The sequence below is a fragment of the Lepisma saccharinum genome, chromosome 16 (assembly GCF_977018435.1).
Source record: "Lepisma saccharinum chromosome 16, izLepSacc3.1, whole genome shotgun sequence".
NCBI lineage: Eukaryota > Metazoa > Arthropoda > Insecta > Zygentoma > Lepismatidae > Lepisma > Lepisma saccharinum.
The window spans coordinates 54114887-54186975 of record NC_139244.1 but is presented as its reverse complement, the minus strand read 5'-3'; the positions used below and the strand labels follow the sequence as shown (position 1 = coordinate 54186975).

Here is a 72089-nt window from a genome sequence, read left to right as displayed (position 1 = left end):
ATCTTGCCTTCTTAGATTTTGGTATACTATTGGTGTTTTTAACGCAGATTGGGGTAATCCATGTTTGAACAGTTGCCTAAACGGTGGGGGTGCCCTCTGTCGAAGTAATACCAGTACACTATCTTCGTGATATTGTGTAATTATCTTGCATATACGCAGCGTTAGCTTCTACACCCCAGTCTATGTCTCATTTGAACTACCCTCAAAGTTTATGTTTACCAAACATAAATACACCAACAGGAAGATTTTTTTTTAAAAAAAGAAGTGTGGACAATATACAGCCCCTACAAGTCGAAACTTAAAGCCAAAACTTTAAGACAGTTGTTAATTACAAAAGATAACCTAAATTGAACATGTTCCGAATTTCATGAGTCAGGATGAAACAATTCATTCTCATTAAAAGTAGCTATCTTTCAAGATGTTTTGGAAGTGGACTAGGACCTGTGCATTGCATTGTAAGTTCATTGTTTGTATCTTAGCAAGTAAACACAACTCACTTGATTTGCTAGTAGGCTTTCTTCTTCATTACAGCTGTTCGTAAGTGTGCAGAAAAAATATCTACTATTTTATTGATAGTTGCCAAATTATTTTGGTTTTCGTATTTATGTTACACACGGGAATAGTTTCTTTTTGGAAAACAGGAAACACTTTGAAAAACTTGAAAATAGGGCTTTTGTGTATTGTGTCCTGCCTTTAGTTTCTGAAATTATGATCACCCTAGTTGAAATACCAGAATCTTTGACATTCTTTTACAACAACAACAATAATAATAAAGTAAAAAAAAACAACCTTCGAGCAGTCCTTATCTCCGGACAGGTATCAAGCACAACTGATAGTTTCCTACCCGGTTGATGAGAATGAGTAGAGGTTGGAAATAATAATAATAATAATAATAATAATAATAATAATAATAATAATAATAAGAACGTTCCCTGCTCCTCCAAAATAGGTAATAGTCAGAGGTGTAGCCGTTAAATAAATAGAACCGACTCTCTTTACAAACTATATCTGAAGAACACATTGTATGTTTATTAATACAAGTATTATCAAATTTGACTACTTACACACATTTAACGTATAACACTGACTGATTGAAAATCCCAAGGAAGACTGAACATAAAAAAAACTTTGGCAATACTGTAGTATAGTTTCGCCTCGAGTGTTTCCCGATATAACTATTATCTTGTTGCTTTACAATAAAGAATTTATTACGATACATTAGGATTTGTTTACCTAAACGCATAATAAATTAATGTTAAATAAAACAAATTTACAGACTGAATATTTACTATAACTTTGTGAGGCGCTCTGGGTACATAAAATGAGCTGTCGTGTGGGACACGACTACGCCACTGGTAACAGTTAGGTTCAGTAGTTTAATAATAGCTGATTATTTTTACTACATAAAAAAATAAATTGGATTCTCTTTCACAGTGCCGTGATTTGGATTTATACATTTACGATTATGGGCACTGTGACGTAACAGACTGACGTCTCATTGGATTAGGGAACATTGATTGGAAAGCGGAAAATTGCTCTATTGATGTATTCAATGGGGTGGAGATCATGGACTACCTGGAGGGAACTTGGACCGTAAGTATGAGAGATCATGGATTACATGGAAGGAACATGGACACTAAGTATGAGATATCATGGACTATTTGGAAGGAACATGGACCGTAAGTATGAGAGATCATGGATTACATGGAAGGAACATGGACACTAAGTATGAGAGATCATGGACTATTTGGAAGAGAATTTGGACCGTAAGTATGAGAGATCACGGGCTATCTGGTTGAAACTTGGACGATAATTACGAGATATCTGGTAGGAACTTGGACCGTAAATATGAAAGGAACCTATTTCTATACCTAGCCAAAATTTACTTCCTCGACGAGGCTAAAAGTGATAGTTAGTTGTATGCTTCGACACGTTCAATGGTTGTACATCCGTGAGCGAAACAAATCGCCCACCCTCGAAAATTTCAGAGTCCAAATCTGCACGATGTGACAACAAAGCGGTGCAGTGTAGCAAACCTCATATGCGAGAAAGTAGCACCGCTAGTACGTCGAAGTCATGGTGGTACTACAAAACATATGTAATTTATGTATTTACTTATTTCTGACGAATAATTACAAATAATTAAACAACTGATAAAGTTTGCAACACATTCTTTTCTCTTGCTTCATTCGTCAACATTACTATTGCTGCAGATATCTTCTGAAACTCTGTGAATATGTGAAATGTGAAAGATGATAAAAAAATATTATTTTCAACTTCATAAATATTACATGCTGAATTTCTCGCACGACAATGCAGGAGTCTACAAGCAACATCGACGAGAAGCGCGAGACAAAGCCCTGTAATAAATGTACACCCTATATATATGTATATAATGCACACGCAAAATTAAAGGGTCCGTCAACGAATAGCACTCTGTGCCTTCTCCGTTGAGTTCATTCCCACTCTCAATTACTATATCATCCACTCTTATTGTTTGGTCTTGCACTCACGTAAATACAATATTACTCAGTAGTACCTTTGATATCAGTCTATGGTTACCACGTGACGCGTATCTCATGCGCCTTTTTATTAACTGGCGCGCGATAGATTTCAAGTAAGGTAAAGTTACAATTTACTATGTTCAATCATCAACAGCGTATTGCATTGCACAAATATCATGTATTTCATAAACAACAATCAACACGTAAAAATAGCCCAATATCAACAGGGTCGACATAAGTCCAATACCAATTTCACAAGAGACGTGCGTCCACGTCAAAATTCCAAAAAACACGTCCTGCGTGTATAAATTTAACTGACTTCAACCATTCACTCCATTAACAATACGTATTCAGTGTATTGATCTTTCCCTCGACCCATTCAAACATAAAGGTTTAACAATTAACGATACACTACAGCTCATGCGTTTACTACAAGCAAGTTTTCTTTTGCATCACGCTGATTTACTTTTACATTAACAAGTTTTGCATTTAAACAATATTACCCCCAATTCTCCTGATTCTTAATGCTACCGTGGAAAAAGGTGGAAAGGTGCAAATGGAACAAACGTCCCGAAACAATTAATAAAGGGGAAATGAAGGTTCGTAGATTTTGCTTTTGCGACGAGGACTTCAACTCGACGCCCTTTTTTGACTACCAGCTCAAATCATCAAATACCAGCCTAAGGAACGCATCACAAGGTAGGCAGAAACTGCAATACTCGTTCGCTGCACAAAAGGTTCGCTTGTTAAGAATCACTTACGAAAACCAGAATCTTTAGCGACAAAAAAAGATAGTTTTTCCTTTTTTTTTGAGCCAAATATCAAGTAAGAATTAATTTGTTCTGTTCCCACTAACTTTGACGTATAATTATCTTTCGTTAGTTCACTTAAAGCGTTCAAGGCGTCCAAAAGATGGCGCGCAACAAGGGGAAAAGGGGGGGGGGAGGAAAACCAGAGTGCAACAAAAGTTTTACGCGCAATGCTTATGCATGATTAAAGGGAATACGACGTGGAACTTCGGCACAAGATGTTAAGTTCATTATCACAGCAGAGAGAATTTACGTACCTACGCCAAACAAACTTCGGCCTCAAAGTCCTTGTAGTGCCGCTGCCCTATTTATGCCCTTGTCCTCTTTGATATTGGCCCATTCCACAAATGGCAAACGAGGAAACTTCCGTCCGTCAAGGCAGCACGCTGGGCACGTCTCTCGCTGGCTATGTTGTGCGAAAAGGAGTTGACCTTCTCGTTCCCGTCGGTTCAAAAGTCGTTGAAGCACTGCGGAGGTGTTTTACGCCCTGCGCGCTTGTACCAAGTCTGCCGCAAGAGGCAGCACTGGTCATTGAGCTATCGAGGACAACGGCCTCTGATGGCGGAAAATTAAACTAATATTTTACGTGAAATTTTCCAATTATGTAACGTTTGTGATATGTGGATATAGAAACGTTAGAAACGGTAAAAAATACTTATTTTTTAAAAAAAATATGAAAACATAATTATTATTTATTAAGTTACATATATGGATAATATACTACATTATAAAGGATGGCGCATTGATGGCGTCATAGCCAGAAATGCTCAACGGTGCCAGAGTGGCATCATTCGGATTATAATTCAGAACGTTGTAGTTAATCAAAATATGCAATGAAAAAACTTTATACCCTACTTGACTGTGTCACAGTTTTTAACATTGTCGTCGACCCGACTAATTTCTTTTCATGATCCTTGGCATGTAACTGTTGATCGGAGCCGAGGCTACTTTTAACTGAGACACCCTGTATTTACATTGAGCGATACGAAAGCAACAATTCTACATGTAGTGCGTTCTCTTAGTACTGAAATATCAAGACTCGAATTTTCGCGTTTAAAGATAAGAGACATTATAGTTCCCCGGCAATTGTTGCGGACAAGAGAAAGAAGAACACTTTTGAGACTTTCGCAAGGGATTTACTTGGCACTTCGAAATCACATGTACCGCCGTATACCTTCGACTACAGCTCTGCGTGTGACTGTAGCATGCTCGATCATCGCATATTTCCGGCTGTGTGGGTCATTGAAAAAGTTAAACCAATAATGACGTCAGAGGATCATCAAAAGGAATGGAGGGGAGCTGACACGCCTGGCTGGATTTCGGAAATTTCCTGGCAGCATAGTCCAACGAGCTATTCTTGTGTTCTGTTCAATAGACACCAGGCCGCTCAGTACTACCACAGATAAGGGTATATAAGCAGATCTGGAACGAAGGCAGAAAACCTGTGCACTGACCTCCTGCTGAGAATCGCCATTCGCAAGAAGTTTTGTAATAATCCGCTGAGAGGCGCTGAGAGGCACCACTCGTTCTCTTGCTTCCCCTTATTCTGCCAAGAAAAATAAGAGGTCACACTTCCATTCTACCCTTTTCGTTATGTGATAAGGGATGTTTACATTTTACGTTAACCTATAAAGATAACTCGGTTGGAGCATGATTACTCATTTCGCTGCCTTCTCTAATAGCTTTCCCCCGCCGTTCTCTTATTTCCCCTAGTTATTTCCCCACTTGTTGTCCCGCTTCTTTAGTCTTCCCCACAGTTCATTGCGGGAAATCACACCCGACGCAGTTTTAGGTAAATATTTCCGAGCGTGTCGTAAACACTTGATAAGCACCACGCTTTGAGCCATTCTGGTAATGATTCAAGGTGTAAATATACGATTACGTGCTAAATGCTGCCTTCTGCACTGCAGTACCTTAAAATAACCAGAGTATAGAAAAGGATTAATTTATGGTAAATCGTTACATAAATATAGGCAACGTTTGAAAGAAATTCAGAAGTAGCTAGCCTTGTAGTTTACCGTGGAAATGGGACCTCTCCAATAGCGTAATTGCTAATTCTGTCGCCTTATAATTGAGGGGTTCATATAATAGCATTCGGAACAGCTAGTAAATGCTGTGTGGGTGGGATTGGGAAATAAGCAAAACGCTTACCTTTAAGGTTTTCACTGCGAAGCGAGGACATTTTTTTTTGGATCTACGTATTTCTTTACAAACTGGAAATACTATAAATTTAATAGCACGCCAATACTGTAAAAGCATACTGGAACGTTGACATTTTAACATTTATCTTGTCGGTTCGTTTGGCACCCGGAATGACCTCGTGTCCCCCTCTATCAGCCACGTTACTTCACCTGAGTGCACTCCTGACATTTGATATGTGTTCTGACTTTGATTTTTGTTATTTGGCGTAGCTTTTCTCCCACTTTTGACTAATCGCGAAGATGAGAATGAGTAATATGATGAAATTGATGAAGCGGCACTGACAAAGAATACCTACGCCCAGGCCAGGATCCGAACTCCTGGTGTCGTAGCGCACTATGCTAAACACTACACAACGGAGGTCGGTGTACTTCCAAGAAATAATGTTTTATGACTAACATACGAGGGTCACTAGTAGTATAAAATACAATAGGATGAGCGCACACATAGCGTACAAATGAAGAGGTTATTTGATTAAACAGCCCGATTTGGCTACACGTAAAATTATGCCAAGATGCCCATATGCCCCAATTCTTCAAGTGTGATATGCTCTTAATCCCAAGAATTCTGAATCCTAGTGTACAAATGAAGAACTCTCAACAGACAGATTTGCCTACACTTAAAACTATGTCAAGTACCTATATGATCTTATTGCTTACAGTGTGCCATGCTGTCAAAATCCCAAGAATCCTGAATTCTAGTGTACAAATGAAGAACCCTCAACAGATTGATTCGGCCATGTGTGTAAAAGCTGAATCTGCCAGATTGTTGTCCATAAGCTTGTCAAAAATATGCCCCTCTTGATATTATTATAGCTACACTTAAAACTAAACAAAAAATGCTCTTATCCTTATGCTCTACAACTTACAGATCAATACAATACAGGATTACTTGGACAAAGGCAGGCTGCAAATTGAAGTTTCATGTTCTTTCTAATCTTAGATCAGTTTTATTGCCCGGGCAAGCAATTACTTAACTCAGAAATTCATCAATTTTCCCGATCAAAACTATCTGACAGACTAATGTATTGCTGAGTTAAGTAATTGCTTGCCCGGGCAATAAATTATGCACGCCTAGGGGCTTTCATTATTATTGCTAGCATGCATGGGATATAATCTACACAGCTAGAAGGGGGCATTAATGATATTTCTGTGTAATTCACTGAAAGAGCATAAAACTTCAATTAATATTTCTGTGTAATTGAAGGAAATTCTTAGTGAAAGAACATTACCCCCTTGCATGCTGTCATGCAGGCCTGAGACCAATTCTAAAAGGCCTTGCTTTGATAATATATACATGAGTAAGATATTGAGAATATTTAGTGCACAGTTCAAAGTCCAACTTTGACTGTATTTAGCTGATATATACAGCTCATAGCTCCTGGGTCCTATACTCAGTAGAATGTGGGCATAGCCCCATAGCTTATATACCTTGTAATCAAAGGCTTCTGGGTTTCAGGCCTCTCTATGGAGAAGTGTTAATATTGCTGCCTTGTAATCAAGGGCCCCGGGTCTGAAACCTGGTAAAATGTGTAGGCCTCCCCTGATGGCAGAGTGTTGGTATTATATGCCTTGTAATCAAGAGGCCCCCGGGTTTGAGCCCTGGTAAAATGTATAAGATTGAAATACATGTGGCAGAATAATATCCCCACACATGAGATTTTGAGAATATTCACTGCAGATTTAAAGTACAACTTTGAACCCCAAGAAATTTTATATAAATACCAAAGCCAAAAATATTAACACACATACACACACACACACTCACTAAGTGTACAAAGCACACTGCTGAACCCAACTGATATTTTTTATTAAGCATAAAATTTTGATTTGAATCCCAAGAAATTTTATATAATAAACCAACAACAAAAATGCCAAATCAAAAATATTGTAATCAATGCAATAAGAATATATCCAGCCCCAATTGGGCTAAGCACCAAAAAAATTGTAATCCAGATAAATGCAGAATTCTCACAAAAATATGCCCAAAATGCCATAGAAAATATAGCATGGAATACTTCACATATAAACATATAGATACTTGTTCTGCACAGTCATCAACATTGCCAAAAAAAATTGATTGGAAATATTGGTGTGATTGCTCTGTATAGCTTAGATTGCAAGGCCAAGTTTTGCAATTTTCTAGACCAGGAGCTAGATATTGTACACCAGAAACAAGCCATAAAATGCCTCTCCACAAATTATGTGAGCATCATGGAGCACACAATAGGATTTTAATCCCTACCTTGTACAAGTGACCATGATTTGTGGTAACAAATTCAATATAACTATTTATTGTTTTCCCAAAAATTTTCTTCAAAAATCTGTAATGCACCCAATTTGCACTCTGATCTGCAATAATATATAACTTGTACTCTGGAGAAAATTCATAGCAATTGCAGAACCAATAATAAGAGCTGTCCTTTTGAAAGCTAACAAACATTCCCACAATTCTCCTAGATCTGTTGTATATAATTCTTTCAAACTTGCTGAGTATTTTCAGGGATATGTATTGAAAAACTCTGTCACTGGCAAGCACCTACTGCATCTCAGTCTCATTCTGCACTGCAAACAGGTCATACTCGGACAGGCCAAAAAACCTAAGCTTGAAATTATTCACAAGTAACTCGGATTTTATGTATCTTGAAATGGATCTTCTCTCAAAAAAATCCATACAGGCAGATATTTAACAATATATCTGTAAAAACATATTACACAGTCAATGATTGCTTCCCACAACTGCACATAATATTAGCCTCATGCAGTGATTCAATAATACACCTATAATTGCAATCCCTGAATTTTTATCTCAAAAAATACAAAACAATCTCACTAATATGTATGTGCTCGTGGCATTCAACAAGATCCATATTGAAATCCTCACCACTGTACAAATTCCCATCATCTGTTGTGACAAATTTAACACTGTCACCTAGAAATATTTTGTTCATCCTATTGAAATATTTGTAATGTGTCCAGTTCAAACTCTGATCTAAAATCATATACATACTGTACTCTCTGTTAAATTTATTGCAGCTGCTAAACCAATAATTTGCATATAATCTCAACATGCTAAGATTGTGATAAGACTTGTTTTTGTAAAAACTAACAAACATCCCTACAATCCTCCTGTGCCTGTTGTAAACAATTCTTTCAAACTTGCTGATCATCTTCAGGAACAAATATTGGAAAATTCTATCACTGGCAAGCACCCACTGCATCTCAGTTTCATTTTGTACTGCAAACAGGTCATACTCAGAGATGCCAGAGAACCTAAGCTTGAAATCATCAACAAGTGACTTGGATTTGATGTACTTTGAAATGCATCTTCTCTCAAAAAATCCTGCTACAGGTAATTCCATACAATACTAAGCACCCCTGTCTATCCTAAGTTTAGATTATCTATAAATATAGCTATATTTCAACAATTACCTTGATTGCTGTCTGTGTATCTCAGGGTTGTTGCAGATTTATTGTTCACTGCCTATTGCCAGATTCTTGTATCTGAAATACATGTTTGTGTTAAAAATTTAATATATTTTCACACAGGCAGAGTGGATAATTGTTTCCCACAGTTGCATGTATAGTTGTTATTATCTAGTAATTCAACAATACACTCATAATTACAATCCCTAAATTTTTGTCTCAGAAAATACATAACAATCTCACTTATGTGTGGATGCTTTGGGTAACTGACAAGATATGGATTAAAATCCTCCCCACTGTACAAGTGCCCATCATCTGTGGTTACAAATTCAACACTCTTGTCTATCAATTTTCTGTTAATTTTATTTAAAAATTTATAATGATTCCAGTTTGAACTCTGATCTGCAATCATGTACATACTATGCTCTGCAGTTAATTCATGGCAATTGTTGAACCAGTGATAGTAATAATAAGACTTGTCTGTATAAAAATTAACAAAGAATCCAACAATTCTCCTGTACCTGTTGTAGACAAGCCCCTCAAACCCGCTAAGCATCTTAAGAAGCAGGTATTGAAAAATTCTGTCACTAATAAGAACCCACTGCATCTCAGTTTCATTCTGTACAGCAAACAGGTCATACTCAGACAGGCCAGAGAACCTAAGCTTGAAATCATCAACAAGAGACTTGGATTTTATGTATTTTGAAATACATCTTCTTTCAAAAAATCCTGCTACAGGTAATTCCATACAATCTAGCAAATATTTAACAATTACATAGCTCTGTTTCAACAACCTGTCACTCAGGGATGTTGCTCACTGCCTATTCCCAGATTCTGCTTGTATTATCAGACAGGCACACTGTATAATTGTTTACCACAGTTGCATGTGCAGTTGTTTATTTTTAGTGATTCAACAATACACTTGTAATTGCAATCCCTAAATCTTTGTCTCAGAAAATACATAACAAGCTCATTCATGTATGTAGGCTTTGAGTATTGGACAAGGTTGGGATTGAAATCTTCCCCACTGTACAAGTGCCTATCATCTGTGGTGACAAATTCCACACTGTTATCTATTAATTTCCCAAGAATTTTATTTAAAAATTTGTAATGCATCCAGTTTGAACTCTGATCTGCAATCATGTATATCCTATACTCTGCGGGAAATTCCTGACAATTGCTGAAGCAATAATTGTAATACAATCTCAACATGCAATAATTGTGTTAACACTTGTCTTTGCTACTGCCCCTGTTAATCCTGAAACAGGATATTCTCAGTGTGGCCCTACAGTTTTGAAGGCTATGTTTGCCTTCTTCTGTGTAATATCACTAATTTTGATTTTAGGCCACTTGTATTTCTGGGGGTGATCCAGCATAGGATACAGAACAACATACTCAAATTTTGAAAAAATCAATAATTTTGTTTCTCTGATATCTCTGAAACTGTGAATGCTAGAGACATGGGGCTTGGTGATTTTTCATATGCATGCCAAAATGCAACTTTTTGCTCTCTATAATTTTTCAAAAAAATCTTGTTGTTCTCTAGATCTTGAATAACTTGCCTATTTTTCAAGATAGAGGCATGGGGGTTTCATATTTGAATTCTGTATGCTGTTTAGAAGTTTTGTTAAAAAAATCGATAATTTTTTGATTTTGTGATTTCTCAAAAACTACAAGTGCTAGAGACTTGGAATTTGTTCAGGTGTGTTCTATTCATGATTCTCTATATTTTAGGTCTGTATAATTTTTTGATAGAAGCAATATTTAAGCTGCAAATGCCTAATTTGTATCTGTTCTATAAATAGAATTTTAGGAAAAGTGCAATATTAACAAAGTTGTTAATATTTTGAAAACTATACATGCTGAAGCACTCCAACAGGGAAATATGAACTTGTGGTACCCCACTGAACAATATACTTAAATTTTGAAAAAATCAATAATTTTTTGTTTTCTGATTATCTCTGGAACTATGAATGTTGGACACCTGGAATCTTTTCAGATGTCATGCATGTACAATTCTCTACATTTTGTGTCTGTATAATTTTTTCAAAAAACTTATAATTATACCTATACTTGAATAACTCAAAAATGATGCATGTAACAAGCACGGGGGTTTGAGATTTGAACTCTCCTGGCTGTTATACATGTTTTTGAAAAAATCGATATTTTTTTGAATTTGATTATCTCAGAAACTATAAGTAATAGAGACTTGGAATCTTTTCAGATGTCATGCATGTACAATTTTCTGTGTTTAGTGTCTCTATATTTTTTTCAAAAAACTTATAATTCTATCCATATGCTTGAATAACTGAAAAATGATTCATGTGACAAGCACGGGGGTTTGAGAATTGAACTCTCCTGGATATTATACATGCTTACAACTGTACAGACATATGATTGCTTACAACTGTACATTTTGAATAACAGACAACACGATAAAGTATAAAGCTCAGAGAATACATTCAATCCCTGGAAACTGCTTAGAACATTAATCAATAAATTCATTCTATAAAGCATGCAATGCTTTTAGTGTAATTAATTATAAGGCTTTTAGGTTAATGCTTGTGTATTGATTACTCAGGTAATGCTTGGACACAACACAACTTAGAAATATGTACAATGCTTTATACCGCATAGCTGTATGACAGAATTAATACTACGCAGTATGCCCTATAGATATGTGAATATTGCTCATGTCTAGAAAATTACATATAACAGATCTTGCAGCAGGATTACAATTTTTAATTTTCTGATCCAACAAGTGCAACAAAACCTCGCTCATATCAATAATTCCATCGTTGTAGAAACTTTTGCAATACTTAAAATCCATACCAGAATACACCATACCTGTATTTGTAGTTATAAATTCAAAGGTCTTAAAATATTTTAAAACAACATAATTATAGAAATGTCTCCAGTTTTCAGTTATGTCAAAGGGAATCCATAAATTGTACAGTGCTGTGAAATTTTTGTTTGTGAACCAGAAATTGTCACTGGATGAATTATAGAAGCTGGCAAACAATACAACAATTCTCTTGTGCACAAGATACACAATTTTTTCACGATCACCAAGGCACCACAGGTTCAGGTATCTAAACTCATGCTTACTGTCAAGCATCCACCTGAACTCAGTTTCATTTCTCACAGCAAACAGATCATATTCTGACTAGTCAGAGAACACAAGCCTGAAATCCCTCAATAGTGACTCTGATTTTATGTATTTTGACAGGAGAAATCTTTTTTCAAAAACATGTATAACAGCCAGGAGAGTTCAAATCTCAAATGTTTGTTACATGCATCATTTTTGAGTTATTCAAGTATAGGCATAATTACAAGTTTTTTAAAAAAATATAGAGACACAAAATGTAGAGAATTGTACATGCATGACATCTGAAAAGATTCCAGGTGTCCAACATTCATAGTTCCAGAGATAATCAGAAAACAAAAAAATATTGATTTTTTCAAAATTTAAGTACATTGTTCAGTGGGGTACCTCAAGTTCATATTTCCCTGTTGGAGTGCTTCAGCATGTATAGTTTTCAAAATATTAACAACTTTGTTAATATTGCACTTTTCCTAAAATTCTATTTATAGAACAGATACAAATTAGGCATTTGCAGCTTAAATATTGCTTCTATCAAAAAATTATACAGACCTAAAATATAGAGAATCATGAATAGAACACACCTGAACAAATTCCAAGTCTCTAGCACTTGTAGTTTTTGAGAAATCACAAAATCAAAAAATTATCGATTTTTTAACAAAACTTCTAAACAGCATACAGAATTCAAATATGAAACCCCCATGCCTCTATCTTGAAAAATAGGCAAGTTATTCAAGATCTAGAGAACAACAAGATTTTTTTGAAAAATTATAGAGAGCAAAAAGTTGCATTTTGGCATGCATATGAAAAATCACCAAGCCCCATGTCTCTAGCATTCACAGTTTCAGAGATATCAGAGAAACAAAATTATTGATTTTTTCAAAATTTGAGTATGTTGTTCTGTATCCTATGCTGGATCACCCCCAGAAATACAAGTGGCCTAAAATCAAAATTAGTGATATTACACAGAAGAAGGCAAACATAGCCTTCAAAACTGTAGGGCCACACTGAGAATATCCTGTTTCAGGATTAACAGGGGCAGTAGCAAAGACAAGTGTTAACACAATTATTGCATGTTGAGATTGTATTACAATTATTGCTTCAGCAATTGTCAGGAATTTCCCGCAGAGTATAGGATATACATGATTGCAGATCAGAGTTCAAACTGGATGCATTACAAATTTTTAAATAAAATTCTTGGGAAATTAATAGATAACAGTGTGGAATTTGTCACCACAGATGATAGGCACTTGTACAGTGGGGAAGATTTCAATCCCAACCTTGTCCAATACTCAAAGCCTACATACATGAATGAGCTTGTTATGTATTTTCTGAGACAAAGATTTAGGGATTGCAATTACAAGTGTATTGTTGAATCACTAAAAATAAACAACTGCACATGCAACTGTGGTAAACAATTATACAGTGTGCCTGTCTGATAATACAAGCAGAATCTGGGAATAGGCAGTGAGCAACATCCCTGAGTGACAGGTTGTTGAAACAGAGCTATGTAATTGTTAAATATTTGCTAGATTGTATGGAATTACCTGTAGCAGGATTTTTTGAAAGAAGATGTATTTCAAAATACATAAAATCCAAGTCTCTTGTTGATGATTTCAAGCTTAGGTTCTCTGGCCTGTCTGAGTATGACCTGTTTGCTGTACAGAATGAAACTGAGATGCAGTGGGTTCTTATTAGTGACAGAATTTTTCAATACCTGCTTCTTAAGATGCTTAGCGGGTTTGAGGGGCTTGTCTACAACAGGTACAGGAGAATTGTTGGATTCTTTGTTAATTTTTATACAGACAAGTCTTATTATTACTATCACTGGTTCAACAATTGCCATGAATTAACTGCAGAGCATAGTATGTACATGATTGCAGATCAGAGTTCAAACTGGAATCATTATAAATTTTTAAATAAAATTAACAGAAAATTGATAGACAAGAGTGTTGAATTTGTAACCACAGATGATGGGCACTTGTACAGTGGGGAGGATTTTAATCCATATCTTGTCAGTTACCCAAAGCATCCACACATAAGTGAGATTGTTATGTATTTTCTGAGACAAAAATTTAGGGATTGTAATTATGAGTGTATTGTTGAATTACTAGATAATAACAACTATACATGCAACTGTGGGAAACAATTATCCACTCTGCCTGTGTGATAATATATTAAATTTTTAACACAAACATGTATTTCAGATACAAGAATCTGGCAATAGGCAGTGAACAATAAATCTGCAACAACCCTGAGATACACAGACAGCATATAACCGATGTGCCAATTACAAATCCCCAGATGTGCCAATTACAAATCTCCATCGGTCTTTCTACGCTTTCCCCCAAGATCTTATTTTCTGCTCTCTGAGAAGAAACCCAGCTGCCTCGCTGAGCGTTCGTTCCCATGAAGCCTCCCATATATCACCGCCCCTACTTCAAGGTGAAGGAAACAGTGTGTCCTTCAATAAACTCCCATATCTGTCCCGTACAAATTCATCTAAACTCTGGCTCATGTCAAGATAATTTCAGCCCAGATGGAGCCTATCAAGATAATTTCGGCCGAGAAGGAGCTAATCACCTGGAACTTCAGGCATTTAAAATTTAAAAACTTTCTTCCCCATTTTAAACAAGGAACCTCTGTTCTCGAGAGACCTTGCAGCTGGCCAGGCTCGGATTCTAGACAATCCCCCTACACATGGTGTTCTCCACGAGACGCATAACTTCCACGATCGCCGCTGGCCCGTCTGGCTCACTGACGTCGAATTGACAAGAGTAAATAGCAGAGAGTCTTGAACTCCAACCCAGCCAGAACATTTCTCTTCGTATCTCTTCGCTTGGATGAGATTTTGGCAGGCAAGGAAGACATAACTTTAACGAAGTGTCCCAGTTGCGAGCAATAAAAATGGAGTTGTTAGTGATAAAAATTAATTAGAACAGACGCTTTTCATTCTCGAGATCAGCTCTCGAACAAGGTGCTATTGTGTTTTCATGCTACGCGATTATCGCCTCTCAGTGTAACGATTCTCGCGATTCTCACCCTTATCACCCCCGTGTGTTACGATTCTCACCCCTACATGCAGAAGTGACCACGTGTGGGCGGAGCAAAAAGTTCAACGACCAATAGAGTGAAGGACAATTCTTCGGAGAACGGAAAGAAAAGACGAAGTAAGGACTTAGAAAAGGCAGTGGAAAGTTAGAGTGGAAATGGACAGTTCGATTAGGCAGTTCGACATTCACTTTTTAGAGAGACAGTTTTAGAACATTCACAGTTAAAACTTTCAGCACCTTTATAGGTCAGAGAGAAGTTGTTTTCTCTACTCTGGACCATGCATAGAGTCCTAGCTTTGTGATTTCAAAATTCTCTAACGTAACTGATTAGGAAATGGTGCTAGAGTATAGTGTTTACGTGCAGCGTCAACCATCAGCGGCCTGCGCTGCTAGCTTGTTTTGACACGGTGCATTATGGGTCCTCGAGTGTTTTGTCTGGTGTAGGTGAGCGACCAGAGATTGTAAGTATTTCTACAGTGATGTATTAAATATTATATCGTAACGTGTCCTAGTGTTCTGATTTCTGATTTTTCAATTTTTGATTCCTACCTGTAAACAACATTTGGCTTGTAAACGAAGACCGATGTAAAGGGAATTTCATTGTCTTTTCCCATCGGCCGAATTTTGGACCGTAGACACGATGAACAATTCCGTGTCGTATTTAAGTTGGTACGTTTAAATTTCTTGTTTACACGAAAGAACATACATGCCTAATGATTAACATAAAATTTTGGTTCGAACCCCCTAAACGCCCCTTTTATTAATTAAATTTTTAATTATTGTTATAAATGGCTTTTCCCGAACAGGGACGTGTTTACAAAGCCAAGTCGTCATTTATGTACTGCTAAAATTCTAAATTTGCCCTAAATTTTATAAAAATTTCATAAAGGAATCAGGACACTAATAGTAATTGCATGCCTCGCGAGTGAACTAACCTCCGAGCAAACCTAACAACAGACACTGATTATTTTCTCTCTTTGTAAATTTGGAATGCCCATAACCCGAAAAATGGCAATGACAATTGAGGAATCAAACAGATCCGTGCTAGAAGCAATAGGGCTATTAAACCAAAGAATAGACTCACTACAAAGGGGAAATGAGGAATTGGGAAACAGGATAGAGGCACAGATAAAGAAATGTGAAGTAACGAGAGGGAAAGTAGACCAGTTAGAAAAGAGAGTAGAGAAGTTAGAGGGAGAAAATAGAGAGCTAATTGTTAGGGAGGTGCAGCAGGCAGAAGGTAGGCTTAACAGGGAGGCTGTTAGCTACATGAATTCATTAAGAGATGCCAGTGAACATGAGTTCAATACTTATAAAATTAGCTTTGAGACCAGAAGTAAAAAAGAGCTAAAAGTGATTAAGCGCAGGGTGGCTGGCATTGAAGAGCTTAATAAGGAAGAGAGTAATCAAGTGAATGCTAGGTTGGGTGAGTTAGAAAAGGGAAATAGCAAAATACTGAATAAGTTACAGAGCAGATTAGATAGAGTAGAGAACCTGTCTAAAAATGTAAAAGGGAAGAAAGATAATAGCGGGGAAATTGCCAAATTAGAACGGGCTATTGAAGACCTAGAGAAAAAATATGAGAGCAACCAGGGGGAGATTAGCCAGCTAAAGATAAAAAGGGAAAAACAGGCGGTTAAGCTTAAGGTTCAATCCCAAAGCACCCCTTATGCTTCCTCGGACTCGGACAGTGATTCCGGGGTAGAGCGTAAGCCAAAGCCAAGGAAACGGACTGCCATCAGGTTTGGGGACCTAGAAAAACTCCCCAAATTCAGTGCTGCAAGACCTGAGTACCTAGCCTCTCAGTTCTTGGCAGACATTGAAGAGTCGTTTTGCTTGCTGGGTGTGCAGGAGGAGGATATTTTATCCTACCTGCCAAAGTTACTGACAGGGGTGGCCAAAAACTGGTACCTCCAAGTAAAGGGGAACTTCGAGACATATTCGGGGTTCAAGGCATTGTTTCTGTCCACGTATCAATCAGATACGTGGAAGTCAACGTACCTAGCCAAGGTAATGAATAGTAGGTATACTGACCATAGCAAGGGCTCCATGCTTTCTTATTTTTGGCAACAGGTAAACTTACTGAATAACATACAAACTGGCATGACGGACCAGCAAAAGACGGTCATCATAGCCAACCAGCTCCCCAACAAGGTTAAGGAAGCTCTCTTAATCCACCCCTACATTAGCCTAGAGATGGCAGCCGAGATTGTAGCCAGGTTAGACATAGTGTCCCAATCCAGTCAAAGGGAGGACCAAAGGAGGTTCCAACCCCGGTACCCCCAAAATAGACAAGAAAACTTTCAGGCTAGGCAGGTCAGGGTACGAAGACCTAGGTTCGAACCCAGCCCCCCACGAAGAACTGAAAATAACTTCCGTCGGGGTAGCACTTGGGATAGCAACCCGCGACGCAACAACTCATACCGGGGCAGATCGAACACATACTCCGATAATCGTAACGGGGGAGGTAGTAGTTTCAGCTACCGTAACGGGAGAGGAAACTCCCCGGTACGTAGGAACAACAACCAGGCTAGCCAGGGTAGGGGTCCCACTTATGCACAAGTGGTGGCTGCGGATCGAACCCGAGCACCAGAACAAGGCCCCACCTTAAATCCTAACAGCCCTCCATTTAGAACTGGTAACCAGCCTAACAGATCTTTAAATGCTTAGGCTCCCCTCTTACAGAAGGTAGGCAAGGGGGAAGCTCCATTGATACTGATGACAGGGAAACACAAGTAAAGCAACTGGTGAATGATGACCATAAATATGAAATTTGTAGGGTTGATTTAAATTTTTATGAGGATTTTGAAGATAATGAGGAATATTATAGTGCAAAAAACCTTTCATTGCCAGTAAATATCAGGAACAAAGTAAAATGTAGTTCATTTGTTAATGTAAGTTTCAATAATAAAGAATATAAGGCACTTGTAGACTCGGGAGCAGAAATTTCTGTAATGGCTGAGAGTGTTTGGAGAGAAATAACAAGTGAAATTTCAAGACCTACCTTGCTTAATACTGATAATATAATGCTGATAGATTACAGTGGGAAAAAGAGGCAAAAATCACTAGGGAAATTCATTACAGATGTGAACATTGGAGGTAAAATAGTAACCGTACAATTTTTAATAGTCAGGGAACTACCAGCAAGAATTTTGATTGGGTTGGATTTACTTTTTGCACTAGAGGCTAAGCTAGACCTGAAGGAAAGAGAATTGTTATTAAACACTGAACAAGGAAGTAAAGTAGTACCATTGTTACCCCTACCACTTGCTGAAGGCACTCAGGATTTAGATAATCCTTGTAACCAGGTACACAAGCAAACTAGGTATACAGTACCAGTTGGGAATACTAATTGTAATACACAGGCCACATCCCAAGAACTTTTTCAAAAAGCCCAAGATGCAGAAATCCTAAATCCTACAGAAAAGGATATACTTTTAGACACATTATTAGAATTTAATGATCTTTTTGATGATAAGCCTGGGTGTTGCAATAAGTATGTGCATAAAATAGAGGTAGATACAGCAGAACCTTTGGTAGCGAAGACTTATCCCATACCGTATAACTATAAATCTCAAGTCAGGGAACACTTACAGAAACTTTTAGAGTGGGATATAATAGAATTTAGTGAATCTTGTCACCTCAACCCCCTGGTGGTAATACCGAAATCTGATGGGTCGCTGCGCATTTGCACTGACATGCGTAATGTCAACTTGCACCAGAAATTGATTCAAACAAAGCCTATTAGGATAGATGAGGCTTTGCAAGGTTTTCAAGGCAAGAAATACATAACCACCATAGACATGTTTTCGGTTTTTTACCAGATTTTGATTACAGAAGAGTCTAAACCACTTACAGCGTTCAGTTTCGATGGTAAACTATACCAATATAAAAGGTTAGTTTTTGGTTCTTTGAACGGAGTGCAAGCTTTTACTGAAGCTATGAATAGAACACTGGGGGATACACTTTCAGATAAGGTTATGATCTATGTAGATGATTTGTGTATTAGGACAGAGACTTTTGAAGAACACATAGAGCTCTTAAAAGAAGTATTTTCAAAGATTAGGGCTGCTAACATGACCATCAAACTGAAGAAAAGTTTCTTTTGCAAGGAGAAAATAAACTATTTAGGCCATACAATTGATCAGAAAGGGATTCACATAAATCAAGATAGGATACAGTCAATAGTTGAACTTCCTAGACCTAGAACTAGGAAACAACTACAGAAAATTTTAGGTGCTTTTGGTTGGTTGAGAAAATTCATTCCCAGTTATTCGGAAATTTGTAAACCACTAACAGACTTGCTTAAGAAAGACAAAAAGTGGGAGTGGGGTAGAAAAGAAGAAAATAGTTTTTTATCTATGAAAGATGCCATAGCCAGGGACGCTACATTACACCACCCTGACATGCAAAAGGAATTTTTCATACAGACAGATGCGAGTGGAATTGGCATAGGGGGATATCTATTTCAAATTGATAACGGGGAGCCTCGTGTCATCTATTATGTAAGTAGAACATTGAGACCATATGAGGAAAAGTACACTATTACTGAATTAGAGTGTTTGAGTATAATCTTTTGCATTTCTAAATTTAGACAATATGTAGCTGGTACTAAATTTACAGTCATTTGTGACCACCATGCTTTGCAGTGGCTAAACAGCTCAAAAAACTGGAATGCTAGGCTAACCAGGTGGTCTTTACAGTTGCAAGCCTACCAGTTTCAAGTACATTACTGCAAGGGCAAAGAAAATGGTCTGGCAGACCTGTTAAGCAGGACTTTTGAAAGTAAAGAAACTGAAAACTTACATATAAATGCCACAAGTGAACCATTCCGTAACGAGATACTTGACTTTTCCGTTGAATTCGTAGCTGCGGAGCAACGGAAAGACCCCATACTTCTTCCTATCATACAGTTTTTGGATGGTACGCACACAGAAAATTCAACCAGGTCTAGAAATTGGTTTAAGTTTTACAAAATTTTGCCAAATAACTTGCTAGTTACTAGGGATTATCATTTTTTGAATGAGTGAAAGCTATGCATACCAGAATCGTTTGTACCAGTAGTTCTTAGAGCTTACCATGACAATTTAGGACATTTTGGGGTAGATAAAATGATGAGAAGGATTTTAAAACTGTATAATTGGAGAAATATGAGGAAAGATGTCAGATCTTATGTTGCAGACTGCATAACATGTCAAAGTACTAAAGATAACACACACCCACCTAGACAAACGTTATTAACGCACAGTATGGAAGGTAGAGATATTGTTTTGTTCATAGATATTCAGGGCCCATTACCAAGGGGTAAGAGAGGTGAAAGATTCTTACTAACTATTCAAAATGCAAAAACTAGGTTTCTAACCGCATACACTTTACGTAATAGTACTACCGACAGCATACTACGGAAGCTAATTGATGTCTATTTTTTACATTTCGGGATCCCTAATTTAATAGTAAGTGACAATGGAGTCCAGTTCAAGGCAAATAAATATGTACAGTCATTAGCCTCTCTAGGCATAAAGGTTGCTTACACCCCGGTATACAAACCGAGCAGTAACCTAGTAGAGAAGATACACAAAGATTTGAACCGGCTTATGCGAGTGGTCTGTGAAGGCACGCATAATGCTTGGCCTGAGCATGTCACCAAAGTTGTTAACTTATTGAATGGAAGTGTCAACCATTCCACTGGGTTTGCACCCGTAGAGCTTCAATTAAATTATCCCATTGACAATGCAGTAAAAACACACTTTGATTTGCCAGCTGGTGAAGAGATGAACTGGGAACATAAACTGTACATGGCTAGTATTAATACAACGGGTGAAAGGAACAAAAGAAATACCAGGATAAATGCACAATTGTCCCAAAGGCAAAATGTCTCTGTAGGTAACTTAATCTTTTTGAAAACACACTTTCTTAGTAGCTTATTGGATGCCATAACCAGGAAGTACTGCAATACCTTCTCCGGTCCTTATTACTGCTACCAGGAGGAGAGAGTTGATGTGTTCACACTGTTGGACTGCTGTACCGGCCAGATGGTAACCAATCAGCATGTGGAAAACATGAAGCTATGGCACTGTACCGAAGGTAAAAGGACATTGTACCTCAGGATGTTGAAGGGTAAGAGACCAGATCTTTTTCCACAGGATGTTAATGATACGAATGTTACATAACACGCATACTTTAAAAAAGGGAAGTCCTCTTAAAGGACTGGAGGCTGGGAGACTCTTTTACACTTGATTCTCAGGATGGCGTAAATAGAATCTTGTTCTTTATTTCTCCTTCAACCTAAAAATTGGTTCTTAAAAACAATATTTGGCTTATCTTTCATTTTCCGAACTTAAAAGCGTTACGCTGTTAAATAAGGCACTTAAAATTAATTTTGAACATAAAAGCTACAATTTTTGTAACAAATTTTTACATTTAGAACTTAATAATAACAATTAACCTATAAATTACTTAAATATAAAGAGTTAAGCTTGTATTGCTTCATAAAATTGAACTACTGTGACATAGAAATCCAAATTTTATCTGGACTAGTACTTTTGCGGAGAACTTTAATTTTAAATCTGCCATAAAATGCTTAATTAAAGTTGGATCTTTTTGAAAACAAATGGCTGAAGTCATAAATAGACTACACTTGAAGGAAATTACTAGAAATCAACCAGGACTTGCATAATTTAATTTTTAAATATCCAGTTTTTATACGAAGGTGTCGTATCGGAGGCTCGTAACCCGAGAAACTTCGAATTTATGTAAAAATTTTACTTTTATTTCAGGATATTTACTTCAAACTTGTTTAATTATTTAAAATAAGTGTTCAAGAAGTTTTGCAACCAACTACCATTTAAAGTTAGTGAAAATCAGTGTTGCCAGCTAATTTTTTTTGAAATTTTTGACGTTCCGAGGAATTATTTTCCGAAATCACCTTTCTTCGATGTACTGATTTAACCAGCATACCTGTGACTTGTGTAATCATACAGTATAATAGTTACTAGGTAACAATTCATTATAAATGGTTTTGCAACCATCAACTTTAATAATTTTCTCAGCATGCGTGCTTACCTGTACATGCTGAATGCGACGGATGACCTGATGATAAATAAGAATTTAAAATGAAAAGGGAGACCAACTTCTTCATTTTATATATCTCCCTAGGGTTAATTTCTTGTTATAGAGAACCTCAAAGATCAAAATTTCTATTCTCAAAGGAGACTAGAACCCAAAATTTATTTTGCCACCATTTTGGAATACTTTTGGTATACCCCGGGTAACTTGGAAAGATTTTTTTTGGTGTGGAAGTTTAGGAGTTAGGTAGAGGAAGATTGGAGCAAACCGCGTGTCACCTGTCCTCCCAAGAGCTCATAAGACGCTATGGCAGCGTGAGCTAAACATGATTTAAATATGGATTTGACTTAATCATTGCGGAATTCGACAGTTTTCATGCGCGGAGCATATTTTATTTTACACTTTTCCTTCTTTAGGCTTTACGGGATTTTTTTTTTTATCAACGTATTATCTTGCTGTCGGATTCAAGGGGGGGGGGGACTCTTTTATATATACATGCGGGTTGGGTTTGGACGTGTTCGGTTCCTGGATTCTATCAGCCACGTGACAGGTCGACATTTGGCTGCTGGAAGTTAGGGCCTAACTACGTAGTCCTCATAAAATAGCCCTGTGGGGCTAACACATTGCAACTATTGCTTAAGAATAAGTAAGGCAACAATCATACTCGACCAAAAAGCAAAAATTTCATACACATGCATACACTTGTAATATAGTTGTATTTTAATCTTTTGATTCGTGTTTTATGATGTAACTAACAGAAGGTGGTGTTAGGTCTTCTGTTTGTAATAATCTCATACATTTGCTCATATTAACTTCTTTATTACATTTAAACAATCATATCCTCTATTATATTTGTGTTTAAATTTTATGTTTTTATCATTTTGTAATCCTAATTTTTGTAAACTTGTGTAATCAGGTGCAACACTATATATGCACACACGTGACTCAGTAAGTCACCGTATCATTTTATTAATGTCTAGTTAGTGATGAAACTTATAATCATTGTTTATTAAGGATAATTAGCACAGTCATAGTGCCATGTAATCTTTTTATTTACTTAGAAGAAGAAGTAGTTTTCTTTGTTTTTTTTTCATTTGTTTGACAATATTTACAGAAAATATTAATATCAATTGATTATTGTTTAATCTATTTCTATGTTTTATCTAAAGGTGTATTTTGATTTATTATAGTTAATATTTGATAGGCTAGACACACCAGACCAACCAAGGCATGGAACGGCCAGTGATGTATGATGAAGAAAATAAGTTGGGTCTTAGTTTTTCTTGTATGTACGCAGAATTATTTTCCTGTAGTTTACGGTTATTACAAGCATAAGAAAACAGTTTTTCTTTGTGACGTTTCAGGAGAACACACGCTCCTTTCATCAGACATTTATTTTCATTTTGATTAAAGATACAGTTATAACAATGGTTAGTAATTTTTTAAACAAAAATAATCTGTTATATAATGGATGTTGTCAATGTTACATTGTTGTAATATAGCAACTTAACTGTGAAAAAAGCAGTCTGTTTTATTTTTATTTCAGATTTTTTTAAAAAAAATTATGAATCCAAAATATCATTAGGTAATTCAAATTCATCATTGATTTCACAAAGTCTCTTGATGTTTTCTGTTACATTAAATTTTAAAGATGGTGGCTTACTCCATTTGTGAAAAAGAAAACTCCATACTGGATCTATGTTAGCATTTTCATTATTTAATTTATTCCAGTGTTCTTCTGCAATGAACGAAGCTTCCCAGACATTCAATTCTGTGTTTCCCGTTAATCTTTTTAAAACCCTTCTCTTTTTAATCAAATGCTTCTCTTCGATGATATGACTTGACAAACCTGTTCTTGGGTTTAGATTTATAATGTCCAAATCGTGTTCGTGCCATCTTATTGCCATTTTCCTTGCTGTTTGTCCCACATAATCTTTTGAACATGAACAACTTATATTATATATTCCTGTGGTTTCCACATCTGGTAGAGAGTTTCTCATTTTGAATTCATTAAATGTACATTCCAAACTTCTTGGTGATCTAAAAACAATTTTGAAATTAAAACTTCTAAAAATTTTTGCAATTTTATGTGAGAATCCCTTGTGGAATGGAATGCACACAAATTTCTTTTCAACAGATTTTTCATCTTTGTCTGTATTTCTCTTTTCCTTTAGTTTACACAGATGGCTTATTGAGATGAAGGTTAACCCAGTAGAATCATGGGAAATGGTTCGATGGTTTACTGTATGCAAATTACAATTACTTTATATTTGATGGCAAAATATATCAGCAAAGTAATGGTCTATCAATGGGAAACCCAGTATCCGGAATCATCTCCAGCATTTTCCTTCATTACATAGAATCTCGAATTGTTAATGCCATAGGTGCGGATATCAAACTCTACATCAGATATGTGGATGATGTGCTAATTATCGCTAAAAATGAGAACACCATCATGGACGTATTTAAATTGTTAAATGAATCACATCGTCGCATAAAATTCACTTGTGAACCCATGAATAACAATGTAATTTCTTTCCTTGATCTGCAAATTAAGACAACTAACTCAACAATTCAAACATCAGTCCATAGGAAAAAATTAGCGGGGGAAAAATACATCCATGCCAAATCAGAACATTCGCGTATAACAATGGATAACATATTTTTTAATTTTTTCCTGAGAGCACAAAGACTATGTTCTAATAATGAGGATATCAAAAATGAAGAAGAAAGGCTCTTTAATATAGCAAAAGAAAATGGTTTTCACACTAACAGAATAAACCAAATCAAAAAACAAGTTGCAAGAAAACTAAAGGAAAAGAGAAATACAGACAAAGATGAAAAATCTGTTGAAAAGAAATTTGTGTGCATTCCATTCCACAAGGGATTCTCACATAAAATTGCAAAAATTTTTAGAAGTTTTAATTTCAAAATTGTTTTTAGATCACCAAGAAGTTTGGAATGTACATTTAATGAATTCAAAATGAGAAACTCTCTACCAGATGTGGAAACCACAGGAATATATAATATAAGTTGTTCATGTTCAAAAGATTATGTGGGACAAACAGCAAGGAAAATGGCAATAAGATGGCACGAACACGATTTGGACATTATAAATCTAAACCCAAGAACAGGTTTGTCAAGTCATATCATCGAAGAGAAGCATTTGATTAAAAAGAGAAGGGTTTTAAAAAGATTAACGGGAAACACAGAGTTGAATGTCTGGGAAGCTTCGTTCATTGCAGAAGAACACTGGAATAAATTAAATAATGAAAATGGTAACATAGATCCAGTATGGAGTTTTCTTTTTCACAAATGGAGTAAGCCACCATCTTTAAAATTTAATGTAACAGAAAACATCAAGAGACTTTGTGAAATCAATGATGAATTTGAATTACCTGATGATATTTTGGATTCATATTTTTTTTTAAAAAAATCTGAAATAAAAATAAAGCAGACTGCTTTTTTCACAGTTAAGTTGCTATATTACAACAATGTAACATTGACAACATCCATTATATAACAGATTATTTTTGTTTAAAAAATTACTAACCATTGTTATAACTGTATCTTTAATCAAAATGAAAATAAATGTCTGATGAAAGGAGCGTGTGTTCTCCTGAAACGTCACAAAGAAAAACTGTTTTCTTATGCTTGTAATAACCGTAAACTACAGGAAAATAAGTTGGGTCTGTATAGTAAAATAAGGATTATGTTTTTATAATAACTAGTTTCATGCACCATTTAGCTTTGATCAGGAAAAAAGGGAGACTAGATCTCCATAATAATTATTCACTGTTTGCTTTTTATGTTGATAAGGAGAAAATTTAAATTTTTGCATCTTAAGTGGCTCAAGTTGCATAATTTTACTTAATGTAAGGTATAAGACACAGAATAAATACATCTACCACATACACTTGCCGACAACACACAACAAGGATTTTGGGTGTTATAAGAAGGTTGCGTTAATTTTAATTTGCCCAAGGAGGCAAAAATTTAAATTTTCTCCTTATCAACATAAAAAGCATAAAGAATGTGCCTATGATGCACACATAATTCCTGCCATAGAGCAGAAGATTTGCCCATAGTGGCCATTATAGTTTTAAGTATGTACATGTAAGGGGCTGAATGCTCGTGCAGTAAATACTGCCTAACCTATGAAGTGTGTTAGTGGGATAGACTTGTGTTGGTAAAGCCTTGAGTCCAGTAATGAAATACGAAATAAGCTAAAATGATGAGATAAAGTTGAAGAGAAGGGTGCATGAAAGAAAAAGATAAAAAAATAAAGGGAATTTTCTTATTCTAATATGTATATTGGTAATTTTTCAATTTTAATTTAAAAAACTAGCCAACAATCTTTCATATAATATCTTATTAAATCATGTCTTGATTTTCATAATTATACTATCTATGTAGAAGCTACAAAATTTTGGTGTAATTGTCTTTGCTCGTAAAAATGTAATCAAGAGACATAGTGGTCAAGTACAAGAAGACAAGGAACTTAAAGTGATAAAGAGACTTGAAGTTGTGACATGTGAAGAAAGTGCATGAAGATAGGTTAAGACTTTCAACTAAGCATATTCTAATGCCTTTAAAAACTTTCACAGAACAAGATACTACAGCCAAAGAGATGGCAGGAGAAGAGGCACCAAGGAGACTACGGACACATTTCTCCAGCCGATACGGGAGCTCCAGCCAAGCAGACCAGATGGCAGAAGAGAAGGCCAGGACAGGCTACTACTCCAAGATGACTAGACAATGAGGGCGTCCCCCCATTATTACCGACCGTATTCCTGAGCCACTCGACACCAGAGTTAGCAGTTGGAAAAGGGAAGAAGATGCCATGGACACCAAATGAAGCAGCGAGGGCACAACTCACTTGCCCAGAGCCAATCCAGGCAGGAGGAGAAGCAGCAGAAGAGAACTACAGCCATGAGAGAAGGAGAGAGGCAGGCAGACTTGCCCATAAGAGGCAGATGTGACCCGAACACTTAAGTCTACGGGTGCTAGGGTTACATTCTGACCTAAGTTAACATCGTGAGGCAAGACACATCAGAAGTCCTGCAGGAGGCAACACAACAGCTAGCTAAGAAAATTTGCTTCCCTACAGATCAGCAAATTTTATTCGGGAGCAGGGGGATGTATAACCGATGTGCCAATTACAAATCCCCAGATGTGCCAATTACAAATCTCCATCGGTCTTTCTACGCTTTCCCCCAAGATCTTATTTTCTGCTCTCTGAGAAGAAACCCAGCTGCCTCGCTGAGCGTTCGTTCCCATGAAGCCTCCCATATATCACCGCCCCTACTTCAAGGTGAAGGAAACAGTGTGTCCTTCAATAAACTCCCATATCTGTCCCGTACAAATTCATCTAAACTCTGGCTCATGTCAAGATAATTTCAGCCCAGATGGAGCCTATCAAGATAATTTCGGCCGAGAAGGAGCTAATCACCTGGAACTTCAGGCATTTAAAATTTAAAAACTTTCTTCCCCATTTTAAACAAGGAACCTCTGTTCTCGAGAGACCTTGCAGCTGGCCAGGCTCGGATTCTAGACAATCCCCCTACACATGGTGTTCTCCACGAGACGCATAACTTCCACGATCGCCGCTGGCCCGTCTGGCTCACTGACGTCGAATTGACAAGAGTAAATAGCAGAGAGTCTTGAACTCCAACCCAGCCAGAACATTTCTCTTCGTATCTCTTCGCTTGGATGAGATTTTGGCAGGCAAGGAAGACATAACTTTAACGAAGTGTCCCAGTTGCGAGCAATAAAAATGGAGTTGTTAGTGATAAAAATTAATTAGAACAGACGCTTTTCATTCTCGAGATCAGCTCTCGAACAAGGTGCTATTGTGTTTTCATGCTACGCGATTATCGCCTCTCAGTGTAACGATTCTCGCGATTCTCACCCTTATCACCCCCGTGTGTTACGATTCTCACCCCTACATGCAGAAGTGACCACGTGTGGGCGGAGCAAAAAGTTCAACGACCAATAGAGTGAAGGACAATTCTTCGGAGAACGGAAAGAAAAGACGAAGTAAGGACTTAGAAAAGGCAGTGGAAAGTTAGAGTGGAAATGGACAGTTCGATTAGGCAGTTCGACATTCACTTTTTAGAGAGACAGTTTTAGAACATTCACAGTTAAAACTTTCAGCACCTTTATAGGTCAGAGAGAAGTTGTTTTCTCTACTCTGGACCATGCATAGAGTCCTAGCTTTGTGATTTCAAAATTCTCTAACGTAACTGATTAGGAAATGGTGCTAGAGTATAGTGTTTACGTGCAGCGTCAACCATCAGCGGCCTGCGCTGCTAGCTTGTTTTGACACGGTGCATTATGGGTCCTCGAGTGTTTTGTCTGGTGTAGGTGAGCGACCAGAGATTGTAAGTATTTCTACAGTGATGTATTAAATATTATATCGTAACGTGTCCTAGTGTTCTGATTTCTGATTTTTCAATTTTTGATTCCTACCTGTAAACAACATTTGGCTTGTAAACGAAGACCGATGTAAAGGGAATTTCATTGTCTTTTCCCATCGGCCGAATTTTGGACCGTAGACACGATGAACAATTCCGTGTCGTATTTAAGTTGGTACGTTTAAATTTCTTGTTTACACGAAAGAACATATATGCCTAATGATTAACATAAAATTTTGGTTCGAACCCCCTAAACGCCCCTTTTATTAATTAAATTTTTAATTATTGTTATAAGCAATCAAGGTAATTGTTGAAATATAGCTATATTTATAGATAATCTAAACTTAGGATAGACAGGGGTGCTTAGTATTGTATGGAATTACCTGTAGCAGGATTTTTTGAGAGAAGATGCATTTCAAAGTACATCAAATCCAAGTCACTTGTTGATGATTTCAAGCTTAGGTTCTCTGGCATCTCTGAGTATGACCTGTTTGCAGTACAAAATGAAACTGAGATGCAGTGGGTGCTTGCCAGTGATAGAATTTTCCAATATTTGTTCCTGAAGATGATCAGCAAGTTTGAAAGAATTGTTTACAACATGCACAGGAGGATTGTAGGGATGTTTGTTATTTTTTACAAAAACAAGTCTTATCACAATCTTAGCATGTTGAGATTATATGCAAATTATTGGTTTAGCAGCTGCAATAAATTTAACAGAGAGTAAAGGTAAAGTAAAGTAAAGTGTTCCCCTGTGCTTAGCACCACGCCATGAAGGCGTATAGGGGGTGTGGGGGTAACGCCCCACACTTTCTTGATCCGGTCATGAGTGAGGGTGATGTGATCAGCATTACGCCCCTGACCACCTTTACCCCCAGGGTTTTTCCCAGGTACCCATGTTATTCGACGCTGGGTGGGCGCCGGGGCCGCTTCCACCGTTAGAAAAGTTCCCGGATTTGAACCGGCTGGGGATCGAACCCGGGACCTTGAGCATGGTAGTCAGACGCGTTACCGACTGAGCCACCGCGGCCACTATGTATGTATGTATGTATGTATATGATTTTAGATCAGAGTTTGAACTGGACACATTACAAATATTTCAATAGGATGAACAAAATATTTCTAGGTGACAGTGTTAAATTTGTCACAACAGATGATGGGAATTTGTACAGTGGTGAGGATTTCAATATGGATCTTGTTGAATACAACGAGCACATACATATTAGTGAGATTGTTTTGTATTTTTTGAGACAAAAATTCAGGGATTGCAATTATAGGTGTATTATTGAATCACTGCATGAGGCTAATATTATGTGCAGTTGTGGGAAGCAATCATTGACTGTGTAATATGTTTTTACAGATATATTGTTAAATATCTGCCTGTATGGATTTTTTTGAGAGAAGATCCATTTCAAGATACATAAAATCCGAGTTACTTGTGAATAATTTCAAGCTTAGGTTTTTTGGCCTGTCCGAGTATGACCTGTTTGCAGTGCAGAATGAGACTGAGATGCAGTAGGTGCTTGCCAGTGACAGAGTTTTTCAATACATATCCCTGAAAATACTCAGCAAGTTTGAAAGAATTATATACAACAGATCTAGGAGAATTGTGGGAATGTTTGTTAGCTTTCAAAAGGACAGCTCTTATTATTGGTTCTGCAATTGCTATGAATTTTCTCCAGAGTACAAGTTATATATTATTGCAGATCAGAGTGCAAATTGGGTGCATTACAGATTTTTGAAGAAAATTTTTGGGAAAACAATAAATAGTTATATTGAATTTGTTACCACAAATCATGGTCACTTGTACAAGATAGGGATTAAAATCCTATTGTGTGCTCCATGATGCTCACATAATTTGTGGAGAGGCATCTTATGGCCTGTTTCTGGTGTGCAATATCCAGCTCCTGGTCTAGAAAATTGCAAAACTTAGCCTTGCAATCTAAGTTATACAGAGCAATCACACCAATATTTCCAATCAATTTTTTTTGGCAATGTTGATGACTGTGCAGAACAAGTATCTATATGTTTATATGTGAAGTATTCCATGCTATATTTTCTATGGCATTTTGGGCATATTTTTGTGAGAGTTCTGCATTTATCTGGATTACAATTTTTTTGGTGCTTAGCCCAATTAGGGCTGGATATATTCTTATTGCATTGATCACAATATTTTTGATTTTGCATTTTTGTTGTTGGTTTATTATATAAAATTTCTTGGGATTCAAATCAAAATTCTATGCTTAATAAAAAATATCAGTTGGGTTCAGCAGTGTGCTTTGTACACTTAGTGTGTGTGTGTGTGTGTATGTGTGTTAATATTTTTGGCTTTGGTATTTATATAAAATTTCTTGGGGTTCAAAGTTGGACTTTGGACTTGCAGTGAATATTCTCAAAGTCTCACGTGTGGGGATATTATTCTGCCACATGTACTTCAATCTCACAGATCTTACCAGGGCTCAAACCCGGAGCCTCTTGATTACAAGGCATATAATACCAACACTTTGCCATGAGGAAGGCCTACACATTTTACCAGGTTTCAGACCTGGAAGCCTCTTGATTACAAGGCAGCAATATTAACACTTCTCCATGGAGAGGCTTCAAACCCAGAAGCCTTTGATTACAAGATATATAAGCTATGGGGCTATGCCCACATTCTACTGAGTATAGGACCCAGGAGCTATGAGCTGTATATATCAGCTAAATACAGTCAAAGTTGGACTTTGAACTGTGCACTAAATGTTCTCAATATCTTACTCATGTATATATTATCAAAGCAAGGCCTTTTAGAATTGGTCTCAGGCCTGCATGACAGCATGCAAGGGGGTAATGTTCTTTTACTAAGAATTTCCTTCAATTACACAGAAATATTAATTGAAGTTTTATGCTCTTTCAGTGAATTACACAGAAATATCATTAATACCCCCTTCTAGCTGTGTAGATTATATCCCATGCATGCTAGCAATAATGATGAAAGCCCCTAGGCGTGCATAATTTATTGCCCGGGCAAGCAATTACTTAACTCAGCAATACATTAGTCTGTCAGATAGTTTTGATCGGGAAAATTGATGAATTTCTGAGTTAAGTAATTGCTTGCCCGGGCAATAAAACTGATCTAAGATTAGAAAGAACATGAAACTTCAATTTGCAGCCTGCCTTTGTCCAAGTAATCCTGTATTGTATTGATCTGTAAGTTGTAGAGCATAAGGATAAGAGCATTTTTTGTTTAGTTTTAAGTGTAGCTATAATAATATCAAGAGGGGCATATTTTTGACAAGCTTATGGACAACAATCTGGCAGATTCAGCTTTTACACACATGGCCGAATCAATCTGTTGAGGGTTCTTCATTTGTACACTAGAATTCAGGATTCTTGGGATTTTGACAGCATGGCACACTGTAAGCAATAAGATCATATAGGTACTTGACATAGTTTTAAGTGTAGGCAAATCTGTCTGTTGAGGGTTCTTCATTTGTACACTAGGATTCAGAATTCTTGGGATTAAGAGCATATCACACTTGAAGAATTGGGGCATATGGGCATCTTGGCATAGTTTTAAGTGTAGCCAAATCGGGCTGTTTAATCAAATAACCTCTTCATTTGTACGCTATGTGTGCGCTCATCCTATTGTATTTTATACTACTGTCACTATTTATATTTTGAGCCTAACATGAAAAAAACAGGAATTTCGCAGTGAAAACTGCTTTATTGTTTTTCGAAGTATTCTCCTTTATGGTCAATACACTTTTGCATTCGTTCGAATCATTTGTCAAAGCAGTTTTTCCAATCTTGTTGAGACACCTCCATAATATGGTTTTTGAAACGGCGTCTTCCGCCGACGAAAATCGTTGTCCACGCAATTTATTCTTGACATTCGGGAACAAGAAGAAGTCATTGGGTGCCAAATCAGAACTGTACGGCGGATGAACCATCAATTCGATTGTTTGACTGTTCATAAAGTCGGTTGTTAGACGAGATGTGTGACAGCTGGCATTGTCTTGATGAAGAATGATCCGACGGCGTTTGTTTGTTTTCCGTATTTGACCGAACACCTCTGGCAAACAAATTGTTGTGTACCATTCAGAGTTGACCGTTCTACGCGAGCGTCTTTTTGAGCTTTTGTCAAATTGTGTGGGATCCAACGAGAACATACCTTCCTCACAGCTAAATGATCATGTAATATTTTATATATGCTGGTGGAACTAATGCCTCAATCGCACAGTATGTCACATGACGATCTTGCAGTATTAGGTTTTGCACAGCATCAATGTTTTCTTGAACAACAACTGATTTTGGACGACCTTCGCGAATCTCGTCGGTGAGCGAATGGCGGCCACGATTAAATTCGTTATACCAGCGTTTCACAGTGGCAAAGGATGGGGCTTCATCGCCAAATGTGGAAGTAAGTTGATCGATGCACTCTTGTCTTGATAATCCACGTCGAAAATCGTAAAAAATCATCGCCCGAAAATGTTCACGAGTTAATTCCATTTTATTGTTGTCGCGCAATCTCCAAGGCAACATAAACAACACAAATGAAGCTATTGACAAAACATTTGAAGTACATTATGGTCAATAATGCCAGACGATTCCGTGCAAACGTCAAATCGCGCCTAACTTCAATCAGTGTTGCCAAGGCTCAAAATATAAATAGTGACCATCGTATATTTACATTTATGTGTCATTAGATTATCAAGTAATGAATTTCTCAATTTTCCAAGAGGGTGAAGTGTCATTCCCTTTGAACCCCCCACTGACACGCATACCTAGGCTCATGTACATGGAAGAACTGCTCTCTACTAGTACTTAGCCTGTCTGACATAAGAATCTGTTTTTGATTTACTACATTCGACAGAAATAGAGTGAGAGCAATTAGGAATTAAATTACTGATATGTATCGTACACCACAGGTCAAGATTTGATTCTTGAGAATTCCTGTATAATTTCCCTATTTCTTACAGATGAGAGGTTTAATGAAGAAATGGCGTAAGAAAACCGGATATTATTTCAGAAGACAGATTAATTTTTGGCCTTGTTCTGACATTGTTTCAAGGATTTTTGTGCATTTGCATTTGTATAAATGCATTCCAGTGTAATCCATAAGCGGACGAAGAATGTTAGTTTTCTGCATTGTATCAGGTGTATTTTATTAGAAGAAGGAAGTGAGATGGAAAATGTACATTATCACGTCGAAGGCGTGACTCGTACCCGGGACCCCTGGCGTCATAACTCGATAGTCTAATCACTTCGCCAAGGGGTCCGGCTGAAGCCCTGGAAATAGCATCTTACAAGTACATAACACAGGCAATCGTGATAAACCCGCAGACATGAGATAGATTCTACCGGAAATCGTACGAAAAAAAGTAAACTAAGCCTTAGGCAATAAGCACCGTTAACGGCAGACGCGGACTCGCCAACGGCTTTAACGATCGGAAATTTGAATCCCTCATAAATAATTCGAGACGCATTTTCTCAGCCCCAGTTGTAATCAGAAAGCTATCGCGTGAACAGTTCTTGCGTTCGAATTATTGTCTGATTATCAATTGTTACGTGAGGAGTTACCACGGGAGTTGAGCTCCCGAAAAGAAGTTTGATTTCAGAACCGAGCCTTGTCTAAAAATTCAACGAGACAATCATCTCTTCAATACACCAGAGGTAAACGAACATTCCATTATTCCTTTTCTATTATTCTCATGATTCTGCCAGACCAGTTACCCGAATGTTTAAGTGTTCTGCTCATTTCACAGGGCCGAGTCCATTTTGCTTGTTTACGTGTTACTGTTGTTCCTCCCTGGTATTACCCCAAGCCATTAGTGCACCTCTCCTAAACCAAGCGAGTAGGTTTAGGCTGGCATAGCCTAGGTTCGATCCCAAAACCTTAGACTTTTTATACGTGGTGGAGGTGCTGGGCAACAATCCCAGTATCTCTCGCATGCCAAGGTTCAAGTGAAGTCCACTTTATGTTCAGGTAGGCTAATTTGGACTGGACCTACAACCTGATATAGGATCAGAACCACTGAACCAGCTGGAATCGACATGGAACAAGGCGACAGCGATACAACTAAACTACGTATCAGGATGGCCCTGCAAGTTTCTCAATACTCTAACCTTATGGTCATATGGGACTACCACTTCCCCGGCTTCAATATTTTAAATGCACATGCAGGATGAATCCTAGATGCTAACATAAGACTCCTAACGAAAAACGTATATGCCCCCAGATGAAGTTCGATAAGCTTCCCCATACTTCGCGAACAGTAAAATCTAACTGGCAATTAATCGCGGGAACGCTCTTTTAAGGGTAAATTTTCTTTTAAATATAATACTACACAAAAAACTGATGAATAAACTGTTCTTGGTAATTTATTTATAATCCAACAATATTAGGATAATTGGTTCTACGAAAACAGGTAAGTTTGCCGTAGAGCAAGAAAATGACTAATACACGTGTTGTAAAATGCAATATCATTTCCAGATAGATATTTTTAATTAGGAAATGGTCAAATCATTTCGTATGTAGTTTCTATTTTCTTAACGTTTCTTAATAACAATATGAAAATAACAAAATTTCCTTGCATATAAAAAATGCATTTCCACTTTTCACCTACACCGAACATATGATGACATCAGTTCCCATTTCCAAAAGCAAATATTTTATCACGCAATGCTTGCAGCTAAATGTTTAGTGTGCTGTCGTCTAAGTTCTTCTACTAATGTATATGTTACAAGCAAACATGACATTTACTTGACGAGCTGCAACTTCATAAGAGTACTTAGCCAAAGTTATTTTCTTTCCTTTTTATGTATGGAAAACACAAGCCGAATGCATTGGATGGAAATGACAATTATACACACACACACGGATACACCCGCCCGTGTTCGTACGTTACAAAAATGTGAGCAAATTTGCAGCAAAAATCGATGTTCCTTAGTAAATTGTTGACGTGTTTCTTTAAAAATTAAAAAGTAGCCGATTTTCTTACGTTATTTCTTCATTAGCTAAATGCTACTCCTTTACTCACCGTATTGCGTGTCTTACGGCAGTGATCGGAAAAGGGACAGATCGCTTTGAGAGAGAGGAAGGGGGAGGTTGCGAGACTCATATCTGCACCGACAGATATTCCGCGATTGTCACAGCAATCATTTTCTGGAGAGATGCATTGTCCCATAACTGTATCCAGGATTTATCAACATCCGTACCATATTTCCTCAATGCCCCTCTACCACATGGGCCCATTTACAATCATTTTGACTCTAAATTTACTCTTACATCCTTCCAAATAGGGTTCTTGAAATCCCCCCCCCCCCTTCAGCTGGAGAAATCTCGATAAACCCCTGACTTAATCTCTGCCTTGAATGCTGACCGAAGTTCCTGTACCTCACTCAAAAATAATTGAAAAAAAAAAAAAAATCGTCGCCATGCAGTTTCACGAAAAGGGGTATAAAGGCTGCCTTCCGGAGATACGTATCATTATTGCGATTATTAAAATCACTCAGTAACGACTTTTGTATCTATTGAGCTGACACATATGTGGAAGATAAAATAAACTCAAGATAAAAAGAACGAAACACATATAATCGAAAACCTTGAAAAGGTGCCCGATTTTATTACCTTATTTCTTCAGTAACTATGAGGAATGTGGATAATATCTAGAGGTATTCTCCAGAATCTATTCTTTACCTAGATGTACAGCCAACGCGCGAAAGAAACAGTAGTCGAAATGTCCACCACAATTTTCATTCGGTCTGAATTACACAATGTGTTGACAATGAATTGAAATTAGACGTAAATAAGCAGATAATAATGCCTTCTTCGAACCAACATAGTTTCATTCCTTAAAACAACACAGGATGTAGAATAAAAAAGTAATGAAAATGGCGGTGGACAATTGGCTTATCATTATCTTTGCCGTTGACTGTACATCATTCTATTGTTTCCTAACCGCGAGTAAAAGTCATGCCTTCACGCCAATTTTCAATAGCGAAGCCACCGAAGCACTGAGGCTTCGCGGAATCGCAAGTTGCAGGCCTTTCAGCTATAGATAACAAAACTCTATCAGTTAATTTTTGGGATATCACTCTTATAGGTGGACTTCTAACCATTGAAGACTGGAAAATATACTTTAGGTGCTCCAGTAAACATCAAAAGACCACTTGGAGTTAAAACTCGTGGAAGAGGGCAGTTTTTTCGGGAATAACCAACCCTCCGGTTAGGGGAAGTCTGGTGACTTCAGTTTTTGACCTCGACAGAGGTGAAATACAGCAGCGCCATTTCTTATTCTTTTTTAGCAGAACTTCTCGCGAATGGCGATTCTCAGCAGGAGTCAGTGCACCGGATTTCTGACTTCTTTCCAGATCTGCTTATATACCGTTATCTGTGGTCCTACTTTGTTGTTTGTAAGTCCAGAGATGGCTCAAGATAAAATTTTCACCCGGACGAGATGGATTTTTGGAGTCCCCCTACTTTTCTTCCATCTTGGTTCTCCAACTTTCCAGCTTTCCATCTTCCTCCAACAAAAAATAGAACATGACCAATTTATATATTTATGGTTTTAATGACAAAAACAATATCCTTATTTTTAAAATACTTTAAGTGTTACTGTAACACGCACATAGTGATTCGAATCCCTATTAGCGTCTTGGTGCTAATCAAAGGGGAAGAGGAAAGTACAAGGTTCATTCACCACTGCACCATCTGGGACAGATTTTGAGCAGTAGGAAAAAGGAAGGCACAAAATATGTGCTTTCGGAAGGGCCCCGAGACGAGATGGCGTACCGGAATTTTGCCCGGTGTCCCGGTGGGCAGGCCCCGTAGCCAGAATTTTATTTCCGGGAGGTGGGAGGGGGGGGGTTGCTCATCCCTAATAAGCAGCCTCCATCTAAAGGTGAAAATGTGGTGGTAGAAGCCCTGAAGATGAATTTCTCAGTATAGTACAACTTATTATACAAGATGTTTAATCCTGATAAGGAAGTAAAACTAATTACCACTACACACTATTTAAATTAGACATTTCTACGTGCCTGCCGTTGGGCTAGTCCGGCCTTGGCAATGATGAGTTAAGAGTGAGGAAAGCAGTAGAAAAGGTATTGCTTATAGGTAGGTGAACTATATGTAGAAGCTTATCAATATTTGTAAAAAGGTTATTCATTAATATATCAAGTTGGGTAGGACTTCCATATTTATACAATGTTTTACAGCTGATATATCAAGATTCCTTAAATAAATTTTGATGTACATTGCTAGTCTTAAAAGGAATTATTTTTTCAGCTAGTTTGTTCTTGTTTATTTCATATAAACTCCCGTACGTGGACAGTCGACTGGACTCAAAGTTTTTCGAAATGTGAATTTCTGTGATGACTAGACCTCGGATTTTTAGGCTCTAAAAAGAGTTCTCTTACGTACCTAAAATAGGCTCTAAAAATCCTAAAATAGGTTCTAAAACATCATAAATTAGGCTAAAAAAAGCCTGAAGTAGGTTCCAAAAAATGTAAAACGGTTCAAAATTCATGAAAAATACTGATTAGGTACAACCGTTAAGAATCAAAATTTCAATTTTTGGATACATTGGAATCGCACAGAACCTTTGTAGTGTTATTATATTTATATATATATATATATATATATATATATATATATATATATATATTTGTGTGTGTGTGTGTGTGTGTGTGTGTGTGTGTGTGGTGAGAGGCGGTAATACGTAAGGTTGAAATAGAGAAAATATCTGTCTGCACCATTGATTTTTTTTTTTTTTAAATTCCGCCTTGAAAACCAGTAAGTATAGTTGAATTTTATCATGGTCCTAGAGTGACCACTCTGAATACATAACATTTTTTTTTCATGTTATCCACAGTCAAACTTCGCTTTTTGAGGATCATCTTACGTATTTAACATGATCTTTCAACAAAAAGAGTCAGTGGTGCTAATTTGAATGTTGAAACGTTACTTTGCAAGCCATGAATGCCACAAAGCACAGAACGATCGTGCAGGTAACAGTGGCGCCAGACATTTTGCTTCGTTTAGAGCAGGAGTTTCCAAACTTTTTGTTTGGAAACAAAATCACCAAAATCAGTTTCTGTAATGTCTAACTGCTTGTTTAAATTATCTGCTGCTGGGAGAAAGACATTCAAGCTCACAAAGAGAAATTGAGAGAAGAAACACATATTGCGTATCCAAAGAAGGACATCCTTATACTCCTTGAAGACATAAAAAATATATCTACTTGATATCGAGAACTCGACTGCATATTTATTATTTAATATTAGATATTTATCTAATAGACATCCATCCAAATACGAACAAATGGTTCATATACACCACCCTATTTGCAGCCAATCATTAATTTGGAAGAAGTTATTTTAGAAATGCGACTGGTTTGCTTACGTAAGATTTTAACATGAATACTTTTCTATTTCTACTTAACTAATGACACATTTCCGCTGGATAATTATTATGGAACTATAAAATGTTATATATTTTTCAAAAGTCACATCCTCCAGCATGTGGGATTACGTAATGTATTTATTCTACGTAGTAACTTTATTAGGCTCATCCGGTGTGTTATAATGGGAGAGCGGAAGGACCTTTAGTGAAAGAGTAGAATTGGGTACTTGTCGTATTGGACTCGGCTCACCGAGGGAACATCCTTCCTCAGCCTCTGTCATTGTTAAATGAAACTCAATCTTTTGTGCAGGTTGATGTGATGAAATGAGCATGAGGTTTCAATCAATTCAAAATAACTTGTGTTTGAATTTCATTTCCGTAAAATTATTATTTGACAAGCTACACCTATTTTGCAGGACCATTCATGTCTCTACAGTAGCTCATATCAGTTACATCCAAGTTACATATTCCGAAGTGAAAAGCAGATCTATTGAACACGAAAAAAAATGAATATTTCGGGTTTTCTGTTCACTCTTACTATTGGCTGGTGCATGCTGAGCGATGTTATCAAAGGGGATCCCATTGAAGTAACGGTAAGTTTTTAAATTACAAAGAAAACGGAATTAAATAGTAAAATATATTTATACCGTGCGTCCATTTCGATCTGCAGCCGAGAGATCGGGAGAAGCGTGGCGGGCGGCGCTGACGGAGATGCCGACATTTGCGGTATGTAATGCCCGCTTATTTTTATAGACATATGCAGACATTTATATAAATATTGCAAAACGAGCACTAACCTGTGTTATAACACGCAAACGTTCTTCTATAATTCATCCAAGTTCTGCTCTTATATACACAAATAAATACGCTATAGAAACGATGTTAAGAGCCACAGATAATAAAGCATTTTAATCATAGTTTTGACCAGTAACGTCCTGTTTAAGTTTATATCCTTGAAAGAGTTTTGTGGCCATGGGAATCGTTTGGAGGTTTCGAATCTGCAACACTGTATCAGGATTACACTGCAGACGAAACCGATAAAAGTGAATGGTTTTCGTGAGCTTCCTTGCAATCCGAAATATCCGAGCTCGAGTTTCTTGTTCCTTCGCGACTAGATGAAGACAGAGTTGTAAATATAGTGGCGAGCAATGTAAACCAAGAGCGTGTTAATTTCGTACTGTGCGCAAGAGTGTTATTCTTGGTTACTTGCAGTTACTTGTTTGTGTTATTGTAGTGTGTATGTGTGACGTGTCAGTGAGACGATTGGAATGCCAGCCGCAAGATTCACGTTAGAACAAAGATTTTTTATGTATGACACGTACGTGAAAACAAACTCGTGTCGAGACGTGTGTAGGTAATTTGTACAGAAATTCCCATGCGTTTCAACTCCACACAGAGATACGGTTAGACATCTTGTCCTTAAATTACGAGAAACTGTATCGTTAAATTTTAAAACACCTAAGCAAAAACGACGGATTCTAACCGAAGCAAAACTCGATGATATTGGTGCAGCGTTAGAACGTTCTCCAAACAAACCTCTACGCCGTGTTTCACAAGAGGTGGGCGTGTCAAAATCATCGGCATATACAGTCACTAAGCTACTAAAATTAAAACCATACTCTTATAACACAGGTTAGTGCTCGTTTTGCAATATTTATATAAATGTCTGCATATGTCCATAAAAATAAGCGGGCATTTCAGGCCGCAAATGTCGGCATCTCCGTCAGCGCCGCCCGCCACGCTTCTCCCGATCTCTCGGCTGCAGATCGAAATGGACGCACGGTACATACAACCAGACTAGAGTTCCCGTCACGAAAACAGTCCAGTCAAGGTCAAGCCACCCACTTCCAGTGTTGCCAGTTAGCAACAATTTCAACTTTCAATAATAATTCCGAAAAAAGTTAGAAATGAGTACTTCACGTAAAGAACATGACGATGTATCTCTTTACACTGAAATACTTTCTTGGCCATTAAGAAAAAAAAATGATAACACGTTGAAATTCAAGAGGAAATTATTATTTTTGACTTCAAACTGTAAAAAATAATGAAAGCAGTGACACAAGAGGGTTGGAAAAAATAGTGAATAGTGAACAACTCAATAAGCTGACCAAGGCAGAAATTTATTTTATTATAAAATATAAACAAAACGCAACGTTTCAACCTTCTAGCAAGGTCTTCTTCAGACTTTGCACCAAGTACAAATATAACAACGTACAAAACAGGACGATATACATACACACAAAAAATACTCCCCTCTAGACTAATAGTCACGTTTTGGCTATTTATGCGAGATTAGCAGTTGGTGATGACGTCATGTGGCGTCGGTGGTGAGTCATATTTGGTATAATTGAGGATCTGGATTTATCCGAATTCAACCGACCACGAAGCCTTAGGCTTCATAGTAAATAGGTGCAAACTTAATAGTAAAATATTGAAGAAAGTCATGAGAGAGAGAATATGTGTGTATAAACCTGAGTGTGCTCATGTCAAAGTAATTAGTTTAGATTAATAACAAACTTTCTGATGCAGTAAAGTATTGAAATTAATTGGTTGAATTATACAATTACTGTAAAATATTAGTGTCTGATTGAAGTAAATAAAGTGTAAACAATACCATTTGTTTGTAAAATATGCTTGTTAATTCCTCTGATAGCAGAAATATCAACTTTATACACCTTCATACATTCTAAAATACCTAACGTAGACACATAAATTAGTAACAAGTCTTAAAAATTAAATTAAACTGTAAAAGTAATTATATTGGTTTTCTAAAATAAGCATAAGGTACTTAAAAATAATGAAAGATTTTCCTTTTATTCGTTATCAAAAGGATGCCAGATAGTGTAAACCAGATGTTTTATTACTAATTTAATTAATTATCAATCATGCATAGAGCTTAAGACCTAACTAAATAACATAAAAACATAAAATTCGAAGACAGTGACTATAGATTTTTTAAGATACTATTTTTTAGCTTCATTTCTTAATTTATTCCTAGTACCATTGTCAAGTTATTAATAAAATATAGATATTTCTTTGGTACTTGTGCTATAGTGAAAGAATACATCTGAGAGTTTTAACAATATTTGTCCTGAAATGGATATAAGTGTAACTTGTAAAGCTTGCCAAAAACAAAATATTTAACAAACAGTACAGTATAATCTCAATTTTGAAAGCTAACAGTACTCTAGCGTTTCTACATAGGCGTCTGTAGCGATATGTTATATCCAGTCAATAAGATTTTTGTCCTTTCGCACATACTCAGCGTCGCGATTAGTCACAAAAGCAAAAAAGTGAAGTCTTGTGTTCGTTATAATTTCTACTTTTCATGAAATCACCTACACTATGGTACTATGTATAGTGAATTTTGCCGTCTTACTGTTTGGTCTGTTAAACTTAGTAATAAATAAAAATATACTTACATAGAAAAATCCTGATATAGTTGGTTTCTCAAAAGTATGTACAATCAGTGTCCTTGCTACATTTAGCATCTACTATAGTATAAATTAAAGTCTAGTTATTGTTGGGCTGTAAGGTGTTTTGGTACATGTAGTTACTTGAAATAGCAAATATTGGCTGTGTAAGTGGTAACCTTATAGTAAAGCACTCAAAAAATCAACTTCGTTTCCTCGTTGTACTCCCTTTAAGTGCTTCTTGCAGTCTAATAAGGCTCTGGCATGTGGTCCTATGCGTCCTACAAGCCTCTGTAAGGTTCATATTCTCCTTTGAATTGTCACTATACTTGTTAAATAGCCCCTTTAGAGAATAAGCATTAAGCTTCAGTCAGTGGAATTTAGTTCTGATTGTAGTAAAAATAAGTTTCGTATGATATAACAGATACAAATAACCCCTGATATTAAATCTATCACTCAAGAAATTCAGTAATACTTGAAAATTACCCTGAATAAAAGATTATAAGGATAAATAGCATGGTAAGAAAAGTTTGGCAGGTGGACTTAAGAACCACATAGTCATCTGCTAGAATCGTATTGTCCTGTGAATTGTCATTATATTGTTATATTTAACGGGGAAAAAAGAAACAATGTTAAGAAACGTCCAGTTATAGTCCCCTTGGTAAGGTGATTACAGTCCTCATAGACACATAATAATTTTAATTACAGTAAAAGTTTGGTCTCGTATAAGAGCAAAGTGTACAAAAATTAAACAATTCGTATAGTATATGTAGTAAGCAAGAGCTAAAAACACAATAACAGCGTAACATATTTAAAAATTAAGCAAGCAGTGATATTCTTGTGGCACTTAATAGGTCTGAAATGTAGTTTAAAATACTCTGACATATCGTCGTGGGCAGGGCCGTACCCAGGATTTTTTCAAGAAGAGGGGGGGAGGGTGGCAGACGCAAAAACTGATTTTATGAATTTTCTCTAAAGAGGCACAGCATGTGTATTAATGTTGTAAACATATTATACACTATATATATATATATATATATATATATATATATATATATATATATATATATATATATATATATATGGTAATTACATACAGTTACGAAATCGTATATATATATATATATATATATATATATATATATATATATATATATATATATATATATATATATATGGGACAGGGTGTGTAGAGAAATTTGCTTGTTTCGATGCTAGGAATCCTTGATCTTGGAACGACATTTTCTAACCTGCGATTTTATAAAAAATTATAATAAAAATAGCCTATGAGAAGCAACATATATCTGTGCGGTGATAGATGAGTGTTCACCCATTTTGCAAAATCAAAGTTCCTGACTTTTCAGGCATTTTAGATACTTTTCAGACTACTGTATTATTGTTATTTTGCTATTAAATAAGAGTCATACTTCAAGTTTGCAGGTTAATCAAATGAATCAAGTTCGTTAAACATTTTTGAAAATAAATGAAAAATAAAAAGAACAAACATTAACAAGAAAGGAAGACTGTTGGAAAGATAAAACGAAATGTGTTTTCGGTTACAAATTCTGGCAAACAAGCAAAAATCATGTAATTCACCTGACTTTTCCAGGTTTTGAACGCTTTTAAATAATTCCTTTGTTTCGAATTACCTTCTCACTCCTATCCTGATTTCCTGACTTCTCCAGTTGTTCAGGAGTTTCAAGTCAGTGCAAATCCTGTAAATTAATTATCTGATGAGAACGGCTAAGATAAGTGACTTCACCCTTGCAGCGTCTCTGCTGGCAAAATATTGTTTCGCTTTTCGAATCTTATTTGACAGTAAAAATAAATGCCAGTGGCAACCAAGAAGCTATTAAATGGAGTTACATACATGTTGGATAGAAAATGCAATTTGCAGCATCTTGCAACATAAAATTTTTTCGTCTTGATGTACTCTTCACACTGTGAAAGTTGTCAGTCTTGTATAGTAACACCCTGTGTATTTATGTTCAAGACAATTACAAGTAGAAAATAATAAAAGTTGTAGTAAAATAAATTCAGATTGACTGAATCTCGTAAATAATATTGTACTTATTTTCTTGAGTATTTTGGGAAAATAACAATATCTATTGAAAGTACTTCAGGCTATGTTTTGCCCCCAAAATCTAGCAAACATTTTGTTCCGAAGTGGATTCTCTTATTTACATATAATTATAAGCCATTCTATGATTGGCAGAATGCATATCAGTTGCAGAAAAACCCTGATTCTGGAGAAAGATAAAGGTTTTATGGTTCTGCTCAGTGGCCATAAAAAGGGATCAGACCTTGTGGAGAGCTAAATGCGCCCTCCCCTATATGGTTGGTTTAATATTGAAGTCATTGAGGAACCTTTGTTCCATAATGTAAAAAGCATACGAAATTCCCCTTTATGCAAATTAATGTGAAAAATTAGTGACACTGTAATAGAAGAAACCATTCAATAATCAAGGGGTTCCTATTTCTAGAGTGTCAAACAACTGTTTTTGTCTCATAAAAAGAAAACTTCAGACAATTTTTAAAATGTACACAGTATTCTACAGAAAGTCCTACATAACCAGTACAATGTCTGCAGTGGCGCAAGAGACTACCTTTATAGCACGTAGTGTCCGAGCCGAGACGAAAAAAGTCGGGACATGGATTGAAAGAAATTGACTTTTCCGACTAAATCGGGATGATTTTTAGCCCTGCATCAATGGTTATAAAACTAAAATTTCCAAATATTGCAGACTGCAGAATTCTAGAGAACATTGAAATTCTCGAAAAATTGGAAAATCATCAACGTTATTTTCAAATGTTATTATACGTTCAATTTTTTTTTTCATGGCTCGAGGAGGGGCCATGGTCCTCGTGGCCCCCCCTGGGTACGGGCCTGGTTGTGGGCTATCTGAGATCAAAATTTTCAATTTTTCTCTCGTGCATAAAGTGATTATAGGAATCACTAAGTCTTAATAGAATGGAAACATGCAGTAAAGGCACTTGAAGCATGGTGCTTATCACGTCATATATAAAAAAGCATACAATATCAAGAATATATGGAACCCTACTTATATATTTATGAAACTTTACCAACCCTAACAGTAAGAAAATACCGATGAAACTAAAGTAAACAAACTTTCGTACGTAACATGCATAACCTGACTTAAATAAATATAGAAATACAGAACCAAAAAATAGCATAGTGGAAGTCAATAAACCCTAACAACAACAATAACAACATTCAATAACTACAATAATAATAATAATAATAATAGTAATAAAATAATAATGTATCTGCGGCTTAAGTTTTAGTTAGAAGTACTTTTCAAACTAAACTTTAGTTAAAATTGAAGAAATAGCCTTTGTGTGTTCAATATGTAATAAAAAGCACGTTTTTATTGTGTTATTTGAGTAAAAATAAGTCTAAACTTGTAAAATAATAAGTTAAAAGCTGAAAAATGTCTTTGTGAGTCCAAAATATGTTGAAAACTCTTGCCTGAATAGATGAAATTGTGTTATTGGGGTAAAAAATAAGCCTAAACTTGTAAATAATAAGTTAAAAGTTGAAGAAATGTCTTTGTGAATCCAAAATGCAATACAAAATGTTGATTGAATACCTTAAAATGTGTTATTTGAGTGAAAATGGGAATAAACTTCAGTTAAAGTTGAAGAAACACACTTTGAGTGTTCAATATGTAATAAAAACTCTTGCTTGAATCGTATAAATTGTGTTGATTGGGGTAAAAATAACGAAAATTTTGAAATATTGGACATAAAGTCAAAATTTGTTCAATTTTATGAAGAAATATGCATTAACAATCATTCTGTAGCTTATAAAGCAACAATCAGAAGGTCCGTGGTTCGAAACCCAGTAATAAAAGCCAATAGCTGATCTCATCTAGACCTCATTGCCTTGTTCCTAGATCAGACACATCCCTTACGCCTTAGGTCAAATAGTCTTTACAATGTTACGAAAGGAGGAAGAAAACCCCTCTAAGTTACTTCCGCAAAACAAAATTGGTTCCTTAAAAAAATCAATACAAATGTGTTAAAATATTGGCGGCACGCGACTTCCATCACATCCCATACAGTTCCGGCAGGGGGAACGCTGGGAGCTGACAATGATCCCTTTCTTTCCCCTCGGCCTAGGATAAACCCTCGCGGTTTGTGGTGGAGGAAAATATTCTTCTTTTCTTATGCTGTCAAATCTGTACGATAGTGGCTCTCTGCACGCAAGGCATTCTTGCCTTATTAAAATTAATTATTTTTAATATCATGCATACTGTCCGTATACTTCGTTTTCATGTAGGCTACATTGTTCAATTTCTTCGCCTTTAAAGCGTACATAGGCTAGCGCTTCGTGGTCGGTTGAATCCGGATAAATCCAGATCCTCAATTATACTAAATATGACTCACCACCGACGCATTAACAATCATTCTGTAGCTTATAAAGCAAGGTCCGTGGTTCGAAACCCAGTAATAAAAGCCAACTGCAACGTTCGCATAAATAGCCAAAAACATGTACTCGATAGTGAATGAAACGCATTAACTTCAAATTCTCACGGTTGCCTGACTCATCTATTACTTATCCGAGCGTATAAAAAAGCATAAACTGCCTTAGAATAGGTCGGAACCGGGTTCCATAATAGTATCTATTGTACACTAATGGAAAACCATTAATTCCAAACTCCCTCGACGGCATGAATCATGCATGACTCATATCCGCCTAAAACGCGTGTATAAAGTACAACAATTGGGTTAGGATAAGGTTGAAACGGGATATATAATAGTATATATTGTGCACTAATGGAAAACCATTAATTCCAAGCTCCCACGTGCGCATGAGTCATCCATGACTCATATCCGGCTGTAACGCATATATAAAGTACAACAATAGGGTTAGGTTAGGGTAAAAAAGGGATACATAATAGTAACTATTGTGCACTAATTGGAAATCAATAAATCCAAGCTCCCACGTGCGTATGAGTCATCCATGACTCATCTCCCACCCCCACCCCCTATACTCTGCGCTTGATTAATTATCAATAGCGTCAACCCTCGACACTGAATAAAAACCCATTAATGTCAATTAAAAAGGTTGATTTATTGCTTTTATCTCCAATCTCTCCTACTAATGAAAAACAGGATACAAACCCAAGTGGTAAATTTTATCTGCAAATGGTTTTGAAGCAGGCGCAGGAGTCATCTGCGCTTTCGGACTTTGTGCGCTCCTGCAAGGTATTGACGAAAGCTCCGATTTTATCGGTGCATGTGCATGTGATGTCGGTGTCATCACCTATAACGACTCCGACAAAAGATCGGCACGTGTGCAAATGAACCTGATGCAAGCTATACCTCAAAGTAGCTCGCCCTATTTTGGACTTTGTTCTAAAATTACAGTAGCAATAACGCCACATTTACGGCAGAAACCAGCACTAACATAGCAGTAAGAATGAGCAAAGATTGATGGGTTTTCTGTAAAACTCGAAACTCGTGAAGGTATCTTGCCTCGTTTCGGGACGGTCTTTGTTGCGAAAGTGTAGCAGCACGAACGAAAATGTTTACCGCAGAAACCAACACCAACACCAACGTAGCACTAACGATGGGCAAAGCTTCATAAGTTCTCTGTAAAAATTAATAATCGTGACGTTAGTCTCGACAAGTATCCTATTCTTGGAAAAACAGGAACACTAACAAAGCTCCTTACCGCGTGATCCACCAGTAATATAGCACTTACGATGGAGAATTTAGTATAAGTTTTACGAACAAGTACTGAACTAACTTCACGGACCTGAACGAGCGAGCAAGAGATCAGGCAGATAGCGCTGGAGCTCGGTGGTCTTGTGCCTTAAATATCTCGTCCTTGAAGTGTTACAACCCTCTCTCAAGTAGAACTGCAAAAAAATGTTATGCTGTTTATAAATTGTTTCATATTGCAAGAATAAAGTTCATTACATTGGTTACGAGTGCACATACCCCTTAGGAGAAGCAGCTAGTGAGAGAAAGTTTGAGGAACTAAAGATGCGTGACAAAGAAGAAAACATCACTTGAACGAAGATAAATTTTTGATATGACTGAAATAAATAAAACGGAGAAAGTATTGCCTCTTAAATTTTGGGAGCCCAGAAAAATATACGATGCTCATTTTTTGTTTCAAAGTTGCATCACAAAATACAACTTTTTACCCCTATATAATTTTTAAATGCCATTACATCAACTCAATAACCCCTTCCCGTAAGATCTGATTTATCTATGTAGCACAGAACCTAATGCATCTAGATGTTTACTTCTAGCCCTGTTTCGTTTGTGACCAAATATCACTAAACATTGTTCATTGCAGGCTGTTATATGATTATATTAATTATGTACTACTATTCGTATGGCAGAGAATGTGCATTACAATATATTCTTACAAACTTTAGAGGTGTGATTTATCTCCGTTAAATACTTCGAAAGCATGCCCTCTAAACACGAATCTTAGCTTCAGTAGTTTCTTGGGCACAATATAACAATCTCAATACTGATGAAATAGAAACTAAATTTTTCATTGTATTGTACTATATTGTATTATAAGATAAATTATACTATAGTATAATAATATATACGAGGGAGAATCAAATGAAGACCTTAAGTCCGACAAAAAATACAGGAAAGACTGTAAACAGCTCGAACTTACATGAGCCATCGTTTTTTACAAAACTACCTCAAAGGTAAACACTGGTCAAGTGAACTTCAAAACGCCATTTTTGTAATTCTTAAGATGGCGCCTCCTGCATACATATGCATCGAAGAGCAGTGGTTTCTTGTCATCTGAAAGCCTAAAACGTATAGACATTCTACAGCTCATGAAAATTGAATGTGTGTATGCATGTTTACCACGCCAGCAAGTTTACAAATAGAGGAGGAAGTTCGACAATGGCCTCAGTCCACAAGAAGATGGGTGGAAAGGCCTTCGCGGTGGCTCATAAGTGACTGCACATAGATTCCCAGTATTCTTCTTGAGGTATACAGGCACTAACTTAGACTTGAAATATATATGGATCAGCAATGGGTCTATGCTAGAATGCAGCAAACTTGTGCAACTTTATATGCAGAAATCTACTATAAATAAGAAAAAAAAATTAAAAAATGAAAGTTTTCATTTGACTGTCACTAGTATTAACGTCTTATCATCAGACTTTGCCTAATGATTTCGTTCTTTTGTGCTATACAATGCCATAGAGTAACATATTTTAAGAAATATATTTATTTTTCAGTGCCAAAACCTAAAAATAACCGTGCACGCTTTTGATGATTGCGAAAAGGAAAATCTAATCGTCACGAAAGGAACACTGGACCCCAAATCGAACGATTGTGAACTTAAAGTATATGGTGGTTTACAATTGCATAAAGATCTACCAGGAACTTGGAAGGTAAGTGCTATGTATTTGAGTGTAGATTTATAATTCTTGATCTTTCAGTTATCAGTTTAAATAGTGATTGATACTAGTTAAGTTTCGATGAGTGCAAGGCACGAACATGGAAGGATGGCTATATAGCTAAAAGGTTGGATAGAGATAGTGTACAACGTTGCAATCCTGTGGCCTGCGTCTGCGTCAGATGGTCTTGTGTGTTAGGGAGATTTCACACCGAAGCGACAAACGACAGGCGATACACGACGCGCGACATGTGACACCAGAGTTTCACTGCTCAGTTCACATGATGATACCCATATAATTGCACTAATCAGTTTATTAGTAACAACAAGAACACGTAAGGAGAGACATTGCTAATTGTAAATTATGTTGTAAAATTTGTGCAAGTTATTTAAATTCGGGAGAGGTATGTTGTCCATGATATGCTAGACTTTTCGCTTCCCTTTCAATACTGGATGAAGCAAAGACCTAGACACTAAAGCAGTTTTTGTCAACCTTCGAGATCGTGTCTCGGTAAGTTCATTGCTTAGAAGCCGATGCCCGGATCCCAAGAATTTTCCTCGTAAATACCTTTCTAGTATTTAAAAGTTTATACATGAATTAACAAAGTGTTCTTGAAATTAAGTATTGATAAATAAATTCTGGCGTAATCATAAAGAGTAATAGTTCGATTACGTCTAGCCTTGTTAACAAATACAAAAATATGGATGGTGTAGCGGTAACGTCGTCGCATTGTAATCAATGTATCCTGGGTTCGATACCCGGTGGAGGCACATAGTATTGAGGATCCCACTTTAAACGGTAGGTACAATCTTGATTAGTCTATTTGCACATAAAATGAGCTTAATAAACAAAAACTCACAATTTAAATATGAAATTTGGATTATTTTATTTGTCAACCACTTCCAGGAGCTCATCTTGCCGCCCAGTGTAATTGAGCCGAGTATTGCACCAAAATACTTCACAAAACCAAAAGAACGTTGTGTTTAAATTTTGAAACATTGTATTTATTTATACTATATTATATCAACAAATTTCAGGTTCAAAAATATTGTAAAGCCTCCAGTAGAAGAGCATATCATGGACAACATCCATGATATGCTCCACCTCTTTGAGGTGAAGCATTGAATGCGCAAACGTGACCAACAAACTGAGGCGACACGATACACAATTTTAAAATGCCAGTAAAAGTGTAATCAACATGTTCTAAGAATGCCAGATAGCCTAGCCGTTTGTCTAGAAAATTATTAAATTACTGGAAAAAAAATTAGGAAGACCATATTGCAGATGGAATTTTTGTAGTCTCAGAACGGGTAACTGGAAAAAGAAGATGATTCACGAACTCCACAAAAATGTCGTGCGACTGAAAATTAAGCAAATTTCGAATTTTTATTTTATTTTGTACAGTCATGTTAAAACAATCTGTCGCATGGAATTTTTCTAAGTCCAACGTCTTACGAAATTATGTTGGTAGCTCTGAAACAAGGAAGTGTTCTGAAATATACGATCCCCCAATCAGAGTGAAGTTCGATTCGGAGGAGCAGGAGGCGTGACTCACGGTCTTGTCCACAGGAAGTTCAATCAATGCAGCATTTTCAAACATGAGATAACGTCCCCATTGGTTAAATATTGTTTCAATAACGCGAATGAGCAGAAAGATTTCGCAAAAGTTTACTTTGTCGCTTTAATTGCCTTTAATCGTTTTAAATTAGTATTAAATTGTCCCAATTATAGTTCACGAACTTAATATATGTATTCATGTATGTTTTTGACAATCATATATCACTCATTAGAACAATTTTCACATTGTTTTCACTACGTGAGATGACATTTCATTTACATTTACAATAAAATAGTGGTTTGGGTGTAATAACAGTTTTCATTAATTAATTTAGAGATGCATGTTTATTTGTTGAGTTAATGATTAGGTTAATTCGTTATTTTTCGCGAAAAGAGGGCACCACAGCTGAAAGAAAATACACAAATTGCATTATTGAGGTCAAGAGTTCGTTTTAACATCACTTTTTGCACAAAATAGGCTAATCACGACTCGGGATACATTTAAATTGGAATCTGAAACATTATGCGACCTGACTGGAACTCGGAAAAGGACACACTGATTACAATAACGCCAATAATAATGGGTGGTTGTGGGTGTGGGAGAGGGGTGACGGAAGGAACAAAATAAATAGTATTTTTGGGGGTATTTAATTTTATATTTATACACATACAAACCTGAGAAAATATTTATTTTGATACATGTGTGTGGGAGGGGTGGGGAAGGGGGAAAAGAGAGGGACAGAAATATATTGGGAGAGATGGGACGAAGAGGTGATTGTAGAAAATGTTTTATTTGACGTTCAGTAATAAAAACAATCAAATCAATAATGATTATCTTATAAATACCATATTTAATGTAAATTTGTTTTAGAAAAGGGGCGGGGAGCTGTTTGTTTAAGTTCAGTGCAGGATAACAAGTGGAGATACATAGTGGTTCGTATCTTACTTTAAGCTGTAGGTCCAGGCCCGATTAGCCTATCTGTGAATAAAGTGGACTTTGAATTCAGTAGGAACATAACGTCGATCTAGTATTTTGAATTTTAGATGCGTTGAGACCACTAAAATTACCAATTCTTATAATAAGATACCTATCCTCATCTTACCATTTTGAAAGAGAGAGAGAGAGTTAATTGTATAATCTTTCGTTGTTAGTTTCAAAGAAGATTAATTCAAATAGTAACAATGGGAACGAATAAAGCTTACGAAAAGTTTTTGCCACCGTGGGGATTTGAACCTACGCCCATTAGAGTGACAACCCAGTGCGATAACCACTACCCCACGAATTCGTTCTTTCATACGGCATGATTATAAGTTAAGACCAATTCGTTCAATGTGCATTAGAAATATAATCCCCACCCGCCTCTTTATAAACAACACACCCAAACGGTCCTTTGTAGCAAATGAAATAAAGGTGGTATATATGTCACAAAACATTTAAGCAAAATCTACTATATTTACGACAAAATCGTTTTACATGGAGCGGTTACAGCTTCGAAAATTGAGGTTGTGGTTTGACTGTAATTGTAGGATGCCCCATAGGTATTGATAAGCCAATGCTCTAGTGTGCATTAGATTGGTTCATTTGTAGTGACGTGCTCAGGAATTTGTAAATAGGTATGTGAATATAAAAATGTGTTAATGCTTATTTTTTAAACAGTGAACTCATATTCTAATATCTCTCTGTCCATCTCATTATCTCACTTAGGAACTAATTAGTATTGCAGGAGTCATACTAAAAAGAAATCTCACGTGACAATGACGAGAAATTAGATTTACGAAAGGAATAGTTTTCATATTTTAAAACCTCGAAGGGCCTTGGGCTATCTCCCGACTGTCAGTCTACCTTCCACAATCCTACCTAGAGGTGTGGAGATCTTCAACTGGCAACGAGGTGACGTTGGTCAGCACGTCGAACCCTCAGCCGTTATAGAAGATATCTGAAACCACGTTACACCAGTCACTCGTAGCTCCCCAATTTCCTCACGATGGTGGGTTGCACATAAAAGGCCGAGAACCCAGGACGACTCGAATCCATGCCGTCCCGCTGCAGACGCAATCGTTTTACATGGAGAGGCTACAACTTCGAAAATTGAGGTTGTGACGTGGCTTCTTTTAGTGGTAGGGTAGATATTGGCATGGCAAGGTTCCAGCGTGCACTAGCCAGTAATTTTCGAGAAAGAAACTCAATTTTTTTTAAAATGGTAAAGTGGTTCGGCGATAGGCTATCAGTATCACACGTCGAGGATTATAGGTTTGACTTCATTTCGATTACCACTATTATTATTATATAGAGCAACTAAGTATTGTATTTAATTAATAATTTAAAGAAATAAAAATGTTATATATTTTTTAAAAAATAAAACTCCTTTCTAATGATTTTTCAATATTATTTTTGAAAATAATTTTTCAGAATATGTTTTTGAATTTCTCATCATTTTACAAATATTTGCATAAAAATGATACATGTGTTATATTCGACGAAATGTCATGTACAGCGAGAGTTATACATTTTTATTTTAGGGAAAATTATCAAGAAATAAAACAAATAAATACTATTAACATCATTTTGTGAATAGTATTTATTTTACATTATTTTTTGTTCACCATGCATAGTTGTATTCTTGTAAAAAGCATGAAAACAATATATTTCTCTACATTTCGCAAAGCAAATAATAGACGAATTTTCGTAATAAGTTGCAACGTCCGTCACACACTTACACACAATTACCACACTCTAAACACTTTAATTAGTAGGACGGCAAAAGTCTACCCATATGCGCTAACTTTTTGTCAGCCGCAGAACATGGACTCAGAAATATCTTAGGGCTTGCTGGGTGTAAGGAATGACTATACCAGCTTAGTATATATATATTTATATATGTTTATTATAGTCTCAACACAAGGGTGTCCGTTTGCACACTTACACACGTGTCTTTACCTGAAACCTTTACCACGCTCGTGCATTTACTTGTACCACACACGTGCTTTTACCTGTTCCACGCACGTTCACCAAGAGATAAGGGGGGCAGGGAACATCCAATTTATTCCTCGCTGTGAGGCGCCAGGGGGAGTATGGGGACCTAATTTTATTTAGGGCCTTTGTCGCCGCTGACGTCACGGGTTCCCCTGTAAAAGAGAGTAGGTTGTGCGTAGTACCCCAACCACAGCCGGGAATTGGCCGAAACCAATCGGTACTCCCGAATAACGGGCGCAGGGTAAAAGGATTAAAGGATGCCGCGACACCCCGGCGTTAGCTGGGAGTTGGCAAGCCAACCGGTGTCTCCTATGAAGGTTAGAAAAGGAAGGTCCGGGTGCTCCCAGACAAGCCGGGCAGGTAGAACCTGGGCATCTATCAGCCTAAGCGAGCGGACCAGGTAGGTAGGTTGCTGCTAGGCTCTTCTTCTTCTTTCTTCTTTCTCCGTCCTTCCTTCTGGGATGGCTTCTAGTTCTCAGGCTGGGAGGCCAGTTAACCCTGGATGTTTGCCTGTTGACATCAGGGAGCCAACTGAGCTCCGGGATTTTTTTTTTTTTTTTTTTTTTTTTGGATTTGACGTCAGGATTTGTGTATCCCAGCATATTGTTTATTTAACATTAACTGGAATCGACAATAATTTACAATACTGTTACAATAATTACTTTTCTTTACATCAATATATTACAAAAACTAACGCAACTGTCGCGTTAGTACAATTTACAATGTTCCCAGAAAATCCCCAAAATCTACTCACTACTACATATATATGAACATTCACAATCACAATCATTACATTAACTTGATTGTCATTTCATTTATCTGGTTTATATAAACAGTCATGGACGGGGAAGTGAAACCCTCTCTACGCTGGGTTTTATCTGACCTATAGCTTGCACTAATGGGTCACATGGTACCTTACGGTGCCAAGGCATCGACTAACTGGGTAATCACCCGTCGTCGTGTCGACCGGTCCGGCGCTTCCCGGATTGTTTGTAGTCCCTGGAGGAGCTGTATCAGGCCTGGGAGTATGTCGGGCTGCGCCAGTTGACGGAGTAAATCCAACAAGGACGCATGATCTGGTGTCGAAGGAGCTGCTTGGCGAGAAGGCTGTCGAGCTGTGGGAGGGCGTCGGTCTCTCCTACTGGGTGCTGGCTTCTGATTAGTCTGACTGGTTGTAGTTCTGGGACGGTAATCTCTGGCTGGCGTCTTCACCGGTACGTCCTGTCGAATGGGTCGTGGTATGACCTGGCGTTTTGGATCCGATTGGGCCCGTCGTTCTTTCTTTACGTTTTGAAACAGGGAGCACCCCCTGTAACTGGCGTAGTGAGATAATCCGCAATTTGCGCATCTTGGCAAGATAGCTTGGTCCTTGTTCGGGCAGTCGGAGAATTTATGTGGCCCCGCGCACTTCACGCAGCGAGGCGTAGCAAAACAGTGACGCTGGCCATGCCCGACCCTCTGGCAGGCATGGCATTGAAGAATCTGCTGGGAGTGGTATTTTTCCACTCTAATCGTGTAAGGTCCTAGATGATCAAGCTGGTATATTTGTTGTGACTTCTCAGTTCGAGGCAGTACAACCATTATCAAAGGTAGCGGGCGTCTGGTCGAAGCGGGTCCGTGGGAGCCCTGGACTGCAGTTGGTGTTGTCGTCTGACGTCGAAATGGGGCAGTTAGGCGACTGATACTGTGGATAGTGAATCCATATCGCCCTGTCAGGAAGGTTTGAATATCTTGTAGATTTACATCTATCGGAAGAAATCGGAAGATTACTTTAAGTTTGTCGGCAGCTGACGAGCCGTACGCGTGTCCAATGTTACTTTTCGTGAGGAATTCACGGATAGCTGTGAAGTCCTTTTCATCGCATGCCTGTACTCTACAGCAGCCTCTGCTGTAGATAAAACTAGCGTTAGGAGCAATATGGTCGTGAATGTCGAGTGATATCTTCTGAGTTGTCGTGTTGTAGATGGTTATGCATGGTGGCCTGCGAGTCTTCACTGGGTCACCGGTCGGCTGCGACTCTGGTCTGCTGTCATCGTCTGACTCGCTGGTGGTATCTGCATCCCCCTCTTTTTCTGGTCGGACTCTCTTCTTCCGTCTCCCCTTTTCCATGGCTGGGGTGGTCGGGATCGAGCAGTTTCCGTGCTACCACGGCGAAGGAAAACTTCCGAGGTGGTTCGCCTTCGGCATCTCGGTGAAGGATGTGTGGGGGGTGAGCTCCGGGCCTGGCTGCGCTGGCTTTATACTCGCGGGGGCGGCGCTTTGGTGGTGAAAATTTTAACTACAAGTACGCGTTGCTAACTCATTTTTTTACATATAGCAACCTTCGTACTGAGAAACATCCAAGAAGTGACATTAAGAAAACACTAGTGGGAAAATCACTAGATGCACGCGTTAATATAAAGTAAAACTGTGTGCATTCAGACAATACAATTAATAATGAGCCTCGCAGGACTCTGCAATTCTAAACAACGAGTTGAACAGTGTAAATGACAATAATTAATAACATTTACTGAATACAGCAACCACGCAGGGTCTAATAATAAGCGAAACTAATAAACATAGAGGTGGATCCGTTAGCATTTACAGAATACAGCGACCACGCAGGGTCAAATAATAAGCGAAACTAATTATCGTAGAGGTGGATCCGTTAACACATTTAAACTAAAAGCGTACGCCTCGCAGGGACATATAGCATGCATTCTTCTTAACAAAATATAATATGGCGACCACGCAGGGTCGTTAAATGTGGCGACCACGCAGGGTCGTTACAAAGTGAAATGCAATAAATAATTTTTCGGTTTATAGTACAGTAAAAATAGGCAAAATGTCATAAAAGAATGGAAAAAATTCCAACAGAGATAAAAATTGGTAGATATCACCAGTATGGTATTTCAAACAACATGCTAAAAGTCCCCGACAATCCGAGTTGTGATCTGGCCGCCATATTGGAAAATGGCGGATGAACGGTGACGTTTGATCATAATTGCTTTATTAACTAAAAATGGAGAAGGCTGAGCCGAAAATTTGTTCAGACATAAATTAAAGAAAAGAAAATTTCCAATAACTATAATAAGATAAATTTTTGTAATTTAACCAAATAATGTAAAAAATAAATTTAACCAATACAATCCAATAATGTAAAAAATAAATTTAACTCTGTGAAAACTTCTCCCATTATTTGTAATCAAATTTGCCTGGTGTTGATTGAAGTTTTACACTTTTATGTCGTGACTTGTAACGAATAATCGCAAACACATGTACACACAGGAAAGAAATGGTATATACTTTTTAAAAATCGATATATTATGACAATTGAGATAAATAAACATATATCACAATTGAGATAATACTGACATATGGTCATATTTTTTTGAGAATGGTTTTAATCTTCTTCTGAATCAAGTTCTTGTGAATAACATTCGTTGTCATGTGTGAGACGAATTGTTTTAGCAATATTACTGTTTGCTGTATGGAAATGTGCATCTGCCTCCTCTTCATCCGTGTCTTCACTTTCTATGTCATTGTATATTTTATAGTTAGAACACTCGTCACCACAACATACGCCACAAAGTTGGGAACATTTTAGTCCAGCCTGCCGACAACCACATGCCTTTCCACATTCCTTCTTGCAATTGCACGAAAGCAGTTTCAGTAAAGATGTTGGAGCTGAAGCCAAATCAGTTGTCACGGGCATCAAGAAACTGGTTTGCATCTTCCAACCTCAGTCAGTTGGATTCAGTTCTCTTCCATGTCATAACTGAACTTGGTGATAAACTCTCATGAGTGCTGTTTCGCTGCTGCACTAGTTGTGGGTAAAGCAGCTAAATGTATTGGCTTCTGTATTGGAAAACTAACTACAGTTCCAGTGAATTTATAATGTCGTAATAAATCCAAAGACTTGATGCTTGAAACTGTTTTCCTGCTGTGTTACTGCACTAACTGTTTGATCTTGCTCATTGAATATCTGAACTAACTTCACTAACAATTCACTATATTTATCGTTGTAAATGCTTTCTTCTTTCCTTGTCGAAATAAAGCAGAGGTGGTGTCGCAACCTCTCGCCGCATGGAACAACAATATACAATTACACATTTCTACTCCGAGTTTTTGCTGGAGTTGTTGCGAGCTATACAACTTCTTTGGAATATTACCTCGTCCAGTTTTCACAAAGTATATACTGTATTTACATTCTTATCAGCTAGTACAATTAACAGCAAAAGTAAGTCAATATCATCTCCAACCACTACAACATTAAATCAGTGTGAAATAGATCTACGGCAGTGGTTATGATCAATCTGTCCGCATCTGCTAAGGCTTGCTTACCCTGAATTCCGACACTTTCCAGATAATGGGATAAAGACTCAATGAATCTTGCTTTATTACTACTGTTGGCTAGGAACTTCTCTTGAGTTGTGCTCGTTATCTTTTCTCCCAAAAATGTAATATCTGCAGAATATAGTTTCCTTGAACGACGATTTCTCTCTTCTGATTTAGTACATGTTGGGGAGTTGTACCCATCGAAGACAACAACACTGTTAGCAACTTAATGATTGAAGATGTATGATGCGTAGGTAGCATACAAGTCATTATAAGTTGTTTGACGGGGCCAAACAACTCGATGCAGTATATGCCCACCGAGAACATATGTGCATGTTTCCTCCGGAAGTGTGATTTCACATGGAACAAGTTTTTCCAGAACTTTATATAAAACTGATTTTTTACATTTCCGCATCACAGTTAACTCATCAAATAAGGAAAGTGGTTGTGGCGCTAACTCATACTGAAAACATGTGTGTCTACTGAGCACATAATGCGACTAAACAAGTGCATCGTGTTCACAGGTATGATTTCATTATGCATCCTAATACTAGAGGCAATAGCAGACAAAGGTTTTACTCTGTTGGTACGTTTTAACTTTACATCTGCAAAATTGCTGTTTGTCATTGCTTTCATGGCATTTGTTCCAAGATCAATTGCTGTGTCACAATTTATTGTTTCGTCACCAACAATACCAGTAGCAATAGACACAAGTTCGCCTGTTTCTCTAAAGGGTGGATGTTCTTGAAACCAAGTCACAAGCTTCTTAACATCCTTATCGTCTCTTTCCTGGCTTGATGGTCTTAGTTCAACGTGTTGCTCTCCAGAGACATAAAATTTGGCGCAAAATTCTTCAATTGCGTGTGATACGTATGTAGCTGCTGGCATTCCTTGAACCCATTTCGTCAGCACACTATCGCTCACTCCACGACCATGTGTGAGGCCACCTGATGTTTTCATAGTACGCATAAGGACCTGTTCGATGGTCATATCGATCCATACCCCAGACCAAAACTTGTTTGACCTTCTGACAGTGAAAAATCCCTTGGATGTAAACTTTTCGTACTCTTCTTTGGACATCTTTGTGTGTAAATTGAGCATCTGCTGTAAGTAGAGATGTGCTGACAGTGCATACGCAAGGTGACCGGCAGCATGGAAGTGTGGCAGCATTTCCTTCACACACTCGGTACGTAACTCCCATCGCATAATGTTTCAGATTCCAATTTAAATGTATCCCGGGTCGTGATTAGCCTATGTGTGCAAAAAGTGATGTTAAAACGAACTCTTGACCTCAATAATGCAATTTGTGTAATTCCTTTCAGCTGTGGTTTCCTCTTTCCGCGAAAAATAACGAATTAACCTAATCTTTAACTCAACAAATAAAAATGCATCTCTAAATTAATTAATGAAAACTGTTATTACACCCAAACCACTATTTTATCGTAAATCTAATTAAATGAAATGTCATCTCACGTAGTGAAAACAATATGAAAATTGTTCTAATGAGTGATATATGATTGTCAAACACATACATGAATACATATATTAAGTTCGTGAACAATTTAATACTCATTTGAAACGATTAAAGGCAATTAAACCGACAAAGTAAACTTTTGTGAAATCTTTCTGCTGATTCGCGTTAGTGAAACAATATTTACCCAATGGGGACGTTATCTCATGTTTGAAAATGCTGCATTGGTTGAACTTCCTGTGGACAAGACCGTGAGTCACGCCTCCTGCTCCTCCGAATCGAACTTCACTCTGATTGGGGGATCGTATATTTCAGAACACTTCCTTGTTTCAGAGCTACCAACATAATTTCGTAAGACGTTGGACTTAGAAGAATTCCATGCGACATATTTTTCTAACATGACTGTACCAGTTTTGTTTGCGAAAACTTGACTTTGTGATAACATAACATGTAAGTTAATATTCTGAAGTAATATTCAAATATTTTAAATAAATATTAAAGTAAAGTAATGATGCATATAATTAGAGTAGAATTATTATATTTTGTACAACTTATTTTATAACAATTTTAAATTATGGGTATGGGTATCGGTAAGAGTATCGGCCTTAGTATGTTCAAAAGTGGTATCGGCTCAGCCCTAGATATAAAATGTTGTTATTAGTTATTACTATATTTTATACTTACCAGTATTTTTTTGCACTTTTAAAGGTGCACTGTACTGCTCACAACTTGGAGAGGAATGTTACTGATGTTTGCGCATACCTCTCGTATGACGGTGAGGACGACGGAGGAACCATCACCCAACTGGCATTCGACATATGTGGATTTCAAAAGGAAGAGTCGTGTGATAGGAAAGAGGTAAGGGGTGGATTAGGGATTCATAATCTCGTGACTAGGTTTCAGAAATTGATCACCTAATAATATTTTTAAAAAAATACCTATAATGACGTATACTATTTTTAAATAACCTAATAATAAATTGAAAGTGAGTTTTTTCATAAATTACAGGAGAGTAGTCTAACGGGACACGGCCCCGTACCCCGTTAGATGGTTTGATTGCGCACCACCTCTATCGCGAAACGATTTCCTCTTAACGATGATGAACCCCTAACTAAAGGTCATCTTTCGAGATGGTTGCCTGATTGAGCTGCAACTGTAAGTCGCAAATTTTAGGAGAAATTATCGTGTATTTGACACCACGGTCCGGTGTTTGAAAAACACTCATCCAACACTCACTAACTCCATCTCTCTTCCATCTCCTTCTCTCTCTCCTCTCTCTCTCTCCTTCTCTCTAAGGGGTCTCCTCGATGGCGCAGTGGTTGCGTCGTCGCCTTGTAATCAAGGTGTCCCGGGTTCGATACCCGGTGGAGGCACATAGTGTTTAGGATCCCACTTTAAACTGTAGGTCCAGTCCCGACTAGCCTTACTGTGCATGAAGTGGTCTTAATCCATCCATCAATCTTTCTCTCTAAGGTACTTAGCTCCACTATGTATCTTGGCCTTTGCCATATCAACTTCCGGCTCTACCTATTTACAGTCCTATTTCTCCACTTTCTAATATCTCTCTCTGTAGCTTTGTCTTTGCCTACTTATCTCTATTCACCAAATATCACAAGAAATAATCTTAATATATTTGAATATAAAATATTACAGGGAATATTATACGAGGGCCATCCGGAAAGTAGTACCCGTTCGCGCCGTAATAGCCGCAGATGAAGGTCAAACGACTTCAGTTGACTGTGTGTGCGATGTTTCGTAGCGATGTCATTGTAGTTATAGTTTCTGTGCCTGTTTACAACGTTAAAAAAGATTGGAAACGCTGCCACTTGTGAAGTGACGGCTGTGATCAGAATTCTGAACGCCAGGAATGCGCGACCATGTTATATTCACCGTCAATTAAAGGAGGTTTATGGAGACAATCTTATTGATGAGTCGTCTGTTCGGCGCTGGTGTCGAAACTTTAACTCTGGGACGAAGAACGTCCATGATGACGAACGTTCCGGGCGCCCGCCTGTCATTAAAGAACGAACTGATGAGCGTAGTTGACGAATTCATCAAGAAAGATCGGCGCATGACACTGGATGAAATCAGTGAACAGTTCCCTGATGTTTCACGAGCAATCCTATAGATTTTCATCTCTTCACAAAACTAAAGGATCTTTTGGGAGGAAAGATATTTCACAGTAACGAGGAACTGTGGACTGGTTGCAGAGGAATATGAAGCTGTGTAACAAAAACTCGTCACACATTACGACAAATGCACATGGGGACTATGTAGAGAAGTAGTTTAAAGTTTGTTGTTAATAAATACAAAGTTTTGTCAAAAAAATATTTGTTAGTTTGTGTTATCTTAATTCAAAAACGGGTACTACTTTCCGGATGCCCCTCGTATTAAGTTCAGTTTTGTAAAGAAATATGTTTCGATTCACAGTTAACGACTGGCTCTCACAAAGATCTTTTATTTTAAACTTGTAGAGACTGTCTTTATATTTTCAGTGTTTCCAAATAGATATTGTTAGTAGAGTTACTAATCTCTATTATCATGTTCATACTTGATGTGGTAATTGTATTATATTTCCTGCATTTTTTGACCAATCGCGATGATCAGAATCAGTAATAATTAGATGCAATGATGAAGAGATTCACACTGAAAATCCTACGTATTTTAAAGTTACAATGTCAAATTAAGCGTAAGGAGTGCAGTTGTTAGTTGCAATGTATTATTCTGTAGAACGAAGTATTGAAACAAATGTAAATTATATGTAAATGCCGAACGAACACGTCTTTAAATATAATATTGTAATGTGAGTAATTTACAGTTCTAAAAGTTTATAAAATAATATATATATGAAATCAATGAAAGCATTTTAGAAATGTAATATGCACGACGGCCCACGTCGTTTGGATCTCGATGATGGTGATTACATAATATGTATATTGTCGACAAAATATCGTGACATAATTTAGCGTTAAAATTGAGTAACCTTTCGTGTAGCGTAAAAATTAACTTTCTTAAGAATGGAAGTCGGTTACCCAGGTTCCTACCCAAGCTTAGAGGGGTGGCCAAGGGAGCCATGCCCCCCCACCTTGAGCCATGAAATATTTTGATGCAAACCTACAAAAATAACATGGATAATAATTTTTAAGATTTTGCAAGAATTTAGATTTTCTTCTTGTATAATAAATGAATGGGTATTATCTTATCTTTTTTACACACATAGTCCTCTTGGTAAAGGGATTTCAGTTCTCATAGACACAATAATTTTAGTTACAGTAAAAGTTTAGTCTCGTATAAGTGCAAAGTGTACAAATATTAAACAATTCGTATAGATCATCTAGTAAGCAAGAGCTAAAAACACAATAATAGCGTAACATACTTAAAAATTAAGCTAGCAGTGATATTCCTGTGGCACATAATAAGTCTAAAATATACTCGAAAATACTCTGACATATGGTCGTGGGTTATCTGAGATCGAAATTTTCAAACATTCTCTCATGCATAAAGTGGCTCTAGGAATCACTAAGCCTCACTAAAATGGAAACATGCAGTAAAGGCACTTGGAGAGTTGTGCTGATCACATCATATCAAAAACATGCAAGAACAAGAATATATGGAACCCTGTGATTAACCATTCAACATGGAAACTTTACCAACCATAACAGTAAAAATATACCGCTGAAACTATAAAATACACAAAGTTTCGTACGTAGCATGCGTAACCTGACTTAAATAAATATAGAAATACAAAACAAAAAATAGCACAGTGGAAGTCAATAAACCCTAACAACAACAACACATTTAACAACTACATCAAAAACAACAACAACAATAATAATAATAATAGTAATAATAAAGTTTGTGGCTAAAGGTTTAGTTAAAAGTACTTTTTCCTTAGTGATTAGAGAAATTATTTAAATAAAAAAACAAAACTCAAAGTTACAAATTAATAAATATAAAATACAAAAGGCAATAAATAGAAAAATTAAGAAAAGAAGTTGAAAAAATATCTTTGTGAGTCCAAAATGGAATAAAAAATGTAGCCTGAATAGATGAAATTGTGTTATTAGAGTAAAATATAAGCCTAAACTCGTAAATAATAAGTTCAAAGTTGAAAAATCTCTTTGTAAGTGCAAAATGAAATAAACACTCCTGCCTGAATAGTTTAAATTGTGTTATTTGAGTACAAAAATGGAAAGAAAACTTTTAAAATAATAAGTTAAAAGTTGAAAAAATGTGTTTGTGAATCCAAAATTTAATAAAAAATGTTCCGTGAATAGTACAAATAGTGTTATTTTGGTAAAAATAAGACTAAACTTCAGCTAAAGTTGAAGAAACACAGTTTGTGTGTCTAAATTGCAATACAAACTCTTGCTTGAATCGTTCAAATAGCGTTTTCTGAGTAAAAATACGCGAAAAATGAGAAATATTGGCCCTAAGAGTCAAAATCTGGTCAATCTTATGTAAAAAATACGCATTAACAACCATCATATAGCTTATAAAGCAATAATCAAAGGGTCCGTGGCTCGAAACCTAGAAATAAGGGCAAATAGTGGATCGCATCCACTTTAACTTGTAGATACTGGGCCTGATTGTTCCTAGTTCAGCCAAATTCCTTACGCTTTAGGTCAAATAGTCTTTACAATGTTACGAAAGGAGGAAGAAAACCCGCCTTAGTTACTTCCACAAAACAAAATTGGTACCTCAAAAAAAAATCAGTACAAGCGTGTTAAAATATTGTCGACACGCGACCTTATCCCATTCAGCTCCGGAAGAAGACCGAGGGGGGAAGCTAACAATGGACTATTTTCTCCTTTCGCCCAGCAGTGATCCCTCGCGGTTGGGGGTGGCGATGGGAGAAATATTCTTCTTTTCTGGTGCGAATTTCGTCCGCAACCTAGTAGAGGGGTCTTGCGGTCAATGTATTCTTCCCTTTTTTAAGAGCAATTATTATTAATAACATGCATTCTGCCCGTATACTTCGTTTTCATATAGACTACATCGTTCAATCTTCGCCTTTAAAGCGAACATAGGCTAACGCCATATATTGTGTTATAATATCTTCTACCCCAGATCCCTTAGGGGCCGGATAAATCAAGATCCTTAATTATATCTAATATGCCTAATATGATCCAGCACCGATGTCAAAATGGCCGCTCATGACGTCATTGACGCCTGCAAACCTCGCCTGACGCCATCATTTGGCTTAGAATAGGCTGGAACCGTCTCCTTGCTAGTGAATTAAACGCATTTACTTCACGTTCCTACGAGTGCCTGAATCAGCTTTGACTCATCCTTGCGTATAAGAATAGCATAAACTGGCATAGAATAGGCCGGAACTGGGTAGCTTGGGTTAGAATAGGCCGGAACCGGACTCCATAATATTATCTATTATGCACTAATGGAAAACCATTAATTCCAAGCTCCCCCACCAACATGAATCGTCCATGACTCATATCCTGCTGTCACGCATATATAAAGTACAACAATAGGGTTACGTTAGGGTAAAAAACGAGATACATAATAGCATCTTTTGTACACTAATGGAAAACCAACACATTAATTCCAAACTCCCACGTGTGCATGAGGCATCCGTGACTCATTTCTGGCTATAACGCATATATACAGTACAACAACAGGGTTAGGTTATTGTAAAAAAAGTGGATACATAATAGTATCTTTTGTGCACTAATGGAAAACCATTAATGCCAAACTCCCACGTGAGGATGAGCCATCGATGACTCATCTCCTCCCCCTCCCCCTACACTTTCCGCTTGATTAATTAACAATAGCGTCACCCCTCGATAAGAAATAAAAAACCCATTAATGTCAATTAAAGGGTGTATTGTTTGGTCTAAACTCGTTTCAATTCTACTAGTAGGGAGGGCATATTTCTTGTACTGGTAACACTGGTCTTAGTAACTCTTAATTTCACCATTTGAAATATACTGCGAGTTTTTTTTCTCTTCCCGAGTTTTATGAATTATTTACAGGGCGCCCCAGTTAAAAGTAGCCCGGCTTCAATCAACAGTTACATGCCAAGGATCATGGAAAGAAATGAAGTGTGTGCACTGAATGACCTTCAGTACCTTCAGCTTACAATGGACTGTTCCATTTTACTCCGATAAACAGTTACATGTCAAGGAAAAATAAATGAAGTGTGTGTACTTACTGATTACAGAAGATCCTGAAAATGATAGCCTGCAGAATCAATAAACATCTGGGCGGACCTCAACATGATCTGCTGCACCTTATGCAATTCTGCCACTACAATATCACGAATGGCACGGCGTATGTTTTCCTTCAGGTCGTCCAAAGTGTAAGGGCTGATGGCGTAAACCATGGATTTCAAATTACCCCACAGATTGGGGATAAATTTCAGTATTTACGGTGCTACTGAAAAATATTGGGTCAATTCTTTCTAGCAATGAATACAGCATGTCTCCACCTCAACCAACTCTGAATGTCTGCAAACACGCCACAAACAGGTCCTGTGCCCGGCGCCACTTTTCACGACTGTGTGACGCTAGTGCCTGATTGTGCTCTAATGACCTTGATACCTACCACGGTTCACGTCACAATAGACTATTCCATTTTATTGGTGCAATGTAGCCGTCATTTGTCTTTGAACCGAGGCAACTTTTAACTGGGAAACCCTGTATTTTGCATACGCATTTGTAGCTTCAGTGCCTGCTTTTTGGGACCAGGTGAAAGTATTTTCTTTCTACCACATGAAGAAATTTCCACTCCTACTTATGGTCACTATTGTGTTATTTTAATTTTAAATTGAGATATCTGGCTTTAATTTTTACACAACACTGCAAGCTTTACTGCTGCAAACTCATGAATTTACTGTATTGTGGCTATAGCAAGACGACCTTCCTAGTAAAATGACAATTCGTCATGGGCTTATTTTAAGGAAGTTTGTTAACAGAATGTTTTTGTTTGTACTTATAGGGTGTTTTGGCTCGCGACGAACCTTTGACAATCGACGTGAACCCTTTCGTGGAGCAGCTCAAGCATTATGAAGGGAATCACACAATCGACGTGAATCTTTATGATGAGGAAGATAACAATATTGGCTGCATGCAGATGATAGTGGGGGTAGAGAAGGTTTCGTAAACAGAAGCTGCAGGATAAAATCGAGAGCAACAGAACATATTTTGTCCCTCAAAATATGAATATTCATTGCTTCTTCATTAGAAATACTTAATTTGCCACGGCACATATAGAGTGTTGTTTTTGTTTTATATATCAGTACAGAATATTGGTAAGATGATGTGCGTTTTTGTAGAAACCCATAATTTACTCTTGCTTAGCGAGCTAATGGAGCTCTTCTCAATTTGGTACTAACATTTAGTCCATGTATATTCTTTAGACAAGGGTTACCTGTAGACATGGACGTATTTAAGGGAGGTTCAACGAGTCCAACCTCCCTTATGGTTCAGTAAAATTACCAGATTATCTGTTCTATCTGCTTGTTCATAAAAATGTACATGTACTTATTTTATTCTCCTAAATTCAAGACATAAAGGAAGGGATACGGATGTGAAGGAAATTACGTAATTCCACACACTAGATGGGACTGCAGACCAAATGTCTGCAATTTCCTGATATTTTCGGAATTTCTACGATAAGAAACTGCATTGAAACTGTCAAATCAGTTTTAATTTTTTTTCTCTCGAGTCTTCCTAAAGGAATTTCGTTTCTAAAAACGCAGTGCAAGAAAACCAGGGAAACAGCGTAACATTCTCAATTTGTTTGACACAAGATGAACAGAAAAGCATCAATACTAAGTAGCGTGACTTGTGGAAATGTATTCACTAATTGTAGAACCTTTACAGACTTTAAAATAGAGAAATATTTTAGTAATCTCTTCAATTTCTTCACTGTGGGGAGTTTGAAACATCTCCACTTGTTCTAACCAAATCGTTTTCATGCAGTGCACCTTGGGCACCTCAAAATATGGACTGTTCAGTACTGTGAACATGCCATTATTTTATAATATAGATATTAAAAGAAAAAACCTAATTTATTGAAATTTAACTCAAAGTAGAGAAACTACTTACGAGACTGTGATGAAGAAACGAAGAGGCCTAGAACTGAGGGAATAATGCACCAGCTGAGAGCACAAAATACTATTACAAGGTAAACCTTCGTTGTCCAATTTTGGACCATTTTGTAGTAGAATTAAACTCAACGTTTCTCTGAACAAAGTCAACACACTTATAAATTGAAACAACTTATTCCAAAAATGTGGAATGGCTATCCTTCATTCATTGGATCAGTGTGTCAAAATGTTGAATGGCCTGGTTGACAGATTGGATTTTGATAGCGTGATCATACCTAGGCCTGATCATACCTAGAATTTTCCGGGACAATCCCGGAATGATATCATTTGTCCTGGTGTCCTGAATAGATTCTTCGGGATGCACAAATGTCCTGGAATCGGTTGGGAAAGATGAAATGATTAAGACTATACTCTCCTCAACTTTATTTATATTTAAATGCGTAATATTAAAATTCTCATTTTACTAAACAATCTAACTGTGCATACATTGAACCGCTCCCTCTCGATAATACGAGAGTTATCGAGTTACAAGAAGATGCTGCAAAGATTTTTGACTTCACGATAACGCCTCCGTCTGCTAGCAGCACATAGGCCGTGTCTGAAAGGTGCAAGACCGTGATTGAAGCAAGCAGCCTACGAGTATGGTCTTGTAGTGCGGTCTTGAAGTCGTGGGCTGGAAGTGAAAGTCTTTCGAAATGCACTTCGAGTGCAGCCCAAATACGATCAGTAAAAAAAATGAGTAATCGCTGTTTTCCCCGCGTTTTAAACACTTGTCTCTCACCATAGAAATCACATAGCATTTTCAAATGTTCTTATACATATATTTCCACACATTAGAAGAACTTCAACCAACAACTTGCTGGCCTAAACCTGTGGTGCTGGCTTTCTACCTTTTTGATTTCAAACAAATGTACAACGAGTGCGGAAATCACGTGACCCAAGTCTGCAACAATCCATTTCTGGAGGTAGATGGTCTCAATAGCTTGTTAGTAGGGCAGCTTATCATGAAAATGTGGACACACCGGACAAAAGCACTAAATTTTATCCAGGTACTACTTAGGTGCTTAGCTTTCAGTTTTTGATAGGAACCAACTCCTCCGTCGGCCATCTTGGATTTTATAGCGGCCATTTTGAAATATAGGTATATTATCAATATCTCGGCTTCCAAATCACTTAGGATCACAGACGTGGTGTCTAAGTATACATATTTGGGGTCAGGGAATACAACTACACAATTTTCAAATGTATCAGACTATATATTTATTCACTAATATATGTACCAATTACAAACTATTCACCGATTAACAGTTTGGAAAATTTACAAATTTATACAGTAGTATGAAAGAAGTTTAAATGCGGTATTCAATACACATTTACTAATGATATGCTACCATTTACAAACTATTCACCAATTCAAATAATACCTACATGAAAAATGACATAAAATACATAATTATACAATTAAAATACAATAAATCGTATTATGAAATCGTATATGAAAGATGTTGAATTTTATGAAGGATTGCCGTTATATGAATTGTTTATGTCGTATTCAAACATTGACATTTGCACAGTTCAGTACAATTCCGACGAGCAGTTTTGCAAGCACACCTACCAGTGCACCCTCTTTGACTCTTACAATTACATTTAACCAATTCAGTACATGCCTTTGAAGCAACAGGTAATGTGTTTCATACAGGAACCCATGATGCACTGTCTACTTTCTGAGTCCAGCCCCAGCCTTCCGGATTAGGAGCATGCTGTTGACTGTGCTCGCTGGTACACCATACTCCTGCCTGATATACAGCCCGCTTGGAGTGTTGGAGTAGTGCATCCGTCGTTGGTGGAAGTTTCTCCATTGACTTACTCTTCTGACAAAACAGCTCCTTTCTGGCTTCATTCTCATTGTCTAAATCGCAGTTCTTATCATACAATATCACGGTGAAGCGTTCTAGTAGTTTAAAATTTTCATTATCAATATCAAGTTCTGTGTAAGGGTGGAGTGCCATGTAGGTAAAGGCATGTGTCACTTGAGGATAACAATTCCATGCCTCCGTTGCAGATTTCTTGCCTCGTCCAAAAAAAGGATGATGTGATATCACATCCAGTGAAACGGTGGAATACAGGGAGGGCCAAGGATTTCTGTACGCCCAGCTTCTCGTAGATAGCATTAATGTCAATATAAGTAAATATTTTGCCTACACCAAAAGCAACACAAATCTTCAAATCTGCACACAAGGTGATCAGGTGAGGGAACCTGCCAATGAGGATCACCACTACGTCAGTGTCAACAGTACGCACCATACAGTTACTACAGACATTCAAAAGTGCATCCTGTAAGTGGATAATCAGTCCGGTGTCCTCATGGTCACATGATGGCATGGACCTATCAGTTCCTCGGAGAATAACTTCGGCATCACATGTGACGACAATTACCTTGCTTTCGGCACATTCAACATTTGCCAATTTGTTTGAAAGGATTGCAAAAAGTTCCTGTTTGTTGGTGGGGTCTTTTAAGAAATCGGTGTACTTAATTGGGAGCTTGTTCCTTCCTTCACACTTTCTCCTAACACCCTTACCTCGCTTTTCTCTAGTGTCTTCTTTGAGGCTTGTCGGAATGTATTTGTCCCACACTACATCAAACCGTTTGTAGCTTTCTAATTGTTTATTGAGGTGTGGAATGAATACGTGATCAGCATAATCATCAAATGTGACAATGTTGGTAGTTGGGGAGAGGAAATGCACAACAGCGGCTCCATCGGGAAGTTTCACATGAACATAATCAAGAGGATCATTTCGGGCGACTTCTTTCCGAACCGCAGACTTCCATCGTCAGATAGTGAAGGGGGAAAATTATGATTCTCATGGCTGAAGAATGTGGTCATGTCACTCTCCCTACGCTGCATCACTATGTACAGTTGAGAGAACAGAGTAACTTCAGTCTTAAGTAATGATATGTTTCTCTTATCTTTTGTCTTTATCTTTTGTATAGGAGTTCTGAATAAAGGAAGTGAATTCTTTTTTATTGGTTCATGAATCGAGCGAGTACAATCACTGATAACTGATTTGCAATACTTGTCATACTGATCCTGGCCTACACTCTGAACTGTCCGCACCGTATCTACTACACTTTCATCTAAAACATTTCGTGTGTCAAGAGTCAATAACTCGTCATTGTCATCCATAAAGGGATTTCCAAAGTCTTTTATGACTGTATATAGACTCAATGATTGTTCCTTAAATGTTCTCTGTGTGGCAAATCCCTCTTCATCATGATGATAACTTTTGTCTTGATTAGGGATGTAGTTATCTTGAAACCATTTCAATAACCTAGCTTGTTTAGGCCCTAAAACCATCCATTTTTTTAAGGCTGAAGGATTTTCGGTCAGACCAACAGTACCTCCTGAACCCTTTACGACCTTATTATTTTGCTCACGTGCTTGGTCCATTGGTATACTTGAGAATCGGTTCTTGGTTTTGTGGATTACCCAATGATCCTGCAGCTCAAACTCCTCAAGAATGGAAAGTGGAAGATTCTTCAAATCTCGGATGTGTATTGGGATCCATCGTGCATAATTTTGATGGTCGAGAGAGAAGAACCAAGGTGCCAGGGCCTTGAGGCTTTTCACATATTAAAATTACTCTCACGCTGCGATCTGATGAAAATAAGGCCCAGGAGCTCCATGTTAAGAATCGTGTCCCAGTACTGGAATGTAGAAATCTTTTCTACCATTGCTTTTGGTCATGAACCCTTGGTTTCATGATCGTGTGGTCCTTCAGTGAGTATGAAGGCATCCTCCTGCAGTTTTTCCAAAGCCAATGCTGTCACTTGGTGAGAATGTCTTGTACTAGTCACATGCGAGGCCGAAAGGAAAGAGTCGGTTGTGCCTGATGAAGCAATACCAGCTTCAGCCAATGTAAA

The 72089-nt window shown here is 37.2% G+C and overlaps 1 protein-coding gene across 1 annotated transcript; it reads left to right on the top strand.

Moving 5' to 3' along the window:
* The first annotated feature begins 39423 nt into the window (after window positions 1-39423).
* On the top strand, window positions 39424-67218 carry LOC146000586 (uncharacterized). The gene is made up of 4 exons (XM_083138338.1): window positions 39424-39548; window positions 49619-49774; window positions 60808-60957; window positions 67054-67218. The coding sequence occupies exons 1-4, from the start codon at window positions 39462-39464 to the stop codon at window positions 67216-67218; spliced, it is 558 nt and encodes a 185-aa protein (XP_082994464.1). The 5' UTR covers window positions 39424-39461.
* The last annotated feature ends 4871 nt before the right edge of the window (window positions 67219-72089 follow it).

What these genes read in the sequence shown, in the direction of transcription:
- LOC146000586 (XM_083138338.1), top strand. Translation starts at nt 39,462, where the DNA reads ATGAATATTTCGGGTTTTCTGTTCACTCTTACTATTGGCTGGTGCATG. An exon ending in ATCTACCAGGAACTTGGAAG is followed by an intron (nt 49,775 to 60,807) that starts GTAAGTGCTATG and finishes GCACTTTTAAAG; the next exon opens with GTGCACTGTACTGCTCACAA. An exon ending in AGTCGTGTGATAGGAAAGAG is followed by an intron (nt 60,958 to 67,053) that starts GTAAGGGGTGGA and finishes TTGTACTTATAG; the next exon opens with GGTGTTTTGGCTCGCGACGA.